This window comes from Chlorocebus sabaeus, chromosome 1, assembly GCF_047675955.1.
Source record: "Chlorocebus sabaeus isolate Y175 chromosome 1, mChlSab1.0.hap1, whole genome shotgun sequence".
In the NCBI taxonomy this organism is placed as follows: Eukaryota; Metazoa; Chordata; class Mammalia; order Primates; family Cercopithecidae; genus Chlorocebus; species Chlorocebus sabaeus.
Window position 1 is genome coordinate 116,318,457 of NC_132904.1, and position 71,093 is coordinate 116,389,549.

Here is a 71,093-nt window from a genome sequence, read left to right on the forward strand (position 1 = left end):
GGGAGGCTGAGCAGTGGCCTTGAGTGTGATCACTGTGAATTTGGCCCACCCCTGAAGCCAAGAGCAGATCAGCCTCCTGGGATTCTGGATGCTGGAAGGGGTGAGGAAGGAGGGAAAGCATAGCCAGCAACTGGCCAGAGAGTGACCCACACCCTAGCTTCTGTGCCAGGAGGGTGCTGTGTTACCTTGGACAAGTTAAAGAGTCTCTCTGAGTTTCCATTTTATGCATGTTAAAAAATAAGTTAGCAATACAACAAATCCTTGGCTTTCATGAGTTGAATATTCAACTGTTTGGTTTTCACTATTTGGTGACATGCTGTTTGCCTGGGCAGTGCCCACTCACAGGCTCTGTTCAACACCTCCCCAGAAGCCCTTGGTCTGGCACCTTACCAGCCCGGATCAAAGCTCAGAAAGGAGGTTCTGGTGTCTGCTCCTGCCCTCCTGGCCCTGGCACACTCCCCCCGAATTTCCTTCCCAGGAGGACTTGGAATCTGAGATGCTGTGGCAAAGCACCAGGATCTCTGTGAAGGGGTCTGCATGGCCTGAGGGGGCAGCTCTGCCCACAGCCCTGGTGCCAGGCTTTAATGATCCTGGGTGTTGGACACACTCGTGGGCCTGGGCATTCCACAGACTTAGGCTCAAATGCAGGTTCTGCCACACACAGGTTACATGAATGCAAAGAGGTGACTTGACGTTTCTGCCTCAGGTACCCTTTTGACCCTTTCCAGAAAGAGGACCTGAAGGGCCGCAGGGCTGATGGCCTGGGACAAAGGACAGGGACTCCTCCCTCCCCGCTTTCCCCCATGGGCCTCCTGCTTAAATTCCCCAGCCGCTCTTGACAGCTCAGCGTGAGCTCCTCAGCCCCAGAAAGGAGCTGAAATTAGGCTCCGATCAGCCTAGGGGCAACCAGGGAAGACAGAGCTGTGGGAGGTGAGTGGCAGCACAGGAGAAATGGGGAGAAGGCAGATAAAGAGGGGTGGAGACAGAGCAGGAAGGTGGGAGCGGGGAGCGCTGACACAGCACTCACTGCAGATTCCTGCCGTAAATCACTCTCAGGGCAGCCTGGGAGCCCTCACAGCAGGAGGGGGAAGGCTCCAATCCCAGATTCTAAGCCCAGAACGTCACCCTGGAGGGCTAAGGAACTCTGGACATCCCTTTGCTCATGCTGGAGGCCTGTTTACCCCACTGCAAAATAGGGAGCACTATCGCCTGCTCTTGGGCCCTGGGCAGAGACCAATGATGTCTCAATGCCGAGGCAATGACGTCCCCATGCAGAGGTGCATGGATTAGGAATAGGATCATTATTAAGTAATTATCGTTCCTAACGGTTTTAACAACAACAAAAAAAATCACACAGAGCCAGGAACATGCCTGCTCTGGGGCGTGGTGTAATAACTCACATTTATGTGGCACCTCACAGCATGAAAACCACGGTCGTATATTTTTCTCATTTGATTCCCACAACGCAGCAGTGCAGGTAAGGCAAAGATTTTTCTCCGTGTTTGTTTTACAAACCAGGAATTTCAGGTTCAAAGAGTAAAGAGTTCAAAGAGTTCAAAGATTATGGCCCCTGCTCCCAGGGCCATAGAACCAGCTAGTGGGAAGGAGCAGGAACCTGAGATCAAGTCTTGTGATTCCAGACACTACCTGTTCCCTTCCCATTACCCTTTCCTGAAGGGCCTGGGAATGGAGCTGAATCCTAGGAAGGTGACATCATAGGACTTTGGGGTCCAGGTTTGGCTCCCAGTGTGTGACCTCAGAACCTCCTCAGTATAATGGAGATCATGCCACATTCAATGCTCAGCTCCTAAAGTTGCTGGGTGCATTCGAGGACATTGTGGATTCAAAGGGCTTAGCTAAGGTCCTAGTGGTGAAAAAGTGCTCAGTAAACATTAGCAATTGTTACCATCATTCCTGAGGTCCAAGGAAAAAGGGGTCACCCGCTGGCTTGCTGGCCACTCTGGAGGCCAAGAGGTGACAGTGATGAACTCCCAGCTCTCGCCCCATTTGAGGAGCCTGGGAAGTGATTCCCATGACCACTCTCCTTTTCCCCAGCCCACGGCAGCTGACCCCACACAGAGTGTTCATGGAGGACCCCACAGATGATGGCCCCGGGCCCTGGGGAGGAACGAGGCTCTGCTGTGATCTTGGGTGGAACTGACCTGAGCCCAAGACAGGTGCAGGACAGGGAACTTGCTTCTCACCAGAGCCTTGATTTGGGAGGAAGCTTGGGGGCAGCGCAAAGAGCGTGACCTGAAAACTGGCTGTGCCTCAGCGTCCTCAACTGTAAAAGCAGCTGATAATGGCTGGAGTGGGGAGGGGCTGCGGCAGTCTGGGTGTGGTGTTCCCTCTGTTTCTCCCTGTGGAGGCCACAACAAGCCCCGGGATGCCAGAACTACCCAAAGCCCTGGCTTCTCTCCTTCCTGTGAACGTCCCTGGGATGGGACCCCTCATTGGACAGGGCTGATTGAGTGGGAGTGGGAGTCAACAGGAGCACTTGAAGGCCTCTCCCACTTTCCCAGAGCGTGAAGCTGCTGCGGCCTTCCAGGCTGACCACCCCACCTGCCACTCCAAGCCCTCAGAGACGGCCCTGCTCCCCGCCATGGGGACCTGAACACCTGACCTTCCGACGCGCCATTGACTGGTCCCGCAGCCCAGCCCCAGGGCTCCCTTGGCCCCTACGCTGCAGCAGGGCTCCCACAGCCCCTCAAAAGCAAGCATCAGCGCACACGGCCTCCTCCCACATCCCCACCCCACGCCGGGCACCAGTCAGGTGACGCGCTCTGAGGCTCTGAGGGCTCCCGTTAAGTGGTATGATTTAACCTGGGTTCTGTGTTTTGATTTTGCCCAGCTGCGTCTGTGTGCATTTAGATTAATCCTGTTAGCTGCTGGAAGTGGGGTTACCTGCTGTTTATCAAGAGTGCTTGTACGATTCCCGCTTGAAATGCAGCCACCTTCCCTGGGCAGAGAAGCTCCAGTTTCCTTCATCCCACAACAGCCTCCGGGAGAGGTAGAGCATCCACAGAAAGGGCTGCCTGGTTACTCACACTGGCTTTGCAGGCGACGACATGGAGTCTGCAAGCCCCTAGACCCATACCCCAACCTGCATGCCCTCCCCATCCACAGTACCTACCTAAGTCTCCACTTTTATCACAAGGCCTTTGATCTGCTGCATCTCGGAGTCCAAAAGGCTCAGGATCATGGGTGTGGCTGCTCTAAGGCCAGTGGGAGGCAGGGGTGCCCTGACCTTTCCCTTGCTTGAGTCATGTAGGTACCAGGTTTGGATGAAGGAAAGTTACAGTTCTGGCCTGTCACTGTCAGAGGTGGGACCTCAGGTGTGTCCCTCGACTCAGTTTTCTCACCTGTAAGGTGAGAAGGAATGCCACCAGGCCTACATATGCAGAAGTTTGTCCTAAAGGCGAAAATAAGTCATTTGTTGACAGCGCTTTTCCAGCCCTGCTCGGTTATCAGGCGTGAGGCAACAAGGATGACCTGGTGGGCACACGGTTGGAGCAGGGTCCCGTCCTATCTCTGTTCACAATGTGTCCTTTAGAAAGTCACCAATGCACACAGCCTCTCTGTTTCTTCATCTGTGAAATGGGAACAGTAATGCTGCTCAACTACCCACAGTTGAAGTGACAACCAAGGCCAGCTACGATGAATTCTGGCCCCCATCTGCACACTTACTGTGTGCTTTCAACACAACTTCCACTTTCACAGCGCGCAACACGGTGAGGGAGAAACTGCCACCTTCATACCATTGATATGGAGACCAAGGCCAGAGAGGTAGCAACCACCCAGGTCCAGACCTGGCTCTGCCCCTCCAGTCCTGTGTTCCTGGGAGACACGGAATGGGTCGAGTGCTGTTCATCTCCATGGGATCGTGTGGGTGGTCTGGGAGGCGGATGGGGCACCTGCCCAGCCATGATCGGAACCCCCCATCCCAACACTGATGTGCCCTTTCCTGCTGGGCTGTGAGTGCTACCAGAGGACACTGGTGCAGCCTCCTCTCTCCAACCCCACCCAGGGGTACACCCAAGCAGTGCCTATTCCTCTAGAAGGCATTCCTCCAGGTTCCATCCATCTTCCCACTTGGGAAATTCTTCCTAAGCAAGGTCATGCATCCTCATAGTCTCCCCTGCACCTGTGTGCTGAGATTCCCCAGACTCTTATCTCCACCCACACCTTGGCCACTTCTCTCACAGCCTCAGATGTTTTTTTTTTTTTCCAAGATGGGGGTCTTAGAAAAAAACCTAGGCTGGTCTTGCACTCCTAAGCTAAGTGATCCTCCCGTCTCAGCCTTCTGAGTAGCTGGAACTACAGGTGTGCATCATCACGTTTTTTATAGGTTTATTTTTCTTTCTCTCTTTTTTAACAGCTTTGTTGAGATATAATTTACATACCATACAATTCACGCATTTAAATTATACAATTCAATGGTTGTTAGTATATTCTCGAATATGTGCAACCATAACCAGAGCCGATTTTAGAACATTTTCATTATCTCAAAAAGAAACCCTCTACCATTTAGGTATTACTCCTCAATTCCCCTACCCCACACCGTAACCCCCAACCCTAAGCAAACACCACTCTACTTTCTCTCTCTACAAATTTATTCTGGACTTTCATATAAATTGAATTATGTAATAAGTGGAATACATTTTAAATCTTGTTTTTTAAATTTTATGATTTATTTTTATTTATTTAGAGATGGGGCTGTGCTATATTGTCCAGGCTGGATTGGAGTACAGTGGCTACTCATAGCCCACTGTAGCACACTGTGGCCTTGAACTCCTGGGATCAAGTGATCCTCCCACCTCAGCCTCCAGAGTACCTGGGACCACAGGCACGTGCCACTGCACCCAGCAACTTATCATCATGTTTTCAAGGTTAATTCATGTTGTAGCGTGTGTCGGCGCTTCATTTCTTTCTATGGCTGAATAATATTCCATTGTATGGATAGACCATATTTTGTTTCTCCATTCATTAGTTGATGAATATTTGGGTTGTTTCTTATTTTCAGCTGTTATCAGTAATGCTGCTCTGAACATTTTTGTACAAGTTTTGCGTGGATGTATGTTTTCAATTCTCTTGAGTATCAGCCTAGGAATGGAATTTCTGGGTCATATGGTGACTCTCTGTTTAGCCATTTGAGGAACTGCCAGGCTGTGTTGCAGCGTGGCTGCTCCATTTTACACTCCCACACAACCGTGTATGAGGGCTCCGGTTTCCCCACAGCCTCGCGCTGGCTATTGTCTGTCTTTAGTTATCCCCGTCTTACCGGGTGTGAAGTGGCATTTCCTTGTGGTTTTGATTTGTGTTTCCCTGATGCCTGATGATGTGCAGCATCTTTTCATTTGCTTTTTGGTCATTCATATGCCTTCCATGGAGAAATGTATATTCAGATCCTTTGCCCATATTCTAATTGAGTTTTTGGTCTTTTTTATTATTGAGTTGTAAGTGTTCTTTATATATTCTAGATACAAGTCCCATAGCTCAGATTTGAATACCTAACTGAGCCCAGCCTTATGGTTCAGAGGGAAGAGAATGACTTGGAATTAGACTGAATTGGATTCAGATTCCCACTCAGACATTTAGTAATGGAGAATGTGCTATTTAACTCACTTGCAGGATAGAGGTAATTACACCTGTGAAATAGTACATTCAAGGCTCCGTGTCTTTACCTGTGTGAGGCATGGAGCTTGGAGTTGTTCAACCTTCCCACTGAGATAGGTAAAGAACTGTTATTACTCATGTTTACAAGTGAGGCAACTGAGACACAAGGAATTCGCTGTGGATCACGGAATCCTAAGTGGCAGAACTGGAACTTGAACCCACATCTGTGGAACTCTAGTGCCAAGAGCCAAGGTAGGCAATGAATGTGTGTTAAATAAATGAATGAATACCTTCACTGATGAGGATCTCACTATCTCACAAAGCAGTCTGCTCTGCTGTTGGATTCTACTATTTACTACAAAAAATCTCACTGTTGTTGAGCAAAAACCACCCATCTCCCATCATAACTCCTTCCCATTGGCCCTGGTTCTGCCCTGCAGAGAATCCCTGATGCCTAGGGGCCAGCATCAATGCCACTGACTCCAACTCTAGTATGCAGAAGTCCTCTCCCATCCCCCACTCATACACACAGGCAGAGCCCCAGCCCTGGCTCATCTGACCCCCGGATGAGGCTGGGAGCACCCACCTCCTGCAGGTCTATTCAGGCTCTCCCACTGGATGCAGAGAGAACCAGCTCCCCTCTCCAGGGACCAGGGACTGAGGCTTCCCACTGGGAGATGAGGCCCTTGTCAACAGTGAGTGGGACCCATGGGTACTGGTTTTGTGACCTCATCAGTGTCAGGTGATATTATGGCAGGAGCAGGACCTAAGTGAGAGCTAAAGGAGCCTGTGGCTGGTTGAAGGGAGAGGGAATGCACAGGGGACTCGCTTATTCCAGCCATCTGAGCAATCTCACGCTTGGTTAGCTCTGCAAGTGACACTACTTCGGAGCTGACCCGTCATGGCCCCATAGCTGACCTGACCACAGTATCTGAGACTCCAATTCCGGGCTGTGAGGCCTGAACAGCCTTGGAGAGCACTGGGGAGAAGGAGCACATCACCGTATGAGCCTCCGCCACCCCCACTGAGACAGGAGTGAGCACTGAGTCCCGGCCAACCCCTGCAGACAGCTAGGGCTTCACCTCTGTCTCCAGGAAGTGTCATCTCTGGGTCCCTGCACCATGGCCTGCACTTGAGAATTCAGGCTGGGTAGGACAAGCTAGGACTGCCCTCTCCAGCCTCCAGGACTGAGACCTTAGCATTCCAGAGCCAAGCCCCCAGCTGTGTTTTGGAAGCAGAGGGAATTCAACCTGACACATGGAGGATCGAGGGCCATCAGTTCAAGCAGTGCCTGCAAGTCAGTGTTACATTGGAGAGACTTCAGAGCCTGGTTTGCTGTCAGGACAAACTGAGCTTAAATCCTGTCTCTACAAGTTACTTCACTGCCCTGGCCTCAACTTATATGTCTGTAAAATGAGGACACTGATGCTGACCTTGCTCATCAGGTTGTTACAAGAATTAAATGAGGCCGGGCACAGTGGCTCATGCCTGTAATCCCAGCACTTTGGGAGGCCGAGGTGGGTGTTCAGGAGATTGAGACCATCCTGGCCAACATGGTGAAACCCATCTCTACTAAAACTACAGAAATTAGTCAGACATGGTCATGTGCGCCTGTGGTCCCAGCTACTCAGGAGGCCGAGGCAGGAGAATCGCTTGAACCTGGGAGGTGGAGGTTGCAGTGAGCCGAGATCGCACCACTGCACTCCAGCCTGGCGACAGAGTAAGACTCCGTCAAAAAAAAAAAAAAAAAAACATTAAATGAGTTATTCAAGCCTATCCCAAAAGGTTAAATGATTCTGTGACGTTCTTAAAATGACAAAATTATAGAAACAGAGATTCATGGTTGCCAGGGGTCAGAAAAAAAGGAAAAGGGGAAGTGCCTATAAAGGGACAACAGGATCTCTCCTTGTGGTGACGGAACAGTCTGTATCTTGACTGTGTCAACGTCAATTTCCTGGTCATGATCTTATACTATAGTTTTGCAAGGTGTTAATATTGGGGGAAACTAGGCAAAGGGCGCACTGGATCTCTATTATTTCTTACAACTGCATGTGAATCTACAATGATCTCAAAATAAGTTTCATTTTTTAAAAAAACAGAGTTCTTTAAATAATGTTGGGTGCAAGGAAGCATCTGTAACATTAGCTTTTTTTTTTTTTTGAGGTAGAGTCTAGCTCTGTTGCCCAGGTTGGAGTACAGTGGCACACAGTCTGTACTCACTGCAAGCTCCACCTCCCGGGTCACGCCATTCTCCTGCCTCAGCCTCCCAAGTAGCTGGGACTACAGGCGCCCACCACCACATCCGGCTAATTTTTTGTATTTTTTTACTAGAGACAGGGTTTCACCATGTTAGCCAGGATGGTCTCGATCTCCTGACCTCGTGATCCACCCGCCTCGGCCTCCCAAAGTGCTGGGATTACAGGCGTGAGCCACTGCGCCGGGCCACATTAGCTATTCTTGCTCCCCATCCCTGGGTTCCTCTGTGAGCTGGTGGCCTAGGAACCTGCATCCTGTGAAACCCTCATGACATCAGGGGAGGGGCTGGAGAGAAAAGCCTGATCATATGTTTAGCAGCTTTTATTTCTGTGCCTGCCTTGAGTGCTTAATAAATGCAGGAGGGAGGGAGGGAGTGAATGAGTGAGAGAATGAATGAATGAATATTACAACAAGTGAACTCTCCATCTCTCAGGAAATGAAATGGCCTTAAAGCAAGAGACACTTGGGATGGATGCAGGAACCATCTTGCAGCCCTAGATTGGCCAGCCCGGCCCCTGCTTTGCCTTGTCCACCCCGGCTGCATTCCTTGTCGGGGGCAGGCTGTGTGCCTTCAAGGACAGCAGAGTGACGCACTTTAATTAGTGCAAGAGTAAATTACATTGGACGAAGAGAGTCCCGACTTCTCCCGACGGCGTGGGGAAAATAGAAGCCTAGCATTTTCAATTTAAGGTTTAGTTAGATAATGCCTATTGGTGCCAGTAGATTACAGAGTGGATATTAAATCCTGCAGGATTTGGAATCCGAGAATACAAGACGAATCCACAAGTAGGGGAAGCAGCCGGAAGGGGCTGGCCGGCTGTCCTCAGCTAGCGAGAGCACCTCTCTGGGAAGCAGCAGCCCACACAGAACCAGAGTGCCCACAGCGGCTTCAGAGGGGTAGGTGAGGGCTGAAATTCTAGAGGCTGGAACTACTTTCCTGCCTGGCTCCCTGAACCAAGGTTTCCTGTGTTATGAATGGGAAGACTAACACCCAAAGGCACCACAGGTTTTGGCAATCAGAATAGAAACCCACACTTCAATCTCATCCAACCCTTCCCTCCCTTCTCCATCCAGTCAACTCTTATGCTACCTTCAAAACAGCTCAAGAATCTCCTCCTCCAGGAAGCTCTTTCTAACTACCCACTTGGATTCCTCTGTGAGCCCGGGGGATTCCAGGCTTCCTCTGGCATTGAACTCACCAATGATGATTATAATCACAGACATACCTCTCTTCCTCTCCCCTCACTCTTTTGAAAGGTGTGACCATGACCTGCTCTCTCACACCCTTGCTCCCAGGCACAAAGGGGCACCCAATAAACATGTGCTGCACAGATGGGGTTTCCATCGTGTTTGTGTTTATTTCCCAACAGTTGATGCATTTTGAACATGTGATACATTCACAGCCTTCAAGACTCAAGAGGTACAAAGGGGTCCATGGGAAAAGTCTCCCTCTCACCCTGCCTGGCAGCTCTCCAGCTCCTTCCTAGGAGCAGCCAGTCCCTTGTCCCTTGTATACCCATCCAGGAGGCTTTATCCTCATGCAAGCAAATGTGGATGTGCATTTCTTCCTTTCTCAAGAAAATAGCGGCTATGTCACACATTATTCACACACACAAGATAGCACGTCACTATCTTCACTCCACAACCTTTCTTAGAGACTTCTTTTTCGCTACATGGAGGAGGTCTTTGTGTTCCCAGGCATCTCTGAGCCACGCCCGGCTACTGCAGGAGCAGGAGGCTGCCGGGCAGGGGGCTGGAAGGATGGGCTCCCAAGTCCTGCGTTTCCATCAGGATGTGCAGTGTTGATTGGCATCTTAAGGTACCTCTGTGGCATACCTGGACCAGCAGGCTAGGAGCAGCCAAAATCAGCAGCCTCAGAAGTGTGGACACAGGGCCTGGGAGCCTTGGCCCGAGCCCACAGGACAACTATAAGCCCCATCAGACTTCCCAGGGGGCAGGATAATGTTTCTGGCAGGCCCAGCTCGAAGGCTCAGGCTCAGTGGAGGAAGCTAGAGAAGCTTATTAGTTTAAGCAGGATAAAATGTGTAAATTAATTACCCCAGCCACCCATGCATGTAGCGGCCGGTCTGCACTGGGAGGAGAAGCACTAGCCTCCACTCCTCCTGCGGTCTGGCTTTCCTGCCAGACGTAGCCCAGAGGACCCATGGCTGCATGGCCACCAGGGAAGGAGGGACCCAGGAACCAGAGCCAGGTGGCCTCGAGGAGCTAAGCAGGCCCTCCCTGAAACGCCAGGGATTAGATTCTGCCATCACCACCAGCAACAAAAGCAGCAGTCAGAGAAGAAGGGCCTGAGGCAGGGAAAGGACCCTCTGTCCTGCTCTCCACCGTGCATCGGGCACCAATTTATCAAGTGATGATGCACCAGGCACTGTGGCGACACTTACTTGCCCCCTTTCATTTGATCCTCCTACAAACCCATACGGTCACTATGATTAGCCCTATTCGGCAGATGAGAAAACTGAGGGTAAGGAAGTGTAAGTAGCTTCTTCTATTGACCCGGCCAAGTCAGGATTCAGGTACAGAGTGGCACATTGCCTCCCTCAGAGAGGCACAGACAGAGGATTATCTCTGGGACTGTGTCACCCCCCAAGGGTATTCCCTGCTTCCACACCCACCTCATGGCGGATCCCTCCCCCTCAGTCCATGGCAGCCGTGCTGCAGCCTCCCTCTCTGGCATTAGCACTCCTGCAACCAGGACCTACTCTCTAACTCCCCTCCTCCACCCACTGGCCCTCAGCTCTCACCCGTTTCCTAAACCCCTGCATCCTCTGCACAACCTGCTTGTGTCTTTGCTTGCTCCTGCACCTGCAATGCCACCAGCATCTCCACCTGCCACAGTTGGTCCCATCAACAATATCTCAAGTCACCGGCATAGCGCACCTGGGCCTCTACTCTTGCTTCACCTCGGTTCATTCCTGAGTCCTCTTCTTAGAGCACTGATCTGATTACTCACTCTCCCATGGGGGTGGCCCTATGTTTACGGTAAAGCTCAGCCCCTATGTAGTACGGCGTGATCCAGCCCTGCCTTTCTCACACACGCAAAACTCACTGTCCAAGTCAGATCCCTCTGGTCCCCCCAGATCTTCTCAACCCACTCCCAGCACAGCTGACCCCTCCTCAGGGGACACGCCTCCTCGTCACCCTGTTTTGGGCCCTGCACACTCCAATCACCTTCTGGATCAGCTCACAGGCCCAGTCTTGCGAATTCATGCAGAGCGGCAGCTTGTGTCTCCTGTATCTTGTGCTTAGATCTTCATCCAACACAAAGATCTGAATGAATGCAGGCCTCCCCCAAGCCACAACTCCATTCCTGCTCCTCATCAGATATCTGTGCTCCTCTCTCTCCCCTGGGCCTATGCAATGCCCCCAGTCTTGCCATCAGGACACCTAGTGCAGTCCCCGCTCCAGGCAGGTCCACACCTGAATCATCAAAGACCCACACCTCACCCTCAAAGAATATGGCGCCTCCTTTTCAGACAAGCTCTCAGGGCTCCACCTTCCACAGCCAGACCTGAATCCTGCAAGTTACCAATCAGTAACAAGGCTTGCAGCCCCTCAATTCAGTCAGTTGAGGATCTTAACATGATAATGGAACCAACCTCAGAGAAATACAGAATTTGCTAATCAGAGCCAACCTCAAGGCCAACAAGGGAACACATTATATGTCCACTTGGGATGAATGTATTGAAAATGATAAGCCCAGTCAAAGACCTCTCCTCCCTCCCTCACCTGGCTCCCTGTCCTTCCTGGGGAGCTTCAGGGATCCCGGGCACCATCCTTATCCCCTGGGTTGAGGTCATCCATCCACTGCCATGTCTTGCAAGAGAGTCTGTTGGTTCCCAAGTTTCCTCACCCCCTCCCCACTCCTTTGCCTCTTCTTAGCCTCGTCTTGGCTAGGTGATGAATTAGGAGCCAGGAGTTGGCACCTTCACCAAGCAATTAGTGTTTATCTCCCTTGTTTCTGTGGCTGAACAACAGTTCATTTTCAAACTTAATAGTCAATACTCAGAAAGATAAAACTGCCTGGGACACTCTTGGGAGGTGATTTGAGGGTTTGGTGGGAAAGGCAGGTGGGATACGAGCTGGCCCTGCCTCAGCCATCCAGCCCCCACCCCTCTGGACAGGCATTCCTGGGGTCCCACTTGTTATCCTTCTGACCTCTCTCCATGGTCCATCAGGAGGCAGGGACAAAGGTCCCCATGTCATAGCTAGGACATGGCAGGGGGACAAGAGTCAGGCAGCTCTGCAGTTCGCAGCCTCTCAGTGTCTCCTCTCCCTTGGACTTTGAGGACTCTGGCTTTCTGTCTCACTCTTCACCAAGAGCTGCCTTGTGTAGAGCCCTGTCTGACTCATGCAAGTCCTCTTTGGGGGCTACAGAACTGAACCTGCTGTGCCCACCCAGCCCCCTCCTCAGGCCAGCTACCTGCAGAGGGAACCCAAAGGTGGGGCCCACATAAGGGGAGCCTGCCCCTTCTGCAGAATTCCATGCCAACTCAGGCAAGGTCTGGTGGGGTGAGCAGTAAGCCCCTATCTCCTACTCAGACCAGGGGACTGCTTTCCTGGGGTCACATATTCTACAGGCTAGGACAGAAGGGTCTAGTCAGCCAATATAGAAGTGGGAGAAGGAGGAGAGAGAGAGACGCTCACCTTGTGGAAGGGCCCTGGGACCCAGTCCTGACGGCCCGGGCTGGAGCAGGAGTTTGGCGCCCACTCACTGCAGTGAAATGCTGTCACCTGCCGGCCGTACCCCAGAACTGCAGGAGCCCTGGTGCGGGTCCTAGGGCTGGGCCCAGCAGCTTCCACCCTGTGACTCTCCACCAAGTGTAGAAGGCCAAAAAGAGGGGAAATCAAGCTTCATCCCAGGTTGAAATGTCGTCATTATCTTTGTTGTTAATTCCACAATAATCATAACATAATCTCTCAACTGTTGGGCCCTTGCTAAGCCAGGTACTTTGCAGTACCTGCACTGAAGCTCAGACAGAGTGGGCAGCTTGGCCCTGGGCTTACAGCTGATGGGCAGTGCAGCCAGGATTCTGGCCCTGAGAGTGTGGCTGCAGCTCCAAGCACTGCCCTCAGAAACCCATGCCTCAGCTCTCCACACAATGAAATGCACCAGGCACCCCTCATTGGATGTCTTCCAGCTCCCCTTTTGATTTTTTCACCTTCCTCTCCCACTTCCTCCTCCCAGTTAACTGCTTCTTAGCCTCCAAGGCTCGTCCATGTGCCAAGCACTGTTCTAGGACACCATGATGGAATAATCCCTGCTATCATCGAGTCCACATTCCAGCAGGTCCTGAGGCCCAGAGCAGAGCTCAGAAGCTCCTGGGTCTCCAGTCTTCCTCCCTCCCTCCTGGACAGAGAAGGCTTCTCAGATGGGGACCCTTGGCCCTGACAGGGTCTAAAGGAAAGGAGAGGCAGGGGACTGGGTACAGGGAGCCTTGGGGATTTGGGAGTCCAACCTGCCTGGCTATCGGCCCAGGCCTGATGGTGGATTCCCAACCTGGGACCAAGCTCAATGTTCCTGTCCCTTCCAACTCTCCTTTCGCTGTGGTCTCCAACTCACAGGCTGTTGGAGCTGGGCAAGAACCCCAGAAAGGACCCAATGAATACACCTCATTTTGTAGATCAAGAAGGTCAGACCCAGAAAGGGCAAGCAGTTTGCCCAGATCACACAGCCAAGCGACAGAGCCTGGATGAGACTCAGGGCTCCCAACTACCCAGCCAGAGCTCCCTGCTGAGCCCCTCTGCTGCCTCCCTCCTCACTTATCTGCCAGCAGGCTACCCACACCTCTGAGAATCGCCCAACGCCCAGAGCTGGGAGAGGGCAGGAGACAGGGGAGCATGGGCCAGGACACTGCCTCGGTCTGAGAGGAACAGAAGTGGACATAGAGCCTTGCCCCCCTCCTTTCTCTCCCCTCCCCTGAGCCACTCGAGGCCTGGAGTAATCCTCCTATTCTCACTCATGCTGGGGACAGAGGCATTCTCAAGAACTGAGAAGAAAGGATTTCCCTGATTGCTTTATAATCACAGCTCAGACGATAATGGACCTGGTGGGGATTGATGGGGAGAGTATGATGCTTGGCGACGTCCCCACCCAGTTCCCAGCACAGCCCTGGGCCTCCCAACACAGCGGTCTTCCCAACGTCCCACCAGCCAGCCTCTGTGCAGCAGGTGCAGCCCCTGATGCGGTCCAGGCACAGGACAGGCAAGGGCCCAGCTGCCCCCACAGGGGAATTTAGCCAGACCTGGGTCCCATCCAGTTCCCTTCCTCTGGAGCTGGTGGGCTTAGGGCAGGGCCTGGAGAACTGTGAGCCTCTTGTGGCCAGGGTCTTTCTGAGAGTCCAGGCACCTCTGGAGCCCAGGAATGGGCCCTTATCACAACCCCAGGGTCCTCAAGAAGGGCCAGGAGGCTGCAGGGCACGGTGCCCACAGAGGTGGACCTGCTGGGGCACCAGGTAGGGATGCTTCTCAGAAGAGAGATTGAGGGAACCAGCACCCAGGGCAGGGGCTGTAGGGAGCGGCAGCTGACCCCAGGGACACTCTGCAGTCCCAGCTCCCAAGGGAGAGCACCATGCAGGTGGCCAAGCATACAGGTCCGACTTGTGGTCCATCTTCCTGACAGTGCTGGACGGTCCTCCACGGACTCACTTGGCCCCTTCTCCCTCCTTTCTTTTCTCACCCTTACCCTCTTGTCTCCTCTGTCTCTCTCTTCTCAGCCACTTCTCCCTCCCTTTCTCATTCCCAAGAGCCCCTTCCTGGCACGCATGGCTGCTTGGTTCCCAAAGCTCCCTAGCCCAGGAAGGCAGAAAGGAGGAAGGAAGAGTGCTGTCCCTCCACAATGGACCGGCAGCCAGCTCACTTAGGGACTCTCACTAGGACAGAGGGACTGCTCCCCTCGTGTCACCTGGCCCCTGGTGGGGAGCAGAGTGAGGAAGAACAGTGAGAACAGAGGGGCGCAGGTGTCCCTGCCACACCAGGGAAAAGAATGTGGTTGTTTGGCACCCTCTTCCCTCTCTACCACCATGCCTCCTTCTGGCTTGCTCACCTCTTCCAGGAAGCCTTCCCTGACTGTCCTTCCAGGGCTCTCTGGGTTTCCAGGGACTGGATGGCCTTTTCCCTCTCCTCCATCCCCCAAGCCCAGGATGGTGCTGTCCTCAGGAGCCTGACTCTCCTGCCAGCCTCAGAGGTGAGCTCCCCTTCCGAGAAGGCCCTCTGTGCACTGAGAAGGCCCTCAGGTCTGAAGCCTCCAGTGGGCTTCCACTCCAGCCTGTGTCTGAGCACCAGAGTGCTGGGGGTTACAGGCTCCCAGCCACTCCTGGGCCTTTCTCCCCCTGGGAACTCTGGGGTGGGCTGGCCAGAAGGTCTGAGCATGGCAGAAGGTATTGAGCGTATCCCCAGGCCCACAACCCACCATCATTCTCTGTGTTCATTGTCAGCCAAGGCCTGCCTCCCTAAGGCCCAGGCTCCTGCACTGCACCCCTGTGTCCCAGACAGGGTGAGGGAGGTGAAGGGAGATTCAAAGGAGCCACATCTGCAAGAGGAGAGCAGGAAGATGACTCTGTCCTCATCAGAGGGAAAAAGTGCATTCAGAAGAATGCAGCCTGTTCCCCTGGGGACCCTCAGGGAAATGGTCATTCAATACAAGAGAAGTGACACATCAATGGTTTATTCCAAAGGGGAAAGCCCAAGCTGGATGTCTCCCTCCCCGACCCCTGCAAGCTGACCCATCCTTCCAGAGTCCCCACAGGCCTGGGGCTGTTGAGACGGGAGAGGGCCCCACTGTGCTGCTCCTGGTTTTGTCTCGTCTCCAATCCCTGGGCACCTTGATATGCAACATGGGTGGTAATCAGAAGGAGGAGGCAGCCTCTGACGGGGCAGTGGCTAAGGGTGGGGACAGTGTGTGAGGCATCCCTTGCAGCCAGCCCAGCCACACTCTCCATCGCCAGAGAGAATGCCAAATTATAAACTGAATGAAATTCTACAGGCAAATGGTACAGCAGCTGGGAAATGGTAGCTGGGCCAGTAGCTATTTTCATGGGTGGATCATATCGTGTTAAGGGAATTATTTATCCCAGAAGAGGGAAGAGAGGAATATCTTGGCTAAGGTCATCCTGCCAGTCAGGAGAAGCCACCCTCCAGGGACCACAGACTCAAAGTGGCTGTGGTGGAGACCCACTGCCTGGGTAGGGCGATGTCAAGACACTGAGAGGTTTCCGTCTGCAGTGGTCCAGGGCTGCAGGTTCTGCCACGCTGGACACTGATAGGTAGGACTAGAGAGAACACGTAGGGCCAGTCCTCTGGGAAGCAGGAGGTGGGCCATATGAAAGGGAGATGTGTGACTGTGTTGTCCAGGTACCTGCTGGCAACACTGGGGGATGGGGCCTTGGAGAGAAAGGTCTATAGGCCTGGAGACAGCAGGGCGTGGGCGGGAGAGGCAGGCTGACACCGTGCGGGTACTCACTGCTAGCCCCCAGATCCAGCCCGAGAGGAGGAGGGTGGTGGGTTAGGGCAGGCCCCACCTATCTCACCCCGTGATGCGTTGGCCTCTGAGCACAGGAATGATGTTGACCACCTGAGGTCATGAGGCAGGAAAGGAGTCTGAATGGAGTGTGGCCAGTGGGGAAGTTGGAGAGGCCGGAACCTCCCCGAGAGGCTGGTAGAGGGCTGCAGAGGGCAGGTGCAGGACCAGGCTCCCTTCCACCCAGACAAGCACAGTAGCTTAGAAGGCAAGAGCAGCAGGGTCAGAAGGAAGAGCAGGGGTGTGGCGCCTCATTCCTTCCGCCAGGAGCTCATGGGGCTTCGTTGGACCCAATCCCGTTGCCTTTGTTGACGTAGAATGGCCGGTAGTGAGACTGTGGGGAAAACAAGAGTGGTCAGGAAGGCCAGATGACAGATGAGCCCGCTAGCTAGATCCACCCTATCCTAACCTGCCCCAGGAGGTAGCAGTGATCCAAGCCCCGACAATTCTAGGAGCCTTTTGGCCTGATCTGCAAGATCTACCTACCCTGTGATCAGGTGCTGGTCCCTAATGTCAGGATTTACAGGTTTGAATCCTAATTGGAGTCCATTCCCATAGTTAGCGGGTGAGCTTGAACCTCAGCCCCCCATCACACTGGTCGAAATTTCTCTCCACAGCTCAGGAGGTTCCTCCAGCGCTACCACAGCTGCTATTTATATAACACTTTCTACTCCACGGAACTTCATAGCACTGTGCCGAGGGCTATATGCGGATGCACTCATTTAATTTTTACAACCACCCAATTACATAGATTACTATTATCATATTCATTTTATAGTTGAGCAAACCAAGACACAGAGAAGCTAGGCAACTTGCCCAAGGTCACTCAGCTGGTAAGCAAGGAGCCGGAATCCAAGTCCCAGCAGGCTGCCTCCAAAACCCACACCCCCAGCCCCCAGTTCTCGGCATCACTTCTCTTATGGCGAGGGCTTCCAGGATTTTCTTTGGCTCTCTCTGCATAAATCTTCCTTACAGAGGGGGTGCAGAGAGGGTAAACAACTGCCCCAACCCAACACAGTCCCAGGCTCCCCACAGCCCTTTGCCTCTCTCGTCCTGCTCCTCCTCCCCCAGCCATTGGTATTCAGGGAGCATCTCTGGAGAGAGTCCAGTGACAGCTCTCCCAGCCTTCTCCAGGTATTGTATCTCCCAGTAATTTCATGAAATCAGCGTGCCCCACCCTGCCCAGATCACTTCATCAGGGCCCTGAGGAGGCAGCCCTCCAGGATGGAGTGGAAGAGCACGGCTTAGCTGCTGCTCACCCATGCGAGCACCATCAGTCCCTGGAGGGTCTCAGGAAGAGGATTTGTCCCTGAGCTGGGTCAGAGGCTAAGCCCACCCCCATGCCCTGCGGATCCCAATACAGGAGACATCATTTGCCCCTCATACACACACCCCAAGGGTGCACTGCCCTTGGCCCTGTCTGCCACAGAACTGGCACCTCCTGGTCAGCTCCTTGCCTATGCCTGGTCCACAGCAGGACTTGTGGGCCTGAGGGATGCTCAGACCTTGCTTAAACCACCTATTAAACAAAGGAAGAAACTGGGACCCAGGGAGGGGAAAGAACAGCTAATTACTGGCAGAGCAGGGCCTGGACTAGGTCTCCGGACCCCCAGGGGCCAGCCGGGACCCCAAGCAATTCACAGGGCAAAGTGAATAGATTTGGAAATGGCTGAAGCCTTTCTTTGAGGAAGACTGGGTCAATAATATGGGTTGCAGGTCGATGAACGGCATTGTCTGGTTAAAAGCCCAGAGTGGTAGGTGGGCATCAGGGCAGACTGCTCCCCTCACCCTCCCTTCCCCTCCCTGGCTTGAGGTCACAGCACATATGGCAGTTGGAAGAGCTAGGAAATCATCCTAATTACAGATGGGAAAACTGAGGCACAAAGGAATCATTCTTCCTCAGGCAAGGTCACACAGCAAGTCAATGAGACAGCTGGGGCCTGCCCCCAGGGAAACTGATTCCCAGCTCAGCCTCTCTGCACCCCAGCACCTGCCTCCACTCTCCCAGCGCTGGCTGCTTGCTGGACACCAGAACCCTGCCCTGCCAGGGGCCTCAAAGTGCTGATGAGCCTTCTCTTCAGGGTCCCAGGTTCTGAGAGGGTGGAAAAGTATGTAGTAGGGAGGGGAAGGACTGAGTCTAGAACGGAAACCTTCTTTTATCTCCCCATATCTGCTTTCTGCAGTCCTGCTGTTGCAATGCCCCTGGGCCCAGCTCCAAATTACACACACGATCACTTAGCTCCCATCGCCAGCAATTAAAGATTCTCTCCAATTAAACTATCCCCAGCCATTCTTTGTGGTCCAGGGCAAATCACCTCTCCTGCTCTGACCTCCAATTGCAAGGACAGCAAGAGCCAAGGGCTCCGGCCCTGGTTCCAGCAGAGCTCCTGATGCCACCCACTTGCCACGGCAGCTGGCTGACTTCCTGTAGCAGGGCCTAGAATGGACCTTCAGGAGCAAGGCATTCAGGCACATGGGGGCTCTGCATGTGAACTATAGTCCCTGATCACTGAGCTCTCAGTCAGGGTCAGCTATGTCAGATCTAACGGGCACTGGATGTTATCTCAGTCCCCACATCATAAAAAGCAAGAAAGTGTCTCAGAGAGGGTATCTAACTTATCCAGGACCCCACAGTCAGCAGGTGGCCTGGACCCCAAAGCCATGCTTCCCTGTCTTGCTGCTCTTCTGATATCCCTGGCCTGGGGTCATTAGATACTGAACCTAAATATATCTATTCCCAACTTCCCAGCCTCTCCCACCCCCACACTATCACCCCAATGGCCTCTATGCTGTCAGCACTGGAGAACTGCCCCAGGGAGGTGGGACCCATCTCTAGGAGGAGGCCTGTCCTCCTGCTGGGCTGTTTTACAATCCCAAAGCTGGCAGAACCCAAGCTGTCATTCCACCAGCATAGGCATCCAACAAGCATTCGCCAAATAAAAACCCCAAGGCTGCCCACTTTATAGATCAGAAAACTGAGGTCCAGACAGTGTGTGCTTAGCCAGTCCCCTGCCCATTAGCCCTGGCTCTCTACTACCCTCTGCTGTGCAGGTATTCAGGCCACTGCTGCCTCCTTCTCTACCCCATGGCCCAGAGAAGTCATCATCTCCCACAGGCCCTGGAACCTGTTGCCCCCAGGGAGCCCCCTTCAGTGCCCAGGTGTCTGGATGTGCCCAGGCCCTCCTGGCAGCACTTCCCTTACCAGCATAGTCTGCTTGCCAGATTTCCAAGTCTGGGGCTGGGCCTTGGGGCTTTGGCTCCGCATGAGGGAAGGATAGCCTGGGAAGACAAGAGACTCAAGTCAAAGGGAGCACCGCTGGTGGTCCGGGGCCCCCGGGGCCGGAGCGGCACAGCTGCCTTCTCCAAAGTGACCACCAAGCATCATCCAGCCCATTACCCAATGCAGCCGCCTGAAGAGGCGTTAGTGCAGCAGCCAGGGCGCCGCAACCGACATTCCTGGGGAGGCTGGCCAAAGGGAGGAGGCAGCAAAGCAAACAGGAGGAGGAGGAGCTGGCCAGGTGGGCTGGACCAGGCAGCAGGGGAGTGTTGCACCCACATCCAGTGCAGCATCACACTGCTCTGCAGGGATTTCCACTCACCTTCCCCGGAGGTTTACACCACGGGCCCTCCCCTTCCCAGAAACCAGGAGCACCACGCATAAGCATGACCTGCCAGAGTTTCCTGGCAGGAAGCGCTCACTTGGACTCCCCTGCGCTGTTTGGACGATGCTTCCCATTCACGGAGCCCCACTTGTGCCAAGCACCGTAGAAGGGACTTTGTAGACGTCTCCTCACTGAGCCTGGCCCCTGTATCCATGAGCTATGAGCTCAGCAGTTTGCCTGAGTTGCACAGCTTATAAGCAGCAGTCAGGATTCCAAACCAGGTACTGCCAGACTCCAAAACCCAAATTCGTGTTTTCTCTCCCCGGCTCTGTGGCCTCTCCCCTGTTTCACTAGCCAGAGACTAGGGCCTAGAGAGGGGCAGGAATGTGTCAGTGTGGCCGCCACCCAGGGTTAGGACAGCAAGTCCGAGAGGCCCAGAGCAGGTGTGCTCTCTGAGCTTGGTTGCAAAGATGCTAGTCTAAGGCGGGGCTGCCCTGACTCCCTCCACCTCAGCCCAGACAGACCAGAAAGGAGCTCTGGTTCACAGCACAGTGAAGGCACTCTCAGTGTCAGCCATCAGCCTGCAGGGAGGCCTGGGAAGACACAGGCCATGACCTGGATGCTGAGGCCCTCAAGAAATAAGCAGGGTCTATCCCGGGCCAGATCTCTGTCCAGTGAGAGGCTGTGGTGTGTCTTGGGGAAGCCCCTGTCCTGCCCTGCTCTAAGCGAGGATGAGCAGGTCAGGCTCATGACGAGCACTGCCAGGCTGCCTGTTGGGCTGGCCCTTCCCAGGTTGGCACTGAGCAAGGAGGAGGGGGAGGAGACAGAGCAAAGAACCTGGGTCTCTTCCTGCATCTGGGGGTGGGGGCAGCCTTGGAAGGGGGGCATTCCAGGGATCCTGAGTGGAGATTAAGAGGGGTAATTCAGGCCTCATCTCTCAGTTCCCGGAAAGAAAATCCCATGCCAGCCACGAGAGAGGGGAGAATGGAAACAGGGGTGGGGTTAGGGTGTCCCAAGTCACCCGCCTTGTGCAGCAGGCAGAAGTCCAGATAGAGTGTGCTGGGGTGGCAGGTGGGGCATGCATCCCTCTCCAGGGAGCTCTGGGGAGAAGGGACCGGCACACCCTAGAAGTGGCAGAGAGCCCGCCGTGTCCCACCTGCCCCGCTGTGGGAGAGGAAAGGGGAGGAATGGGAAAAGGGGCAGGTACCGGGATGATTTTTAGACAGCCCACTGCGACCCAGTGGTTTGGAAAACTCTGCAGTGGCCTGTCCCAAGGTGGTGAACTGATAGGGGGTTTTCCCAGTGCCTGCTGGGAGAGAGAGAGGCATTAGTGGCACAGTGCTGGTCCCACGAGGGGCCAAAAGGACCCACCCCTCATGCTGGGGGCTGCTCTGAATCACACCTGAGGGCGGCCACCTCCCCTGCCAGGTGCTCTGTGGTCCAGGCTTGAGCAGAGAGCAGAAAGGCACCTGCTAGAAGCCAAACAGGCTAAGGCAAGTCCTGGAGCTCCCCAGGCCCGGATCAGGGCTAGGACATGCCCGGGGCTTCTGCAGGCTGGGACCCTCCACCCATAGTCCTGTCTCCTTCATCTTGCCGGCAGCTCCAAGAATCCCTGCCCTGGGTATAGTGTAGGACTCTGGGCCAGAAGGGACAGCTGAGTGACGAGGCCTCAGAGGCCACTGCTCAGGGATCTGTCTGCCCTGCAGAGCCCCTATCCCTCTCCTGAGCCCACCCAATTTGCTGATCTTGACTTCCAGGCCAGATGTTCGGGGTGCCAGAAGAGAGACAGGGTTACTCCCACCACAGCCATTAGAGCTGTCCCTGGGATCTTTCAGGAGATACATGAGGGCCAGGGGCCCATAGCTGGGGTCTGGTTCAAGCTTGTCCCCTTGGGATGCCCCCAGCCCCAGGGGACAGGAGGCATCGACCACTCTCCCTTGTCAGAGTGCTGGAGAGCACCACAGGCAGGCGGGGGACAGAGTGCCAGAAAAGAAGATCAGTCTTGGGGGGCCTTAGGGTCGTCTGGTCCTGCCTTTCCCAAAGGGGCGCCTGCAGGATTGGCTCTGCAGGATGCTGGCAGGTGCCCCATGGCCACAGGACCCTAGAGCCAGCCAACGCTGGGAGTTAAATAAACTCTGCAGTAGGAGAAGCAGCACCCTGAGGATCAGAGAGGTCAGGTGCAGGGGATATGGTGTGTCCTCCACGTCCTGACCACTGAGAGCTGTTGTTGCAGCATGTAGGTAAAGACTACAGAGCGGTGAAACAAGCCTTGGGAAACGCTGATGTAGCCCAGCCCCCACTCCTGTCCTCATTTTCAGCAAAGACCATGGCGGCAGCTCCCGGGCTCTCATCTGGCCCCTGTATTTATGAGCTCAGCAGTTTGCCTGAGTTGCACAGCTTATAAGCAGCAGTCAGGATTCCAAACCAGGTGCTGCCGGACTCCCAAACCCAAATTCACGTTTTTTCTCCCTGGCTCTGTGGCCTCTCCCCTGTTTCACTAGCCAGAGACTAGGGCCTAGAGAGAGGCAGGAATTTGTCAGTGTGGCCACCACCCAGGGTTAGGATGGCAAGCCCGAGAGGCCCAAAGCAGGTGTGCTCTCTGAGCTTGGTTGCAAAGATGCTAGTCTAAGGCGGGGCCGCCCTGACTCCCTCCACCTCAGCCCAGACAGACCAGAAAGGAGCTCTGGTTCACAGAACAGTGAAGGCACTCTCAGTGTCAGCCATCAGCCTGCAGGGAGGCCTGGGAAAACACAGGCCATGAACTGGAAGCTGAGGTCCTCAAGAAATAAGCAGGGTCTGTCTTGGGCCAGATCTCTGTCCAGTGAAAGGCTGTGGTCACTGGACAGCGAGGTGAAGGAGGAACTAGCAGCTCAGGGAAGAGACCCAAGCAGGGTTTGGGAGGTGTGGGGCAGCTGTGGAGGAAAGCAGGGGCCAGGGTGGGCAAGCTCACCTTTCAGGGAGAAGGAGGAGCTGCCTTGGACGACAGGCAGGTCATTGTCAGAGCTCTGAATGCTGGAGGAGTACTCCCAGACCCGGGAGGTGTAGTTACCTGGCAGGGCAAAGAAGGGCTGTCAGGCCCCCACAGCTGGGAGGGAGAGAGGAGGCAGGACCAGGACACAGCCAGGTCTGTGACTCTCCAGCCGCCGGCCACAACTTAACCCAGGATGCCACTTGTGATCCCAGTGATACCTCACCCCCATCCTTCTGCCACCATAGCTATCTTTCTAAAACATAAAGCGTAGTCCGGTCCCTGCCCTACCTAAAGGCCACTGTCCTCAGAATAAGGCGCAACGTCCCAAGCGCAGCCCATGGCTGTGGTGAGTTGCTCTCCCCAATCCCCGCCACATACCCACCATCTCCCACTTCTTGGCTTCGCCTCTGCCCTCCCTCCACCACTGGACATTCAAACCAGGCTAAGTCTCAGTGTCTGAGACACTCCAGCTTCTCTCCTGCCCCAGGCTATGTACCCAGACCCTGTCCTCTGCCTAGGACACTTCTCCTGCTCCCCACCTTCAGCGATTCAAGGGTGGGGTCTTCAAGTGTCAGCTTACATGGCACCTCCCCAATGTCTGCATGTGCCTCAGCCCCATCCCCACATCATCCTGTACCCCCTACCCTCTGGGTGGCAACTATATGTTCAATTGTCTGTCTCCCGCAGTGAGCTCACATGAACTAGGAATGTGCCTGTCTGGCCCCTGCATCACACCTGGCGCCTGGCCCAGAGCCTGGTTCCTGGAAGGTGCTCATTGTACGGCTGATGGACAGAACGCATGAACCAATGAACAAATAAATACAAACACATCCTAAAACTTGGGGATGAGACAGTTGATAGTTGCCAAGTTGAATAGGCTAGCACGTGCCTATGTGCAGGCATGTCCCATAGTCCAAAGAAGGCAATGGGAAGGGGGTGGGAGGAGCTGCTAGGGCACTCAGAAGGCACTGGAGTGGGGGTCTCAGAGCCCCCGTGGGTGATGCATACTTCTCCAGCACCCCCATCTGCCAGGCTTGAAACATCAGTGACCTCCTTAGTCAAGCTCACCCCTTGGCTGCTTGTGGGGAGGGCTGGGGGCTGACTTTTGGGCTCAGGGGTCAGAGATGGCTGGGGCTGGCCACCTGCCCCTGTGCAAAGCCCTCCCACAGGGATCCCAGGCAGCTTCTGTAGCAAGACCTCAGTGAGCACGTCCAGCCAGGGCTCTGCGAGGCCAGACACCTTGCCCTTCTGTTCACTCATGCCTTTAGTCTCTCAATGACTGCTTCCTGACCCCTTCCTACTTTTGAGCTCTGGGCCTGTAGCAGCAAACAGGACAGACACAGTTCTGTCCTCAAGGTGCCCATGGTCTACTGCATATGTGGAGGAGGGAGTGCCACTGGTCACGGCTGTGAATTCAATCCTGGATGTAGAGGCCCAGGTATTGCTGTGGTGCCCCTGACCCTCCAGTCTCCATGGGTCTTGTCCTCACAGAAGAGTCCTCCAGTGCTATGTCTGGGGCGGGGGCTGACCCAGTCCCCTCCTTCCCCGTGCATGACTGGCATGTGACCAGGAGCCCCCAGGACAGAACTAAGGGCTCCCAGAACCAGGTCTCATTGAGTGGGATGGCCCTGCCCTTGAGCAAATGGTCCCCTCGGAGCCCCTTTGCTCCGAGGACAGAAGGAGACCCTGAACTTAGCAGCTCCCCCTAGGGAATCCCTGTCCCCACCCCCATTTCATCTCATCTAGGTCTTAAGATGCTGCTCACTCGCCTCACCTCCTGGAGCAACAGGGCCAGTCCCATTTCCTGCCATGCCTTCCTTTCCAGTCACAGCCAAGCTAACAACTAACCACTGTACGACTTTTCACTGCAGAAGTACGCAAATCAGTAGATTCTCTGTGGGCCCTCGCGCCCTCATACTGGCTGGGGGGCTTCCCCACACTTAAGCCCAAGGTGGCTGCTCAGCCCCAGTTTTCCCTAAATCCTTCCTCAGGAATCAGAAGAGCACATGGACTCAAGGATCTCCAGGGATGCCGAGATTCCTGGCTATTTTTCCTCCAGCCTGTGTCCTGCATGCATGTACACACACACACACACACACACACACACACACACACACTTTAAGCTTGGTAGGTAGGACCCCTCTCCACCCGTGTCTGGGCCCCCCACCCATCCCAGCTTCCCACATTCATCTCACACTGGGGTCTGAACCCCGTGCCCCCTGGCCCCACCTCTATGTCCCTCCTGCCTGCACAGCCCCACATGAACCCTGTGCACCCTCAAGTTGAGCCACCACTTACCTTTGGTGCCATAGAGATTGTTGAAATTCTTCTGGGTGGTCTCCTTGGTGAAGCGGCCAGGAGATGAGGGCTGGTATGATGTCCGGGCCCCACCTGTGAAGCAGATGATGGGGGCTGTCATTGCAGAAAACGGTCTCATGCAGGACTCCTTGCCACCAAAAAGTTGCCCAAGTGCCCATCACAGGACCTGGATTCCACCATTGAGAGAGGTCCTTTGGGTCTGACATAAGGCAATCAACTAATTTATCACCAAAATTGGCATGCTTTTGAAGAGTACAAGGGCTCTGTTAGTAACCGTGAGGAGAGCATCAGCATAAACCCGGAGAGGCCACAGCAACCACGGGGGCAGAAGCGGTGGGAGATCAGAGCCTCACTTCACAAGTGCTTTCCTTTCCGCACACCTGGGCTCTCACAATAGCCTTGTGAGGAAGCAGTGGGGACTGATAACCCTACTGATACCTAGCTGAAAACAATGAGCTCTCCATGTGTATTCTGGTCCTCTGTTACCTCTGTCCCTCCCCACCTGACCCTCAGATAACACCACACCCCCAGTTCTGGCCCTGCCAGTCCTTCCTGTAAGCCTTTATGCCTGTGGTCCCTGATGCCCTCTGCCCATCGCAGTCATGCCCCTCTACTGAGCACAGGTTCCCGGAAACTCACCCCTCCTGGGAAGGAGTCACAGCCACTGTCAATCCCACTGACCTCAAAGCTCCCAGACTCAGGACCCAGACCCTTTAGGGGCCTTGTTTCTTTCATCTCCTTGGTGACTCCTTGGTGTCCTCCCCACACCTCCACCCTGAGCCTGGGAGCTCCCAGAGAGCAGAGTTCCTGTCCCTCCCATCCTCAGCACAGGCTACCCACAGTGCTTGGGCAGGGATGCTGGGGGAACCTGCTTCTTCCATCACAGACATCATAGACTGACTCACAGCAACAGAGCTGGGAAGTCTCCCAGCATGTGAGCACAACCTCCCCTCTCTTCAGATACGGGTACTGAGGCCTGCCCAAGATCCCCCAGGCCCTAAGCCCTCAAGGTGGCATCATAGTGGGTGCTGTTGTTCCCTCCACCCCCTCCCACACCTGCAGGAGGCTCACACCAGGCCCTCAGTCTCCTACAGAGCAGGAGAGACCCACAGGAGCCCATCAGGGCACTCGATGACACCCCGGGGCCTGGTCCATGGATGGTAGGGAGAGACAGGAGGGACAGGGCTGGGGTGAGGCCTGGTGGGGTTTCTAAGGAGAGGGGTGCTGGGGCTGACTGGTTAGAACAGCTTATCCTCTCCCAGAACTTGCCCAAAGGCACAGCACCCTGGGCAGGGAGGAGGCAGGCTGGCTGGCTGGGGCCTGGCCCACACCAGGAATGTCAGAGGAGGGAGAGCCCAACAACCAAGAAGCCCAGGGGTTGTTTTCAAACTGGGTGGGGCGACACAGGTGCTTTTCTGTTGAGCTCATCTCTCCAAATCCCCCAAGCCTCTCCCATTGTGTGTGTGTGTGTGTGTGTGTGTGTGTAAGACATGTGTGAATTACTGATTAGCTCCTGGAGGCTTCCCCCTCCCCAGCCCCTGTGCCTTCCCCATGCCTCCCTCCTCCCCCAGTCCCACTCTCCCACACGCACAGGCACACACCCTCATGGTCCGAGGGTCAGCACACCCGCCCTTATGTAACGGATATTGCTGTGGTTTGTTGCTGGCGCCCAAGAATGAGAGGCCACCACAGGACAAGGACAGGCAGGCACTGGTCTATGCTAGGCCAGCACCTTGCAGGCTGGGACTGTCCAGGGCCTGGGAGGGAGGGCCAAGGGAGCCAGGGTGCAGAGCCAGGAAACTCAGAAGAAGAGGCACTGCTCTCCCCGCCTAGGGGAGCAGAATGGTCCTGGGGTCGGCAGCCATCTCAGAGGGCTCAGCCCCTACAAAACCTGAGCCAAAGCAAAACACAGCACCAGCCTGGCAGAAGGGAGCCCAGGAGACCTCCGGAAAGAAAGAGAAGCAGAGGTGTGGGCTAGAAGTGAGAGGGCAAGGAGGGCAGAGGGGCTGCCTGTGTGGCCGAGGAGGATTGCCTCTGAGGAGCTGGCACCAGGTAACTTCTCGTTCGAACCAGGACGCTTCTGAGAGCTAACGCAGACGCTGTTCATAATCACATCAGGACAACATGCAGATGCCAGGACTTTCCCAGGCAAACTGGACATACCATCACCCCCACCCAGAAGGAACCTGGCTAAGAGTCACTGCATGGACTTTGCGGGTCCCCTGGGCAGCAGGAGAGATGCTGGGTCTAAGGTGAGAGGGCTCCCTCTTACCTTTGGGTGTCAGGTACATGGAGTATCTCTTCATGGTGTCCGGTGCACTCCACTCACCCCCGAAGCTGTTCGTGTAGTTGTTCACGTAGCGATGGTCACCACCTAGGAAGGAGAGGGTCGGGTCAGCAGAGGAACCAGGTGGGAAGGAGGAGGCAGCCCACTGGGGACTTTGGGGGCTCAGATGAGTCACCCCATAGCCCACCCTCTATGTCCCAGGGAGAGCCAAGTTTCCACAGCCTCCGAGAATATGACGCCCTGACCGGCATTTGCTCGGTTCCTGAGTTCTTGATGGAGAGGGTGTCTGCAAAGAGCCATCCACCCTCTCGGACGGAGCCCTTGTGAATAAGATCGTGTGCACAGCACTTCCGAGCACTTCACCTTTACAAGGTGCTTCAATGCCCATTTCTTATTTGATCCATACATCAACTGTGGTTACATCCCCCTGAGACAGATAAGGAAATTGAGACTCAGGAAGTAAGAGAAGCAGCTTGCCCAACGTCACATGCCAATAAGGGCAGAGTTGGGTATTGAGCCCTGGCCCTCTACTTCCGGGTTCAGTCCCAGCCACTGCTGGCAGCCTAAGGTGAGGGGATGAGGTCCCAATGTTGGCCTCCAAGGCCCAGGGATCCAGGCAGTGGAGTGAGTTGCTATGGCGGGGGCCACTCACCTGCAGAATCCCCTAACTCAAACAGATCTGCTGCTTGACACTTGACTTCCCTCAGCCACATCCAGTCCATTCCTTTCTCTTGCAACTTCCCCGTGTTCTACTTTCCCTGTCCTTCCCTCTCTCTCTCTCCTGAGCAAGAGGAGGAATGTGCCTGAGAGCCTCATTCTTCATCTTCATCACCTGCGCCTGTCTGTGCTCTGGTGCACAGTAGATACTCAAAGAATAAACAAACGCCCTGCTAGGTGTTAGCCCAGCCCTGTGCCCCACAGAGCCCAGGATGAAGTGGCCTGGTGTCTCCTAGCACAGGGGCCTTTGAGGTGTGGACGAGTTCCTGGTCTGGTGGGCAAGCTGGCATCAGGGAGGAGTGGATGGTCACTCCACTGTCTGACTCACTGGCCACCACCTCCTAGAGCAGACACACTCCCAGCATCCACACAGCAGCCACACAACAAAACAACATAGAGGCAGAGGAGCCGCCCCCACGGCCCCAGGCACAGGTGTGGGCCACTGAATCAGCAGTGCCTATCCCTGCTCCCGCTTGCCACCTCACCACACACCTCATACAGGACGCAGGGCCACACCTGTACAGGGCCAGCATTGTGACCTAGAAATGGGACATTGAGCCGCCAGGAGGCTGAACAGTTTCTGCAAGGCTCACTCCACCCCAGTCTAGGCCATCCCCCCAGGCCTGGCCAGACCTCACCGGAGGGGCTCCCCTGCGGGTTTGTACCCCAGGGCTGATGATTATCACACTCCTCAACCCCACTGTTGCAGCCACCGGCAGCTGCAGCTTCTCAGATGAGAGGGCATGGGAGACTGAATAGCAGAGTGTTCAACCCCGCCGTACCCCCTACCAAGCTGTGCGCCCTATGAAAGGATGCGTCTCTGAGCCTCAGCCTTCTCGCCTGTAAAATGCAGTACACCCCGCAGGGAAAATAAGGTAATGTGCATGAGGAGCTCAGCGAAATGCCCAGCATCGAAGGAGCACTCAATCATTGTCAGCTGCCACCATCACCATTAGCATCATCACTATTGTCATTAGAAGGAGGATTTCGGGATCTGAGTGCCGTTTGAAGCCAAATGATTGTCTTGCTGAAATGGCTTATCTGTCCTTGGGTGTGATTGAATGTCCCCCACATTTCACAGGGACACTGTGTGATACTGCCATCACCAAGGTGCACAAATGGCCTCCTGAACCCCAACCCTTCCACACACTCCTATCCCCCTCATCCCCTTCTCCTCTCCCAAAGAATCATATGCTGTGTCTGGAGAGCAATCAGGGGTCCTTTCCTTTGGGGTATTCACGTCTAGCATTCATTAATAAGGCTGTACTCTCAAGGCCCCGTGCAACACCTGGGACGTCGGGTGGGGCCTTGGGGAAAGTGCCCAGGCTTCAGGCCCTAAAGGGACTGGGTGGAAAAGGACTTAACAATGTTGTTTCTCAGGTTCAGAGGTTTTCTGTGAGATGATTCAGTTGACCTCTGAGGGGACAGCATGACTCAGAAGAAGAGCTGACTTCAGGGGAGCTGGTGAGTCACAGAGACACTGTCCCACCATCCCCAGCCCAGCCCACCAGGCCAAGTCCAGCCTCTGGGCTCAGCACTGCTCAGCATGGCCACGATGACAGGCAAGTCCTCCCTCCAGGCATGGCTGCAGTTCTAGGTCACGTCTGCTAGAGTCTGCAAAGCCACCAGTCTGGAGTCTGGCCCGTACTAGGGGCAGGATCCACACAGCTGCTGGGCGGGGCCCGGCAATTAGATGTAGATCTGAACAAAACCAGTCTGAGTTTGATGGACAACCCACAGAGAGGAGGCATTTGTGCAGCCAGTGCCCAGGATGTCCCTGCTCTGGAGGCCTCTTGCTATAGCTGCATAACTTTGGCAGCAAGTTCAAAGGAGGGGGAGGGTTAGAATCCCTGTATCCTAGTCCAAACAGCCTGAGGAAGGGTGGGTGGGTGGGTAGGAACAACGAGAATAAGCTCACCGGACGCCAGCCCATGTCAGGCAGCAGGAATTGATTTGGGACAGAAACGTCCATGGCCTTGGGGCCCAGCCACGAGAGGGGACCTACCGTTCTCCATGTTGTTCCTCTCAATGAAGTTACGGCTCAGGTCCGCCTTGCACATCTTCTCAACGTGGCGCATGCATACATTGAGCAGGTCGTCCTTGAAGTTGCCTAGCGACTGTCCCAGGCCCTCCCCCTCCAGCAGGACATGATAGGTGGGCAGGGGTGGGGGGAGAGAGTAATTGCTCATCAATGCACCAAATTCCTACCAAGAAAGGAAAAAACCATTAACTGCCTGGGTCTTCATGAGCTATGAGGACTCTTCTCTGCCAGGGGCTCTCACAGTGCAGCTGGGGGTCTCAGTGCTGCAAGCCCCACTCTTCCTCACTGGATATTTGTTTCTTCTGTAAGGTGAAAAGGTTCAGCTAAAACTCACTGGATGCTAACACCCCTGATGGCACTGGCATTCAGATGTGTGACTCCACGACTCCCACCACTAAAGTGGGTGCATCTGTTTACCTCATAGGGTTTGTGAGAGGGACACAAGCTGTGAAGACTGGGAGTGAACGCACTAAAGAAATGCAAGGAATGACTATGGTATTCAGGGTCAGCCATGGTGGTATTTCTTTCTTTCTTTGTTTCTTCCTTTCTTTCCTTCTTTCCTCCCTCCCTGCCTCCCTCCCTGCCTCCCTCCCTGCCTCCCTCCCTGCCTGCCCTCCTCCTTTCTCCTTCCTTCCTTCCTTCCTTCCTTCCTTCCTTCCTTCCTTCCTTCCTTCCTTCCTTCCTTTCCTTCTTTCCTTCTTTCCTTCTTTCTTTCTTTCTTGGCGAAGTCTCACTCTGTCACCCAGGCTGGAGTGCAGTGGCACGATCTTCATTCACTGCAACCTCCATCTTTCAAGTTCAGGCAATTCTCCTGCCTCAGCCTCCTGAGTAGCTGGGATTACAGGTAAGTCCACCATGCCTGGCTAATTTTTTTTGTTTCGTTTTGTTTTGTTTTTTTGTTTTTTGTAGTAGAGATGGGGTTTCATCATGTTGGCCAGACTGGTCTCGAACTCCCGATCTCAGGTGATCCACCCGCCTTACCCTCCCAAAGTGCTGGGATTACAGATGTGAGCCACTGCGCCCGGCCCACAGTGGTATTTCTACCTTTACATGCCATGCTCAGTGCTGCCTTTGCACTTCTCATTTCCCTTCCTCCTCACCGAAGACTCTGTCCTCCCTCTCAAATCCTAACCGGCCGCCAAGACCCAGTTGAAACTCCACCTCCTCCACAAAGCTGTCTTAGCTTCCTCTAGCCCGCCTGCCCTTCTCTGAGCTTCTACAGGCACTTATCTCCTAAGCCATATGCTTTATCATTTAATTATACACTTTTCTATATTGTTCTCTAATTGTACATGTCTTATCTTCCCAGCTGGATTGCAGTTGCTTGGGGGCAGAAACCATGTCTTGTACTTCTCTATTCGCCACAGCACCTAATAGAGTACTGGGCATGCAGTGGTATCCAAAACACTCTAGCAGATGGAAGGATGAATGGATGAATAGACAAATGGACTAGATCCAAGATAACAAATAGGCAGCACTCCTACGCCACCACCCCTCTACCCGATTCACTGATCTCAGAACTCTTTCCTACTGAGCCTACGGCACTGCTAGCATATATCAACTGAAGTTCATAAAAGGTGATATTTGTGTGCCATCTTGAGAGTAGGTAGAGAAATGGATTGGATTAAAAAAATTAAACAGAGAGAATGGCGCTTGGATAGATGGATGAATGGATGGATGGTTGGATGGTTGGATGGTGAATGAATGGATAGATGAATAGGTAGATAAGTGGATAGGTGGATGGATGGATGATGGAGGGGGGTCTCGAAAAGTGCATGGGGAAATTGAGGGCTTGAGTGACAGAGGAGTGGCTTGTTACCTGAAGAAACAACACAGAGTCGCTGATGCTGTGCAGCTGCTCCCGGGTCTGCTTGTCTTCATTCAGCACCTTGGCCCTCTCATCCAGAGCATCCACGATCACCTTCACTTGGTCCACAGCATCCTGCTCCCGCTGCTCCAGCGCAGCCCTCACTTCCTCCTTTTGCTTCTCCAGGTCCCGCACCAGGTCCCGGAAGTTCTGCTCCAGGATGGCCTTCTCATTGGTGGTGAAGCTCTAGAGGTCCAAAGTCAGGGAAGGGATTAGGCAGGGCTTTAGTTAGGGAAAGAAATCTCCCTAGTTGGGTATGTCTTTAAATTTCTAGCACAGGGTCAGGGCATTCCCACTGCCCTAACCTGGCAAGTCTGTTTAGCCAAGAATCTCATTCAAAGGCATCACTGAGGGATGCCACCTACTGATAGGGATAGCCAGGTTTGTTCACAGCCCACATTCCTATCGTGGCTCCTTCCTCTTTGTGAGTTGATATGAGCCATCATTCCCTGTGGGACCCCAAGTTCTCCCATGGGTCACAATATGCTCCCTGAAACTCTAACCAGAACCAAACATCCTTCAGAAAATGAATGTATATGTAGAAATGTGTATTCAGAAAATTAATGTGTATGCCAGCTGTGTATGTAGTCACGGTCAAGCAGGCAGTGATTTCAGATTGTAGTTTGCAATTACCCAAACCACGGCAGACACATATTTAGCCACAATGGCATAAGTAGAGAAGAAATGGCGTGTATTTGGTGGCTGGGGAGTCTGGTGGGCAGAACAGACATTGGAGAACATCAGAAGACACACTAGGGTCTTTACTTGCTGGGATAATATGAAATGGGTATTAGGTCACAGAGAGGATCCCACCTGAGTGCCTGGCTCAGACTGAGAAGGGCAGTCAGTGAGAATGCCAGAGGAAGTGGGAGAAGCCAGAAGAAACACATGTGGGATGTCTATGTGTGCCTGAGACTCAAATGGGAGCCAAGGCCTGCCTCTTTCCAGGCAGGCCTGGTGGGGTAAGGGAGCAGCAAGGTGAGCTTGGGGGCGCTCACCTTGATGCGGTCCTTCTCCTTCTGCCACTTCTCAGCTTCATCCTCAATCTCAATGATCTTGAGCTGCAGCTGCTCCTTTTGCAGTGACAGCTCTGTCTGCAGAGAAAGAGCCAGGATTGGAGAAGTTAGGGGGAGGAGATGGAAGAGAACCAGAGAACAAGGGAGCGGGTCCACCCAGGGGGCACACTGGCAGCCAGGGCTCATCACTCATCTATTCAGCTCTTCATTCAGCAAACATTCATCAGGACCTCAGATATGCCAGGCACCATGCCAGTCGCCAAGGATCTAGCAGTAAGTTAAATACCATCTTGCTATATTCTCAGGCCACTAGGGCTGGACATTCTAGCCTTGTCTTTTTAAGGGCTAAACCTCTGTTTGTCTCCTCCACCCAGCATGAGCAGGAGGGAACTCATTTACAGGGTGCTTGCCCCTTTCAGTGGACCTGCAGACACTGGGAAGAGAAAGGAAGGGGACCCAGCCCAGCTCAGCCCAGCCCAGCCCAGGGAGTGTCTCATGGCAGTAACAGTGTGCAGCGTTTCTATGGCATGACGTAGGGCTGTGTTGCAAGCAGCAGCCAGGGTTGCCTCTGGCGTGGACTCCGTCTGGGCAGGCACAGCTATAAAACCTGTTTATGGGAAAGGGAAGGCATTCTGCAGTTTTGGCAAGACAGGGACTTTTACCCAGGGGCTCTGGGGAAGGAGAAGGCTAGAGAAGAAGGCAGTGTAGAGTGGAAGAAGGGGTTGCAGGGACCCCTGCTCAGGAAGAGGACACAGACTGTTGGGGTCTGGGGTGGTTTAGGAAAAGGTTGTATCAGTAGTGTGCTGGGACATTAGCTTTCACTCCCATATTCACCTTCCATTTGGGGAAGTGCCCTTCTCTGAAAAGTGGCCACAATAGAGACAAAAGGAGAGGCATGACGCTAAGGCCAGTCCCATCCAGCCAAGCCTCTGTTCTGCTGGGCTGCCCTGTAGGACTCTCAAAGCCCCTTCCAGCATGGACAATAGGTGAATGATCTCCACCTGACAGAACAAAGCATCCAAGGGAGCCTTGGATTGCTCCAGATTTCCCCACTACCACTGGGTTTTGAATGCAGAGTCCCACCCCTTTCTCTGGTCATCTCCTTGAGGAGCCCAAAAGAATAGTCAAGGTGAGGAAGCCACAAACCTCTAGGAATGTGAGTTCCAGCAGCCAGGAGTCATGAGCACCTGGGCACGTGCATCACCACACGACACAACTTCTGAACGCCCCACCAGGCCAAGGGAGGGCTAACAGCGGACCTGCTGCAGGCACCCAGGGAAGGGGATCCAATGGCAGACAGAGTTTCCCTGGCCTTCTTGGAAAAGGTGCCCAGAGGGTGGGGAAGCCATGGGGCAAGAGCCACAGAGCTTTCCAGACAGTCCTTGAATCCCTGGCCTCCCCGCCCCCACCACCACATTCCTGGGCTCTCCAGGCAGGGAGATTCAGAGTTGTTCTCAGTAGCATTTGCCCCACCAGCAATGGGCTGGAAATGCCATAGCATGGAAAATACCATTACCAGAGATGGAAAAGGGGACCTAAGGAGATGAGGATGGAGATTTGGCCCTATCTCTGGAAAAAAAGGCTGGAGAGAAGCCAGCAGTCACTAAATAAGATGGTGAGAGAGCGGAAAACAGAAAGGAGGCCCACTGTAAGGGCAGAAACTAGACCGTCACACTCTGAGGATGCAGAGCCCAAGAGCCCAGGAAACACAGGCTGGCAGATCCCACGGCCCCAAAGGCCTCCGAGGAGGCTGGACCTGGCAAGCAGATCTGAGCTGTGAGGAAGAGTCCAAGAGAACCAAGACTGGGGTTCTATCCCAGGCACCTTTCTCACCCTGGAGAACCCCTGAGTGAAGACCGAGGTCGGGGAATAGCTGGAGGCCCCCAACCTCCTGACCCAGCTCAGCGACGGAGGAGTTGGCCCCCGGGTTCCTCACCCCACCTTACCACCCCCAGAACAAGGTCTGATGGAAAGGAAAGCAGAGAACAAAAGCACAATCCCTCCCACCACAGGCCAGGGCCCAGCGCTCGTAAAAGTCCTGTCCCAAATAGGGGATGGGCAGCCCTTCCACGAAATGAGCAATGGTGGGCTCAGAGGGAGCTCACCGGGAGCACAGGACAGCAAGTGCCTCTGAAAGTTGCCTAGCTTCTCTGTGCCTCAGTAGCCTTGTCTGGTCCATGGTGGGCAGGAAGAGAACCTGCCTCCCAGGGAAGCTGTGGGATGCCCTGGGATTGGGAGTGAAGCTCCCAGAAAGCATCTGGCACAGCGTGAGCACCGTCTGAGCAATGGTCCCCATCGTCACTGTTGTGTGGGAACCTTCCATGGACCAGGGGCCAGGCCAGGTGCATTCACTCACACCATGCTCGCAGCAGTGTGTGCAGTGTGGTGGGCAGGTGCGCCGGCATTGGCAAGTGAGGAGCGCGGCAGGTGTGATCGGGTGAGGTGTTGGTAGTGTTCAGTGGTGAGGACAGTGTATGCTGTTGGATTGGGATCCAGATGGAATGTGTACACTGTCCAGACACAGAGTGAACAGCAGGGAGTGCAGAGAGGCTGGCGAGGTCAAGACACTGGGCTGAATGCAAGACGGAAGCGTAGCTCGTGGATAATTGAAGATTAGAGGACACTGGCAGAAATGAAGGAGATTAAAAGGGGATGAGGGTGGACTAACCACCTGCAAGTGGAAGAAGGTCTGACCAGAGAAGGTGAGGGCTGCATGGTTATGGCTGCAGAGGAGGAAAGGTCTCCCCAGGTGAGCATGGATTCACTGGCCAAGACAGACGAAGGAGATCGAGTTCAGGGATGCAGAATTCAATGGGGATTAGAACAAAGAAGTGTCTAGGCCAAGGGCAGGGTGATGCCAGTCCCCCCGGAGTCCATCCTGTGTAAGGGAGCCAGGGAAGAGGGCAACAGGGCTAGCTGAGCACCGAGGGGTGGAGAGCAGAGCCAGAGGTGTTGGCGGATGACGTGGAAACCTGTGAGGGCAGGGTCAGAAGGGGAGACTGTCTGCAGCTGTGGGTGGAAGCGTCGGTCAGGGTGGAGGAGAGATTTGGCCTTCTATTTCTTTGGGGCACTGAAGAAGTTGGACATAGGCTGGGAAGGGGCCTTGTTCCCACAGCATGTCTTCTAAGACCAGACTGGCGGGACACAGCGGGTTCTTGGAGTCCCCTTGGACTGGGAACTCTGTGCTGCTAGAACGCTCCTTTATCACCTCTGGGATGAGTCCTACCCTGTCAGGGGAGGAGCATTTGGGGTGAGACCTAGGGGTGTACCTCGTGTCTGTTCAGCTCTTGGCAATTTTTCCTGTATAGGAAGTAATATAACATGGGAAGGTTGAAAAGACGCTGGGCTCTCCTTCAACACTAGTAGAGAGAAAGAAGGGAGTGTTGATTACTGAGCATCTACTATGTGCCAGGACTTTTCTCCTTTAACCAGCAAAAGCCTCCTGTGGAGGTAAGTGGCATCATCCCTCCCCTCCCCGCCCCATTTCACAGGTGTGAAAACTGAGGCCTAGAAAGATTACATAGCTTGCCTGAGTTCTCACAGGTGGAAAGCAGTAAGGCCAAGCTGCAACAATAGGGCTCAGATCCTATTCTGTGCCTTAAGAGGCGCATCTAGAGGTGGTGGCACCGGGCTGTCCTGTGTGCCTTCTGTGGCATTGTCCTTCCCCTTCACTCCTGCTGACCTAAGCCCCCCCCCCCCATGCTCCCTTCACCTCGCAGATGGCCCACTTTGGCAGTTCCACGTCTTTCCTCTTGCCCCCGCTTCCCTCCCAATTCCCTCCCCACACCCTCCCCATTGTCCTGAGGCCCCAGCTTTCTCTCTCCCTCTCTCCCTCTTCCTTCAGAAAGTGGTTAAAGGCCCTGATGGCTGACAGGGCCTCTGATCCCCACAGTCTCGCCCTGCCCACACCTCCCTCCTGACTTCCTACTCTCCGCTTCATTCCTCCCTGCCCAGACCTGTCCCTAAATGACTCCTTTGTTCCCTTCTCCCACACCTGTCTGGTTGCCTCTTGCTCTCTGATGCCAGGATCGGGCCCTGCATGGGCCACCCAGCCTTGAAATCCTTCAGCCTTGGGTGAGCAGAGGCTTTCCTGAGAGCAGACGGGTGGTGCAGCAGCTAGCAGCGCCTCAACCTGGACGTGGTCTTCAGGTGGAGACACACCTGAGCACCCACCTGGATAGGTGAACCTGCACTGCCTCCAGGGAGGAGAGGACTGGCCATGATCTTCCCCTGGCCTGAATTCACTATAAGGCCTGTCGGCTGTGACATTTGCCAAATGAGCCAGTTAATTGCCAGATTTGTACTCCCAGACAAATGGTAATTATCTGGATAAGAATCTGAAATGCTGGATAGATTTCCCCATTTCCACCCGGACGTCAAACAGCCTGGGATCAGTTAGTCTGCTTAACTGGGATTTACTGTTCCTTTTGCTTCCTCACAGCCTCAGGTCAGGGGAGGGGTGAGACGGGGCAAGGAAGGTGTCACCCTGGCTGTCTCCATGCCAACAGTGGGGAAGAGGACGGAATGCCAGGCCCACGGAGTGTGAGCAGCCCCCTCGGTCTCCTTCACCTTGCAGATGGGGACACAGGCATAGTGGGAACCTCCCCTCCCTGAGCCTTGGTTTCCTTGTGGTGAAATTGGACTAGATCTCCGATTCCCAACCCAGCTACATATTAGAATTCTCTAGGGAGACCTTTAAAATACCTCCTTGGGTAAGGACTGGGAATTTTTGTTTCAACAATTCACCAGCTGATTGTGGTCTGGGGATTGCTGGCCACTGGACTCGGTGATCTCAAGAAGACCCTTCCGATCCTACAGGAACAAAAAGGCTTAAAATAGCGGAGAGGAATCCCAGCTCTGTCAATCTTGAGTGCTGTAACTTGTGTAAGTCTCTTGACGACTTTGAGCTTGTTTCTTCATCTACAGGTAGGACATGCTGGGCCAGGCACTGGCACTCAGGTGTGTGCCATAGACACTGGATTGTATCCTGCCTGCCTGTCACTTTGCTCCCCTGCTTCCTGTCTCCAAGCCTCTTTTATGTTGTTGTTTCCCCCTTAGCACCCAGAGAGGTCACCCTGCCTCCTTTCTCACCCACCCCGTCCCAGAGCAAGCACTCTCCCCCAAAGTCACCAAGGACTCCAGGGAAAGTGAGCCCAGCCCCTCCAGGGCACCCTGGCCTTTAGCCCAGCTCCCCTTCCCGAATCCCAAAGAGCTTTCTGGGCAGACCAGTGCTGCTCAAAAACGCAAGGACCGGTGGCTACCCATGCCCAGCAACCAGTGGCTCAGCTTTTGTGGAAGAATTGGGCAACGAGATGAGAAACAAAGCCACGATATGGTGAGAGAACTGAACTGAACCAAATGGTGGGGTTGAGAGAGTGGAGGAGGCGTGAGGCTGAGCCTCTCCAAAGCAATGCTCCTGGCTGAGTGACCTCCACACATGCCTCGTCGTGCTGCCACCCCAGAGCAGGCCAGACCCATGTCAGCGCAAGGCCACCCAAGAGCAGCCAGCCAGCCACCCAGGAGATTTTAACATCCTGGCCTGCTGAAGCTTGAGATAGGCAGTAGGAAGACCATGACAGGGATGTATGTGTACATTTCAATCCCACCCACCCAACCTAGCCTGGGAAGTGTCCAGTGGCAGAGGGGAAGACAGGAGGACATGTGTGGGATCTATTGTGACATTCGGGGTAGAATTGGAAACATGCTGACCCAGGGACCACTAGAGAAAGGTGCTGTCATATTGTCGCACCAAGCGATCTTTTTCTAACAGAGACTCTGCTCAGAGTCTGTAGGTAGAGCTGAGGCCCAGGAGACGGGCACCCACAGCGCTGGGTGTCATCTTAGCCTCACACAACCAACCAAGGCAGGTCTGAGGCTATGTCACCTGGGCCTTCACCACTGGCCTGCAGAACAGGTTCTGAACAAGGCTGCTTGCAAACAGCTATGTGTGGGCTGATGTTTGGGTCTGCAGGAGATGCCTCAAAAGGATGCCAGGACTGGCATTCTCATTCACTTTGGCCCATCTACCCACTAAACCTGCTCTGTGCCAATGTCCCCCACCTCTGACATTCCAGCAGAGCCAGGCCGAGACAGTCTGGGTGCCCAGCTCAGTCTCCTGGCTGCCTGGCTCCACTTCTCCCTGCCTAGCCCTATGCTGCAGGTGCACATGCGTGTGCACACACACGTGCAGGCTACCTGAAGCTCCCACCATCACGGTCACTTTAGGGGACCAGGCATTTTCTCCTAAAGCACACATATCCCAATCCCATCCCCTTGGGGCCCCTTCCCTGAGGCATTCTCAAACACTGGAAGAGGGCTTAGGGGGCTTCCTCCTCAAACAAGGACCTTGGACAGGCCCCTTCCTTCCTCTATGCCTGTGTCCCTATTTGCAAGGTGAGGGAATACTCTGTTGGCCTGGCATTCTGTCCACTGCAGCTTGATGTTGACTGATAGCCACTCTGCGTAACTGGGCGGGTGCTCCCCAGTCCTGTCTGTGTGTATGAGCCCTGCCTCCCGACCTACATCATGAGCTCTCCCTCAGAAAAGAACTATGAGTCCCTCAGCGGCCCCCATACCGGAACCTGAACTCTGAACTCTGAGCTCCTGGCACAACCAGACGGGGCTGCCCAAGACCTTCCTGCCCACTAGAACCACCTCTTCCAGGGGTACCCAGGCTTAAGCAGAGATATCCTTGGTTCAGTCCAAATTTGAGGCCAAATCCTACATAGAAGATGATCAATATTTTGCTTGTAGTCGAGGTGGGAACCTGAACCCTCCGCCTTCTTGACACCTCTTTGCCCCCTCCTCATCCTGAGGCCTCAAAGACATTTCTAAGAATGCTATGGCTCTGTGGGGTAATTTGAAAACCAACAATCTAGCCTCACTCCTTGGGAAACTGAGACTGAGAATGGAAAGGACTTATTCACAGTCTTACAGTTAGTTAGAGGCAAAAACTGGGACTGGAACTCAGTCACATTTCCTAAAACCTTGTCTGAGGCTCTGCAATTTCTCAGTTGCTGTGATGAGGATGATTGCCTCTTATTCTGTCTAACCTCCCAAGTAAGCTCCCTAGAGTGACTTTCATGGCCCCTGTCCCATCTATATCTCTCAGTATGAAGCCTGAGGCCACACTGGGGTCAGGGGGAAGCTGGAAACATCTTCCTGGACCACACAAGCTTCTGGAAGGGATCTGTGAGTACATTCCCCTCCCTACCTCAGCCCTTTCTGTCCAGGGGTGTGGGTGAGAGATGAAAGGAGAGAGTAATCAACCAGCTCCTCCTGGTCAGGAAGCCTGGGCAAGGAGGAATCCTGTGCTGTCCAGATCTGAGACGTGCAGAAGCTCTTCAGGAAAGTGGAGTTCACTGCTTTGGAGGTCAGGAAGGTTTGCCCCAGGAAGGCCACCCACAGCAGGAAGCTGTGTACCTTAGGGAAGAGTGAACCCGACATCTGTGGGGCAAAGGGCAGTGGCCACAGCTGGGTCCTTTGCCCAAATCACCTTCCCCAGGTATGCTACATCCACAGGCCTGCACTTGCCTCTGCTCTTCCCCATAGAAGTACAGGCACAGGCACATAGAACTCATGCAAACACACTTACGTATCACATATACGAATACATGCAAACATCCACAAAGGCACAAAAACACCCACGTGCACATAAAATAAACACATATACAGATGCTCCTCAACTTGTGTGGGGCTATTTACCAATAAATCCATTGTAAGTTGAAAATGTGATAGGTCAAAAATGCTTTTAATACACCTAGCCTACCAAGCATCATAGCTTAACCTAGCTTGCCTTAAACTTGTTCAGAACACTTACATTAGCCAACAGTTTGGCAAAAATCTTCTACTACAAAGTCTATTTTGTAATAAAGTGTTGAGTTTTATGGAATACTGTACTGAAAGCATAGCACTTTCACACCATCATAAATCAAACCATCCTAAGTCAGGGACTAGCTGTACATGTACACGCCATCCACACACAAACTCCAAACTTCCCCAACAGTGTCCGCCTGCAGGAATAGGTGTGTCTACACACAACCACACATGCAAAACACAGGGCCCAGCTGAGAGAAGGATAAAGGAGGCTGTGGAGGAAGTCAAGAGACCAGCTGGGGATTAGCTAGAACAAGCAACCACTGTACCACAAATAAAAACTACAAAGACAAAAGAAAGGACTTTTCAGTGGACCAAACTTCTCTCTTCTCGTATGTTTCCTCACCCACAACCCATTCCCCAGGGGCCAGACCCACTCAGGTTAGAGGAATTATCTCTTCTTCAAATCAAAAAAAAAAAAAGAAGAAGAAGAAGAAGCGGAAGAAGAGGAAGAGGGAGAAGGAGAAGAAGAAGAAAGAAGCACCCCAGCCAGGCACAGCGCCCAGGAGTGAGTTCTGTGCCATCGGGTCATACTCTCTGACCTGACTTGAATTTATCCTGTGACTGCGGTCAGGCCCCCAGTCTTTTCTGAGTCTCCATCTGCTCATCTAGAAAATGTCCCGGTCTCCTGAGACATTAGGGGATTGGGGAGCCACCTCTGATCCCCAGGTGGGATTGGGGGGACAGGGGGTATGAGGGGAAAGAAATGTTTTCTAAAAGAGCCAAGGACAGCAGAAACGTAAGCCCCAAACCCGAGGAAGCCCCAGTGGAGATGAAGGTCGGAGGGGTGGGGTGAGAGAGGACAGGCCTGGAGGAGCAGGAGGGGTCCCAGCATTTACCTCCTTCTCGGCCTTGGCCTCCTCCACCGTCACGGTGCTATGATTCTTGTGCTCTTGGAACATGCAAAGGTAGCAGATGCAGGTCTGGTCAGTCTGGCAAAAGAGCTCCATCGTCTTGCCATGCACGGGACACTTGCGGGCCTCAAAGTCCCGGATGGGCTCGAGCAGCTGGTGGTCTCGGAAGGCGGCGCCCTCCAGGTGGGGCTTGAGGTGCAGCTCGCAGAAGGAGGCCTGGCACACCAGGCAGGACTTGACCGCCTTCTGCTTGTTGCCGATGCAGGAGTCGCACAGCACCTCCTCGGAGCCGGACTTGGACCGTGAAAAAAGGCCCGTGTCTGCCCGGGGGTAGCTGTTCCGCCGGGTCTCCCCGGGCTCCATGATGGACACTGCGGGCTTCCGGGACTCTGAGAAAACGGACTTGCGCAGCTCGCCCTTTTCGGCAAAGGTAACGGGTGGCTTCTTGGCAGCCCCCAGCTGGAGCCCTGCGTACGGCGACCTCTTGCCTTCCATAGAGTCCATGCTGAAGTAGTTGGAGTTCTTGTCGTCCCCGGACTCGACAAACTGGATGATGGGTCGCCGCCACTCATTGCCCGCGAACAGGGCGCTCCTCCCTTCCCCTGGCTTCAGGGCACTGCCCAGGCTCTTGCCCTCAGCTGCCTCCCCGCCGTGCCCGTTGGTGGTCTTGGCATCCTTGCCGTCAGCCTTGGTGCCATTCTCCAGGCTGCCATTGGGACCCGACGGGCTCCGGGCATCCCTGGCTTCTGGGCTCGACCCGTTGCTCCTGGAGGCATCTGCAGCTTCCATCTCAGGGTGCTTGGCTGATCTGTTTCAGGCTTGCTGGAGTTCAGGATAGGTGGCCTTTCTGGCTGGCGTCTCGGCAGGGAGTGGGGCAGGCAGCCACAGGGCCTAGAGACACACCTGTGAGGAGGAGGAGGGGGAGTAGACGGAGGAGGAGGAGTGGGAGGAGGGGAGGAGCGGGAGGAGGGGAGGAGCAACAGGCACAATCCTGACACAGCGGGCCAGGAGAAGCAGGCAGCCCCGCAGCCAGCAGAGCAGATAATTACACAGGAACCACGCCCTACACATTCATCCCTAACCTGATTTTTAAAAGAAGTGTTTTTTTCTCCCCCAGCTTAATTATTTTCCACAACTCAGCAACCAGTTGGGCTGCTTCCCTCTGACGCACTTGCTTCTCATCCAGGGAGGCGGGAGTCTCTGTCTTCACAGGTGGGCAGGCTTCACTGCGCCCAGAGGCCCCTGGGGCAGAAGGTGAGGTGTCTGCAGAGGCCTAAGGGACACAGGGCTGTTAACTGGGTCACACAAGTCAAATAGCCTTGTAATTTGCAGGCCTGAGTTTCAGAGGAAAGATTGTCCACCCTGGGACTGTAACGCTGCTTTTCACCTTAAGGGGGAAGGATGGGTTCCGTTTGATTTGGCTACTGATTATTGAACCCTACTTGCCAACCTCCAGGCACTTTTCTAGGTATTGCATATATACGAGCTCATTCGAGCTTCCCTAAAACCTGTTCAATTACCCCCTTTTAGTAGATGAGAAAACTGGGCCTTTAAGAAGATAACTCACTGGCCTAAGTCAAGTGGCAGAGCTGAGATTTGAACCCTAAGCCTTTTAGAAGCCAAAGCCCCTTCTTCAGCTGAGGGGTCATGGAGTCACCTGAATATCTCACCGGAAGATGGCTTCTGAGAGTCTGTCCTCTCCCATTGACCCTAACAAGATACATATAGACTTTAGATTATTGCTATCAGAGCAGGTCAGACCCTGTGTGGATTCAAAGGACCGAGGCACAACAATGAGGGGAATCCAAGCAATGCCAAGCCAGGTGGTTGGGTCCTCAGAGCCCAAACACTTGACTCTCACCTGTCTCCACACTTGGTCTGCTGTGTGACTCAGAAAACATCTGCCCATCCTCTCTGGGTCAGGCCACAGGCAATGCCCTCCAAAAAGAGGCCAGCAAAGTATGAGATTCAGATAATCTCAGAAGTCACCTGTTCAAATATGACTATCATATAAATACAGACCTCAGGAAGAAAAATGAGAAAAACAAACTTCATCCCCTCCTCTCCCTAGCCCCTGCGAAACACCAGGGACCCTCAGCTCTTGTGGAACATGCTCCACAGTCACTTCTGGGCTCTAACCCACTGGCCTGGTCCTGGGAAGCCTGCAAACCCCCAAGGAAAGGGCTGTGCCTCTCCAAGGCCAGGCTGGGCAGGGCAGAGCAGACAGTAGGTGAGGCTGGCATGGCAGGTTCTGGGCTGTGTGGAGGAGAGTGGGTTTCCCTTCCTTCCCCTCCAATCCAGGTCAAGCTAGGAAGCCCCCGCCCCTTTGCCTCACCAGGCTGAGCAGCTAATCCTTTGCAAAAACAGCCCCTGGGAGCAAGGGCAGAAATAAGCTCAGCTCACAAAGCAGTTCAGTTCTGAGAGAATGTATGTGGGGTGGTGTTGGCGTGAGGAGTCCTGGCTTCATGACGGGGATTCTCCTCTTGCCTGAGGTCTCTGTCTGTGGGCCCCAAAGGAGCCCCCTCTTGTTTGAACTCACTGGTGAATTGGCTTAGAGCTCATTGGGCCTTCTGGGGAGGGGAACACTTTCTCAAAATGCCAGGCCCAATCTCTCTGGGCTCTTGCCTGTGGTATGGAGGGAGAAGGAGAGAGGCAAGTCCTGTCCTGGCCTACTGGATTGGGACATATCCCTCCCACTTTCCCTGATAGTGTTTCCCTAACCTGGAGAGAACAGGCGGTGAGGAGAAAAGAACAGAGAGAACACGAAGAAACAGGAGAGGAAAGTCATCTGGTTCTGGTTACAGTTCAACATCAATGCTGGATGAGCCTGGGGGCACCCTGGAGGGCCTCTGCTAGTTCTTAGAGTTCATGCACCCATCTTCCAGAAATCTGGGGAAAGATTCTGAGCCTTAGGAATAGGCTGACACAGAGTAGATGTTCAGATAATATTTGTGGGTGCGTGAATGGACAGACGGATGGATGGATGGATGGATGGATGGATGGATGGATGGATGGATGGAAGTTAAAGCTAGATGAATATGAATGGGGAAATAAATTAACAGATGGATAAGATGGGTAGATAATGGATAAGTGGGTGGTTGGATGATGAACAAATGGATGAATGGATGGATGGGTAGATGGATGGGTGAATGAAATAAGTAAAAGCTAGATGAATATGAATTAGAAAATGGATGGATGGACACATAGTTGAAGAATTGTGTCAAAGAATTTAAAAAAGAAGGGAAGGAGAGAGAAAGGATGATACATGGGAAGGAGAGAGGAAAGAGAAGGGAAGAGTAAGGAAGGAAGGAGATCTCAGATAGGCAGTAACTAGGTGAGTGAGTGGATTGCAAGAGTGTGCTGATAAAAGTTTAGGAATGGACTCTTTCAGGCAAAAAAGCACTGGTTTGTAGCATTTGAAAATTTCACCCTAGTCAGTCTCAAGCTACCAGTGTGAAGAGCACTGGAAAGAGATGCACACAGTCAGCTCTCCCGAGCCAGTGTGAGCCTGCTCCAATGCATCGCTGGAGGACTAGTGGATGATCAAAGTGGAAGACATCTTATAAGACGGAGGATAGAAAGATGGATGCTGGAGGATGTCAGGGGAACAGGTTCAAGAGATTCAAGGCAAAGGAAAGATGAGGCGAATTTCTCTTCCAGGAGGCTTTCCCTAACCCAAGCCCAGTGACCACTGCCCCTATTCAACCCCTGTAACATCTATCTATCCCTGTCTGTCCTACTTAGGAAGCATTTAGCTCAGCCCACCTGGTGTTGTTAATTATTCATTCATTCACACATACTCATTGAGCATCCTACCATGGGCCAGGGTTAGGCAAGGGACTGATCATACGGACAAGAAGGAGTCCCAGATCATGCCCTTGGGGAGTTCATAGTTTAATGGGAGAAGAGATCAGTAAGCAAATCACTTGAGTTTGAAATGAACAGTGAATGAGAGAAATATGTGTGAGGGCCTTGGGTTGCTCAGAGGAGGGAGGAACCAGCATGTGCTGAGAGAGACCCGTCTCTCCAACCAGGATGAGCATGGCTCGTTTTCCATGCACATAAGTGGCCTCCCTGGCTACACAGAGACAGTGTTTGACTTGACTCAGCAGATATTTATTCAGCTGAATTCTCAGTGGGTGTTGGTTGACTGGTCTTTTGGTTCTCCTAGGCCAGGGTGCAGGGCCCCTCCTCCCTTGAGGGACTGCTCTACCCAAATGCCTAGCAGAAGGTAGAGTCTCCTGGAGATCCCAGAAGCCAGGAGCTGAAAAGAAGCAAACCATTGTCCCTTCAGGGCTGGTCCCCAAGCCCTTGTCCCACCACCCCAACATCCCTCCTGGAGCTGAACCAAAGAAGAGGATTCCCACCCCTGAAGCACTGAGGTCTGGATGGGTACAGCACACCTCACAGGAAGATGATTGCTCCCAAAGCTCCCCAGGCCCTTGCTCAGGACCTGACTACAGGCAACCCCATCTGCTGGGGTCCTGCCCCTCTCCAGTCTCAAACTCAGTTGCATAGGTTCCATAAGAGGGCATTTCCTAATGGCCCTGAGAGCCCATGTGTCCTGTGCAACTTGGCAAAAAGCCCCCAAAGGCCATCATCTGCACTGCTGTGGCAGAGAGGTCTCTTCACTTTTAAAGGCCTTGAAAGAAAGGGAGCCCATGAAACCTCCCACTCCAGTCACTCCTCCCACATCTCATCCTGTTCTCCCTGTGGTCTAGCTTAAAGTCTTCCTGCTACAGCATTTCTCCCTATACCAGGTGGTGGTGAGATGCGACTGGCTGCCTGCCCCTACCTCATCCCTTGTAAGCTTTAGAAGGTAAGAAGAGTTGGCAGGTGTGGCTTCCAGAGAAGGATTCCTATGGAGCAGAGGCAACTTCTATCTCTTCCTGCTTGGCCCTGTCAGACCAGGCATGCCTGAAAGCCCCCCCGGAGTCCCTCCTCCCACACGCACCCACAGGCCAACCCCAAGCCTCCTCCCAGGCTCCTCCCATGAGGCACCTCAAAGATGTTCCCTTCCTGGCAACCTCCCTTGATTCAGCAGGTGGAGCCGCCTTCACTTACCTACTGTGTGGCCTGGGAACACCTGATTCTGTCACCAATCAGCTTCAGATGAAAGAGGAAACCCCTTAAAAGGAGAAAACTTCTCAGGCTTCGTTGGAATCCCAGGGTTGGGAGGGAGTGGTCAGCTGGTCCATCCCCTCGCCCCTGGGCAAGGCTATATCAAGAAAGTCTTTGATGTATCTTTTAAAGAACTATATATTATTTAAAAGGCCTGCAAGAAAAAAGATTTCATAGCTTCCTTCAGCCATTCATTTCAAGCTTTAGGACCGCTTGCTGTGGGAAGTTCTTCTTTGAGTCTAACATAAATACTCTATAAATGAAAGTGTACTGTGCAATTGGAGTTAAGGAACTGAGCCTCTGGCCCTGCAAAAGGGAAGGTACGAGATAATTGTTTCTGTGAGGAGAAGAGTTTGATCCAGTCTTAATGCTTACATGGTTCTTTTGACTTCTTTTTTTTTTTTTTGAGACAGGGTCTCACTCTATTGCCGTGGCTGGAGTACCTTAGTGTGACCTCCTCTCACTGCAGCTTCCACCTCCCAGGTTCAAGCGATTCTCCTGCCTCAGTCTCCCGATGCCTGGGACTACATGCCCGTGCCACCACACCCAGCTAATTTTTGTATTTTTTGGTAGAGACGGGTTTCACTATGTTGGCCAGGCTGGTCTTGAACTCCTGACCTCAAGTGATCCACTGGCCTAGGCCTCCCAAAGTGCTGGGATCACAGGCGTGAGCCACCGTGCCCAGTCTCTTTTGACTTCTTGGTGCCCTTGTCGTCTTTTTGTACCTCTAGCTACAGACAGCAGCAAAAAGCCTATGGCGGTTCAAAACTTTATAGCAATAATAAAATTTCTAAAGTCTAATTTTCTCATGCCTGCTATCCTAATACAACAGAATTTGTCCTGAAATTGGAAGGATTTAGATTATATATTAGGAAGAACTCTATAGATTGAGTAGTACTGTTCCTGTGATCATAAATTCCTTTCTCGGAAGCCCTTCAAAAGCAGGACTGATTTCTACCTGCCCGGAATGTTCCAGGCACCCTACCTGGGATGGGAGGAGAAGGGAAAGGAAAAGACATTTGTGGCACCTCTCCAGGGGGCCAGGCATGGTCCCAGTCCTAGTGTACAGAGAATAAGAAGATACTGTCCTCACCCTCAAGGGCTGTTAGCTCACTGGGTCCCTTCGGATTCAAGCAACGGTCCTCTTGCTCCTGCCCTTGGTTCCTTCTAAGGGAGGAGATCACCCCTCATATTTTCTTATGCTCAATTTCTGCCTCCAAAAAAAGAAGAAGTTAAAAGGCAGAAATGAAATCCACAAGCAGACAGCCCAGCACCACACCCTGGGCCTGGTAGTTAAAGATCGACCCCTGACCTAATCGGTTATGTTATCTATAGATTCCAGACATTGTATAGAAAAGCACTGTGAAGATCCCTGTCCTGTCCTGTTCCGTTCTAATTACTGGTGCATGCATCCCTCAGTCACGTATCCCCTGCTTGTTCAATCAATCACAACCCTCTCACGCACACCCCCTTAGAGTTGTGAACCCTTAAAAGGGACAGGAATTGCTCACTCAGGGAGCTCGGTTGTTGGAGACGTGAGTCTTGCTGAAGCTCCCAGCCAAATAAAGCCCTTCCTTCCTTAACTCAGTGTCTGAGGGGTTTTGTCTGCAGCTTGTCCTGCTACACTTCCAAGACTTTTATCCCCTGAGAAGACACTGGGTCCTAACTGTAGCTCTCAGTTGAGCAGAGTCAAGACAGGGCATCCCTAGGGAAAGGTGATCAGGTCTGGGTCTTGTAGTACAAATTGACCTAGGACTCTTGCATAATGGGGAGGTCCTCAAGTACCCTGCCACCTTCCCAATACTGGCTTAGGACTCTGTGGAAAATGCCCACTGGATCAGATCCCTTGGATACCCTGTGCCCCCCCACCCATCAACACCCATAAACAATGCTGTGATAGATACTTGCCTGTGTCAAGTTGGCTAAGCTACAGCACCCAGTCATTTAATCAAACACTAATCTGGGTGTTGCTGTGAAAGTGAAGTCATCTACAGTCCATTGACTTTAAATAAAGGAGATTATCCTCAATAATGTGGGTATACAGCATTTGATCAGTGGGAAGGCTCTATAAGTTAAAAACCGAGGTTTCTCAGAGAAGAAGAAATTCTGCCCCAAGATTGCAGTATCAACTCCTGCCTGCCCTCTGGATTTCGGACCTGTCAGCCCCAACAATCTCATGAGCCAATTCCTGGAAACAAATCTCTTCATGTAACTATAGGTCCTATTGGCTCTGTTTCTCTGCAGGATCCTGACTGAGTCCTGCTACAGCCCAGCCCTGGATGCCCAGAACTTTGTCAGGGTTTCTCCATGGGATAAGAACTTCACTGGGGCCTGAGGGACTGGCTGGCTGTGGGTGCAGCCAGAGCTGGGGGGGAGGAGCCCCAGAACTTTCTTGATATGTGAATTTGGACAAGTTACTTAATCTCCCTGAGCTAGTCTCCTTGCCTACGAAATGAGACTGATCCTAGCTCCCTGGTAGGACCGTTGGGGGATTAGGGAAGGTGAGAAATTGTGAAAATGCCGAGACTGTGCCTGGCTCCCAAGAACTATTCAGTACATTTTTGTTGAATGTTTCACTTTGAGGGAAAGTGAGCAGAATTTTCTCTGCTGGAGAAGGACTGGAGACGGCCTGGTGAAGAGGAATTGCCAGGGCTTTCTTCCTGCTCCAGCAGCTGGGGCGGGCGAGGCTTCTAATTGTCTGCTCCTGGCTCTCCTCCATGTCATCTCCTAGGTACCTTCCAGCCCTGAAATTCTATGATTATAGGGTTGCATCCTAAAATGCAGAGAAGGGCAGTGAAAATAATTAAAGACTTGGAAAACAGGACCTGAGAGGAAAGGGTTAAAGGCACTGGGATTATTTAGCCTGAGAAGGGGTGTTTTCATCATACCCTTCTTCACCTAGAGAGGGTTATTTGGATGGAGGCACTGGTCAGTTTCTCTCCATCCCTTTAGAGGGCAAAGTCAGAGGGGACGGGGAATCGTCTAACAGGCAGCTAGAGGGATTGAAGTTAGACAGCAGGGTGCCTGTCTTGCCCAAATCACATCAACTATTTTACAGGACTTGTGGGGAGGTTATTTGTGGTAGGAAACGAATTGGATGACCTCTGAGTTTTCTCCTTGCTATTTGAATTCTAGACACTAATTTCCCCAGAATTGTGAAAAATAAGAGAAAAAAAAAATCGAAGAGCAAATTGAACAGGCGTGGTGGGGATGGCCCAGCAGCGCTCCCCGGCCCTGCCCCTGGGCATAGTGGAGTGTCAGCCTCGGAGGCCCAGAGCTTACATGGGGCCAATCAGAGAGAAGCTTGTGCCCTGGACTTGTTCCTTGTTGCAGTATCAACTGCAAATTGTCTTCCTCAGACCTCGGAAGACGTCTTTCTTCCCCACTCCTTCCACACACACTGAATATGAACCTGCCCCAATTCAGGAAGGCATTAGGGAAAAGAAGATGCACCTCTTATCCTGAGGCTGCAGTAGCACTGACTCCCAAGGAACATCCAGACTCAGCCAGTTCCCTCCCAGACCCTGAGCTTCTTCCCTTCTTCATCGTCATTGCCACTATCAGAATAACAAGGCTGGCTACTATTCTTTGTTGAGGGCATACTCTATGCCAAGTACTTCATATAGGAGTACCCCTAATTCCATGGTACATGGTATAGGTAAGGAAATAGAGGCCCAGAGAGGTAAAGCAATTGCCCAAGGCCACACAGCTGAGCCGGGCTCAGCCCTGTACCATCTATTCATGCTGTCTGAACTTCACTACTAACCCCTGAGGAACATAATCCTTATTTTACTGATGAAGAAATTAAGACTGAGAAGTTGAGCAATTTGCCCTCGGTCACTCGACTGTTAATCGATGAAGCCAGGTCTCTCAGCTCCAAAACCCGTGTCTTCCCTCCTAAATGAGGATGGTGAGGCATACCCTGCTTCTTGCAGGTTCTCATCCAATGAATGGAGGGGAAAAACCCCTGGGAGACACCCCCCAAGTGTGTGATGGGCAAGGGTCACTCCTCTGTCCATCAGAGAAATTGGAGAGAATAATGACAACAAATAGCATTATTACCATTTTCATGAAGCACTAACCATGTGTCAGGCACTGTGCTAGACCCTCAACATGCTCATCTCAATCAATCCTCCCCTAAGAGTACGAAGGGGGTACTCCTCCTATTTTAAATATGAAGCAACTGAGACACACAGAGTTTCAGTGACTTGCCCAAGGTCACAAGGTGAATAACTAGCAGAACTGGGTTTGGAACTCCATGTACTCTGACTCCAGAACTCTCCCTGTAATCCCTTGAACTGTGCTGCAAATTTTTTTCCTCCTGAGCCAGGTGTGCTAATGAAATTGAGCCCAACAGCTACTTCTGAGCTGTCTCTAAAAGTTCTTTCCATGCCCTTCATGTTCTTCCAGCCTCCACTCCTGAGGGGCCCCAGAGCTGTCTCATTCCACATGGCAGCCCTTGTGCCTACCCTGGCCTCCTGAGCTCAGAATGGGGGAGATTCCCGCCCCAGGAGGAGGCTCTGTGGTCAGAAGCTGTTCTCCTCTCCCAGGCAAGGCCCGGCTCCCTGTGTATGGGCTCGCCTGGGGACACGACTGAGCCCAAGACGAGAACCAGAGCTGGAGCCACAACCCAAATGTGACCCAGAGCAGAGCACTCGGGGGAGGCCCACGGAGCAGGAGGAGGCAGCCTGACCCTGCAGAGATGGGAGGTGTGGATGGCTCAGAAGGAGCTGACCCAGCTCTGCCTAGGTCACTGCCTGGCCTGAGGCTCTAGGGAGAGAGGAATGGGAGGGAAGAAGGGGACAGAGTGAGGGGACACTCAAGCACCAACTCAGTGCCATCCTGCTGGAGCCGTGTGCTGCTCCAGGAAGGGCTGGGTGGGGGCCCACTTTGGAGTCCTCATCATCCGGGCAGGGAGGCTGGGTGTGGCAGCCTTCTGGCTGTGTGGGGAACTGCTAGCCTCTCCACGCCTCACCTCTTGATGAGACCCTCCCCTCACACACAAAGCCGAACCAGACTGAACCATCTGCAACTCCCAGAAAGCGAGTGTGCCCCTCGGGCTGCCCCACGTGCTGTTCCGGTGCCTCTCCACCCTCTGCGGGTCTCAGCTTAGTTGGCATTTCTTCCAAGAACGGCTGCCTGACCTCCCCGCCCCAGTCCAGGCTGAGTGACCCCTCCATGTGCCCCTGCAACTTCACTCAGTTTCCCAGGGCCTGCCTTGCCCCACTGTGTTGGAATCATCTGTTTACACCACTTCCACCAGCAGGCCATAAGTCCAGGCCATCTCTGTAGTCACAGAGTCTAACACAGTGCCCAGCAAACAGTGGTGCCCAATAAGCGTCTCGAGTTCACGGGTGGTTAAAACAGAACAAAGCCAGCGCATACTGCAGGCAACTCGTGGGTACTGCCCCAAAGCCCAAGGTTTCCAGAGGACTGCCAGGCTCTCAGCTGGTCTTGACAAGAACAGATCAGGGTGCAAGAGTTGTGGGATGCTGACTGCTGCGGCAGTGAGGCCAAGTCTGATGGAAGGTGAAGGGTTGAGGGGGAAGGCTGCCGGGGGCAGGGCAGCTCCAGCAGGGAGGCCAGCCAGGGTGCAGGCCTGCGAACCCGGCTCAAATTTCCTCTAATCTGACAGTTTTCAAGGAAGCCAGGTGGAGGAGACGTGTCGGGACAACAGCAGCCTGTCCATCCTGTTACAGATGTGCTGGCGCTCAGATGACAATGAGGCAAGAGCCCTGCCTGCCTCACCCTGGGGAGACATAGGGTGGCAGAGTTGGGGGGTGAGCAAGCACCAAGGAGAAAGGGCAGGAAGCAATGCCTTGGGGTGTCTGTCCTGAGCCCCTCCCTCATGGTCTCCCCGGAAGCTGGGACTGCAGTCTCTGAGCCCCAGGGCTAATCTAACCATCAACGGACCAAAGGCAATGGAGGGGGAGGACAAGAAGAAAGCTAGGTGAGAGGGAAAGAGAAATGAAACAGGAGTGGCAGGAAGGTGAGAATGCAGCAGACAGCAAGAGCCAGAGTGAGTCAATGAGAGGGGGAAGCAGATCACATGGAGAAGCTATGTCAAAATACACTTCACAGCCGGCAGAACCCCGTCCCCAGCATTGTCGGTATGAATGCAAAACAGCCCTGTGAAGTATAATTATCCTTTTCTTCCCTTTTGTTTTATTTCACTTTTTATTATGGAAAACTTCAAAAACACACAATGTAAACACAATAGTATAATTTCAATCCTTACGTATCCATCACCCCGCTTCCACAATGAGCATGTCACGCCATTCTCCTTTCACTATATTTTCACCCACTCAATTTTTATTGTTTTTTGACATTACTATTTTTTGGGAAAACTTGCACACATTAAAATGTGCAAATAGTAGCTCTACAATGTTGATAAAATGTTTATATCCAAGCAAACCACATCCCTATTATAATATGGTACACTGCCATCTCACTGGAAATTCTCTCATATTTCTTCCCAGTCAATCCTACCACTCCCCTCCATCCCCAACTAATCCAATTTCTAGCTACAGATTAGTTTTAGCTAATCTACAACTTCACATCAGTGGACTCACATGGTCTTCATTCCTTAGTGCCTTGCTTCTTTCTCTTAGCATAATATCTCTGGGACCCATTTGTCTGGATGCATGAATCGTGGTTTCTTTCTTTGAAGTTGCTGACTAGGATTCACTGTATGGACGCATCAGAATTTACCTAGTGATTTCCTGTTGATGAGCATTTCCTGTGCCTGACTGTTGTGAATAAAGCTGCTATGAACATTTGTTTTTGTGGGCATGTTTTCATTTCCCCTGGATAAATACCTAAGAGTGGAATTGTCACATCAACAGTAGGTGTAAGTTTAACCTTTTGAGAAACAGTCAAACCTTTTTCCAAAGTGGTTGCACTATTCTGCATTCCCACCACAAAGTACATGCATTTCAGGTGCTCTGTGATCTCATTAACATGCAGTTGTTGTAAGACTTTTAAATCGTAGCCATTCTAGCAGGTATATGTAGTAGTATCACACTGTAGTTGTACTCTGTGCTTCTTAATGACTAATGATGTTTAAGCAATGTTTCATGTGCTCATTGGCATTCATATATCTTCTTTTGTGAAGTATCTGTTTAAGTCTTTGGCTTATTTTTTTGTTAGCTGGGCATAGTGACACATGCCTGCAGTCCCAGCTACTTGGGAGGCAGGAGGATGGCTTGAGCCAGGGAGGCAGAGGTTGCAGTGAGCCAGGATTGCGCCACTACACTCCAGCCTGGGCAACAGAGCAAGACCCTCTCTGTCAAAAAGAAAAAAATAGTATTTTGCCCATTTTTAACACAGTTGCTTGTCTTTTTATTATTGGATCGTAAGAGCTCTTTGTATGTTCTAGTAACAAGTCCATCAGATATATGTTTTCTGAATATCTTCTTCGGATCTGTGGTTTGTCTATTACTTTTCTTAATGATGTCCTTTTAGATTTATTGAGACATAATTTAAGGCCAGCGGGGGTGGCTCACGTCTGTAATCCCAGCACTTTGGGAGGCTGAGGTGGGCAGATCATGAGGTCAGGAGATCAAGATCATCCTGGCTAACACAGTGAAACCCCATCTCTGCTAAAAATATAAAATATTAGCTGGGTGTGGTGGCGGGCGCCTGTAGTCCCAGCTACTCAGAAGGCCGAGGCAGGAGAATCGCCCTGGGAGGCGGAGGTTGCAGCGAGCCGAGTTCGCACCACTGCACTCCAGCCTGGGCCACACAGTGAGACTCTGTTTTAAAAAAAGACATAATTTATATAAAATTCACCAATTTTCAGTGTTCCAATCAATGGGTTTTTGACAAATATGTATACAGTCATGTAACCACCACAAGAAGCACAATATAGAACATTGCTCTCACTCCAAAAAGACACCTTGTACTCCCTGATAGTAAATCTCCTACCCCTAGCCCCTGGAAATCACTAATCTGCTTTCTGGCATGATAGTTTTGCCTTTCCTAGAATTTCATATGACTGGAAACTTGCAGTATGTAATCTTTCATTTCTCGCTTTTTTCACTTAGCATAATGTTTTTGAGATTCACCCATGTTGCTGCCTGTATAAGTAGTTCCATTTGAATGTTGAATAGTATTTCATTGTAAATATATTCCATGATGTATTTATTAATTCACCACTTGATGGACATTTGCTGTTCGATTCAATTTGGGGTTGGTATAGATAGAGCTGTTTGTTATGCATAATTACATAAATGTCCTTGTGTGTTTATTTTCGTTTCTTCTGGGTAAATATCTAGAAGTGGGTTCACTGGGTCATATAATGAGAATATCTTTCACTTTTTTTCCCATCTTTTATTTTAATACTTTAAGTTCTGGGATACATGCGTAGAACGTGCAGGTTTGTTACATAGGTATACACGTGTCACGGTGGTTTGCTGCACCCATCAACTTGTCATCTGCACTAGGTATTTCTCCTAATGCTATCCCTCCCCTAACCCCCCACCCCTTGACAGGCCCCAGTGTATGATGTTCCCCTCTCTGTGTCCATGTGATCTCATTGTTCAACACCCACTTATGAGTGAGAACAAGCAGTGTTTAGTTTTCTGTCCCTGTGTTAGTTTGCTGAGAATAATGGTTTCCAGCTTCATCCATGTCCCTGTAAAGGACATGAACTCATCTTTTTTAGGGCTGCATAGTATTTCATGGTGTATATGTGCCACATTTTCTTTATTCAGTCTATCACTGATGGGCATTTGGGTTGGTTCCAAATCTTTGCTATTGTGAACAGTGCTGCAATAAACATACGTGTGCATGTGTCTTTGTAGTAGAATGATTTATAATCCTTTGGGTATATACCCAGTAATGGGATTGCTTGGTCAAATGGTATTTCTGGTTCTACATCCTTGAGGAATTGCCACACTGTCTTCCACAACGGTTGAACTAATTTACACTCCCACCAACAGTGTAAAAGCACTCCTATTTCTCCATATCCTCTCCAGCATCTGTTGTTTTCTGACTTTTTTTTTTTTTTTTTTTTTTGAGATGGAGTGTCGCTTTGTTGCCCAGGCTGGAGTGCAGTGGCATGATCTCAACTCACTGCAAGCTCCCCCTCCCGGGTTCACGCCATTCTCCTGCCTCAGCCTCCCTAGTAGCTGGGACTACAGGCACCCACCACCATGCCCGGCTAATTTTTTTGTATTTTCAGTAGAGACGGGGTTTCACCATGTTCACCAGGATGGTCTCGATCTCCTGACCTCGTGATCCGCCTGCCTCGGCCTCCCAAAGTGCTGGGATTACAGGCGTGAGCCACCGCGCCTGGCCTGTTTCCTGACTTTTTAATGATCGCCATTCTAACTGGTGTGAGATGGTGTCTCATTGTGGTTTTGATTTGCATTTCTCTAATGACTAGTGATGATGAGATTTTGTTCATGTTTGTTGGCCACATAAATGTCTTCTTTTGAGAAGTGTCTGTTCATATCCTTCACCCACTTTTTGATGGAGTTATTTGTTTTGCTTGTAAATCTGTTTAAATTTTTGTAGATTCTGGATATTAGCCCTTTGTCAGATGCAGAGATTGCAAAAATCTTCTCCCATTCTGTAGGTTGCCTGTTCACTCTAATGATAGTTTCTTTTGCTGTGCAGAAGCTCTTCAGTTTAATTAGATCTGATTTGCCAATTTTGGTTTTTGTGGCCATAACTTTTTGTGTTTTAGTCATGAAGTCCTTGCCCATGCCTACGTCCTGAATAGTATTGCCTACGTTTTCTTCAGGGTTTTTATGGCTTCAGGTCTTATGTTTAAGTCTTTAATCCATCTTGAATTAATTTTTGTATAAGGTGTAAGGAAGGGGTCTAGTTTCAGTTGTCTGCATATGGCTAGCCAGTTTTCCCAACACCATTTATTAAATAAGAAATCCTTTCTCCATTGCTTGTTTTGTCAGATTTGTCAAAGATCAGATGGTTGTAGATGCATGGTGTTATTTCTGAGGCCTCTGTTCTGTTCCATTGGTCTGTATATCTCCTTTGGTACCAGTACCATGCTGTTTTGGTTACTGTAGCCTTGTAGTATAGTTTGAAGTTGGGTAGCGTGATGCCTCCAGCTTTATTCTTTTTGCTTAGGATTGTCTTGGCTATACAGGCTTTTTTTTAGGTTCCATATAAAATTTAAAGTAGTTTTTTTCCTAATTCTGTGAAGAAAATCAATGATAGCTTGATGGGGATAGCATTGAATCTATAAATTACTTTGAGCAGTATGGCCATTTTCATGATACTGATTCTTCCTATCTATAAGCATGGATTTGTTTGTTTGTCTCTTCTCTTATTTACTTGAGCAGTGGTTTGTAGTTCTCCTTGAAGAGGTCCTTCACATCCCTTGTAAGTTGTATTCCTAGGTACTTTATTCCCTTTGTAGAAATTGTGAATGGGAGTTCACCCATGATTTGGCTCTCTGTCTATTATTAGTGTATAGGAATGCTTGTGATTTTTGCACATTGATTTTGTGTCCTGAGACATTGCTGAAGTTGCTTATCAGCTTAAGGAGATTTGGGGCTGAGATGATGGGGTTTTCTAAACATGCAATCATTCATCTGCAAACAGAGACAATTTGACTTCCTCTCTTCCTATTTGAATACACTTTATTTCTTCCTCTTGCCTGATTGCCCTGGCCAGAACTTCCAATATTATGCTGAATAGGAGTGGTGAGAAAGGGCATCCTTGTCTTGTGCCAGTTTTCAAAGGGAATGCTTCCAGCTTTTGCCCATTCAGTATGATATTGGCTGTGGATTTGTCTTAAATAACTCTTATTATTTTGAGATATGTTCCATCAATATCTAGTTTATTGATCGTTTTTAGCATGAAGTGGTGTTGCATTTTATCAAAGGCCTTTTCTGCATCTATTGAGATAATCATGTGGTTTTGTCATTGGTTCTGTTTATATTATGGATTACGTTTGTTGATTTGCATATGTTGAACCAGTCTTGCATCCCAGGGAAGAAGCTGACTTGATCATGGTGGATAAGCTTTTTGATGTGCTGCTGGATTCGGTTTGCCAGTATTTTACTGAGGATTTTGCATCAATGTTCATCAGGGATATTGGCCTGAAGTTTTCTTTTTTTGTTGTGTCTGTGCCAGGTTTTGGCATCAGGATGATACTGGCCTCATAGACTAAGTTAGGGAGGAGTTCTTTTTCTGTTGTTTGGAATAGTTTCAGAAGGAATAGTACCAGCTCCTCTTTGTACCTCTGGTAGAATTCAGCTGTGAATGCATCTGGTTCTGGGCTTCTTTTGGTTGGTAGGCTATTCATTACTGCCTCAACTTCAGAACTTGTTATTGGTCTATTCAGGGATTGGACTTCTTCCCCCTTAGGAGGGTGTATGTGTCCAGGAATGTATCCATTTCTTCTAGATTTTCTAGCTTATTTGCATAGAGGTGATTATAGTATTCTCTGATGGTAAGTTTGTATTTCTGTGGGATCAGTGGTTATATCCCCTTTATCTTTTTTATTGTGTCTATTTGATTCTTCTCTCTTTTTTTCTTTATTAGTCTGGCTAGTGGTCTACCTATTTCGTCAATCTTTTCAAAAAACAAGTTCCTGGATTCATTGATTTTTTGTAGGGTTTTTTGTGTCTCTATCTCCTTCAGTTATGCTCTGAGCTTAGTTTTCTTGTCTTCTGCTAGCTTTTGAATTTGTTTGCTCTTGCTTCTCTAGTTCTTTTAATTGTGTTGTTAGGGTGTCGAGTTTAGATCTTTCCTGTTTTCTTCTGTGGGCATTTAGTGCTATAAATTTCCCCCTAAACACTGCTTTAGCTGTGTCCCAGAGATTCTGGTACATTGTGTCTTTGTTCTCATTTGTTTCAAAGAACTAATTTATTTCTGCCTTAATTTCATTGTTTACACAGTAGTCATTCAGGAGCAGTTTGTTCCATTTCCATGTAGTTGTGCAGTTTTGAGTGAGTTTCTCAATCCTGAGTTCTATTTAATTGCACTGTGGTCTGAGAGACTGTTTGTTATGACTTCTGTTCTTTTGCATTTGCTGAGAAGTGTTTTACTTCCAATTATGTGGTCAATTTTAGAATAAGTGTGATATGGTGCTAAGAAGAATGTATATTCTGTTGATTTGGGGTGGAGAGTTCTGTAGCTATCTATTAGGTCCGCTTGGTCCAGAGCTGAGTTCAAGTCCTGAATATACTTGTTAATTTTCTGTCTGGTTAATCTGTCTAATATTGACAGTGTGGTGTTAAAGTCTCCCATTATTATTGTGTGGGAGTCTAAGTCTCTTTGTAGGTCTCCAGGAACTTGCTTTATGAAGCTGGATGCTCCTGTATTAGGTGCATATATATTTAGGATAGTTAGCTCTTCTTGTTGCATTGATCCCTTTACCATTATGTAACATCCTTCTTTGTCTCTTTTGATCTTTTTTGGCTTAAAGTCTGTTTTATCAGAGACTAGGATTGCAACCCCTGCTTTTTTTGCTTTCTATTTACTTGGCAAATATTCCTCCATCCCTTTATTTTGAGTCTTTGTGTGTTTTTGCATATGAGATGGGTCTCCTGAATACAGCACACCATTGGGTCTTGACTCTTTATCCAGTTTGCCAGTCTGTGTCTTTAAATTGGGCCATTTAGCCTGTTTACATTTAAGGTTAATGTTGTTATGTGTGAATTTGATCCTGTCATTATGATGCTAGCTGGCTATTTTGCCTGTTAGCTGATGCAGTTTCTTCATACTGTTGATGGTCTTTACAATTTGGTATGTTTTTGCAGTGGCTGGTACCAGTTTTTCCTTTCCATATTTAGGGCTTCCTTCAGGAGCTCTTTTAAGGCAGGCCTGGTGGTGACAAAATCTCTTAGCATTTGCTTGTCTGTAAAGGATTTTATTTCTCCTTCACTTATGAAGCTTAGTTTGGCTGGATATGAAATCCTGGGTTGAAAATTCTTTTCTTTAAGAATGTTGAATATTGGCCCCCACTCTCTTCTGGCTTGTAGGGTTTCTGCAGAGAGATCCACTGTTAGTCTGATGGGCTTCCTTTTGTGGATAACCCAACCTTTCTCTCTGGCTGCCCTTAAACTCTTTTCCATAGTGGCTATGCTATTTTGCATTCCCACCAACAAATTGTAAGACTTCCAGTTACTTCTCATCCTGCCAACACATCATATATTCAGTCTTTATAAATTTTAACCATTCTAGTGATTGTACAGTGGTATCTCAGTGTGGTTTTAAAGTGAGCTTATCTAGTGACTAATAATGTTAAGCTTCTTTTCATGTGCTTATGTGCCACTTGCTTCCCTTTATTAGCGAAATGTCTCTCCATATCTTTTGCTCAGTTTTTAATCAGGTTGTTTGTCTTCTGACTGAGTAGGAAGAGCTTTTTAAAAGATATTTTGAATCCAAGTCCTTTGTTAGATACATGTTTCACAAATAGTTTCTGCGCCATTATAGCATACCTTTTTAATCTTCTTAACCATGTCTTTTAAAAAGCAAGTTTTGGCCAGACACGGTGGCTCACACCGGTAATCCCAGTACTTTGGGAGGCTGACGCAGGCAGATCACCTGAGGTCAGGAGTTTGAGACTAGCCTGGCCGACATGTTGAATCCCCATCTCTACTAAAAAAAAAAAAAAAAATACAAAAATTAGCCAGGCATGGTCTTGGGCACCAGTAATCCTAGCTACTCAGGAGTCTGAGGCAGGAGAATCCCTTGAACCCAGGAGGTGGAGGTTGCAGTGAGCCGAGATCATGCCACTGCACTCCAGCCTGGGTGACAGGGCAAGACTGTGTCTCGATAAATAAATAAATAAATAAATAAATAAATATGAAAAGCAGGGTTTGTTTTTTTTTTAAGGAAGTCTGATATATCGATTTTTTTTTTTCTTTAAGATTTGCGCTTTCTATGTCCTATCTAAGAAATTTTGGTGTTTACCTCAGTTTGGGGTTGGTATAGATAGAGCTGTTATGCGTAATAGGTTATAAAGTTTTTAAATCTTAGATCCACTATTTCAAGTTAATTGTTGTTTATGATGTGAGATAAGGACCATTTTTAAAATTGTATATGGATACCCAATTGTTTTAGCACCATTTGTTGAAAAAACTATCATTTCCCCCATTGAATTGCCTTAGCACCTTTGTGAAAAATCAATTATCTACAATATATAAATCTATTTCTGGACTCTCTATTCTGTTCAGTGATCTAAATGTTTACTTTATTCCATAAGACACACTATCTAATTACTATAACTTTGTTGTAAGTCTTAAAAATCAGGTAGTAAGTCCTCCAAGCTTGGTCTTTGTTTTTCATAATTTTTGTACCTATTATGATCCATGGTGTTTCCATATGAACTTTAGGATCGGATTACAAAAGTCTTTAAAAATCTGCTGTGATTTTGACTGAGAGTTCATTAAATCTGAAGATCAATTTGGGGAGAATTGACAGCTTAACAATATCAAGTCTTAATAATATCAATACCTACCATGAACATGGTATATTTCTCTATTTAGATCTTTAACTTCTCTCAGCAGTTTTGTAGTTTTTAGTGCACTACACAAATTTCAGCTAATTTATTCCTAAGTATTTCATGTTTTTGTGCCATCATAAATGTTATTTTCCATTTAAATCCCAACTGTTAGTTTCTAGTACATAGAAATACAATTAGGCCAGGCACAGTGGCTCATGCTTGTAATCCTAACATATTAGGAGGCCAAGGTGGCAACTCCAGCTTGAGGCCAGGAGTTTGAGAACAGCCTCAGTAATGTAGCAAGACCTTGTCTCTACAAAAAATTGAAAAATAAAAAAGTCAGTCAGGTGTGGTGGCACATACCTGTGGTCACAACTATGTAGGAGGCTAAGGTGGGAGGATTGCTTGAGCCCAGGACCTCAAGGCTACAATAAGCCATGATTGTGCCACTGCACTCCAACCTGGGTGACAGAGGGAGGCTCCCTCTCAAAAATAATAATAATAATAATTAATTTTTGTATATTGAACCTCTATCCTGCAACATTGCTAAACTCATTTATTAACTGTAGTGTCTTAGTTTGCTTGTGGATTCCCTACGATTTTCTAGATAGAAAATTATGTTGCTTATGGCCAGGCGTGATGGCTCACACCTGTAATCCCAGCACTTTAGGAGGCTGAGGTGGGCGGATCACAAGGTCAGGAGATCAAGACCATCCTGGCTAACACGGTGAAACCTTATCTCTACTAGAAATGCAAAAAAAAAAATTAGCCAGGAGTGGTGGCGGGCACCTGTAGTCCCAGCTACTAGGGAGGCTGAGGCAGGAGAATGGTGTGAACCCAGGAGGCAGAGCTTGCAGTGAGCAGAGATCATGCCACTGGACTCCAGCCTGGGCAACAGAGTGAGACTCCATCTCAAAAAAAAAAAAAAAAAAAAAAGAAAAGAAAGAAAATTATGTTGTTTGTAAATAAAAACAATTATGAACCTTCTCATCTGTGTCTTTTTTCTTTTTCTTGAATTCTCGCACTGGCTAGGACCTCCAGTACACTGTTGAATAGAAGTTGTTATAACAGACTTATTTGCTTTGTTCCTAATCTGAGAGGAAAAACATTCCATTTTTCACTACTAAGTATAATGTCAATTGTAGGATATTTTTAAATAGATGCTCTTTTCCAGATTGTGTAAGTTCCCTTGTATCCCTAATTTGCTAAGATTTTATCATGAATCTGTGTTGAATTTTGTCAAAAACTTTCTCTTAATCTACTGACATGATCATTGCTTTTTCCTTTTTAGGTCTCTTTATATGGTACATTCATTTTCTATTGCTGCCATAACAAACGTAGTGGCTTAAAACAACACAAATTTATGATCTAATAGTTCTGGAGGTCAGAAGCCCAAAATGGGCTAAACTCAAGGTGTTGACAGGGCTGCATCTTTTCTGAAGGCTGTAGAAGATAACTTGTTTCTTTGTCTTTTCCAGCTTAGAGAGGCTGCACATGTTCCCTGGCTCATGGCTTTTTTCCATCTTCAAAGCCAGCATTTGTAACACTCCAATCTCTGCTTCTGTCATGACACATCTTTTTGTCTGACTCTGACTCTCCTGCCTCCCTCTTTTAGGTACAAGGACCTTTGTGATTACATTGGACCTACCCTGATAATCCAGAATAATCTCTCATCTCAAAATCCTTAACTTAATCATATCTGCAAAACATCTTTTGCTACGTAAAGTAGCATATTCACAAGTTCTGTGGATTAGGACATAGATATTATGACTACCACATATGATAAATTATAGATTGACTTTTTAAAACTTATGGTTAAAAACACATAACATTTACCCTTTATCATTTTTAAGTATACAGTTCAGTAGTGTTAACTACATTCACATTGTTGTATAACAGATCTCTAGAAGTTTTTCATCTTACAAAACTAAAACTCTACACACATCAAACAACAACTCCCCATTCTCCCTTCCCAACTCGACAAAACCACCATTCTACTTTCTGTTTTCATGATTTTGACTACTTTAAATATCTCATATAAATGGAATCATACACTATTTGTCCTATTACGACTGCTTATTTTACTCAGCACAATGTCTCCAAGTTTCATTCAAGTTGCACATAAATTGACTTTTGAAACTAAAAGTAGAACTACCATTCAATCCAGCAACACTACTACTGCATAACTACCCAGAGAAAAAGAAGTCATTATACAAAAAAGACACACACATGCATGCAGGCACACTCACGTTTATAGCAGCACAATTTGCAATTACAAAGACATGGAACCAACCTAAGTGCCCATAGACCAATGAGTGGATAAAGAAAATGTGATGTACATAAACTGTGGAATACTACTCAGCCATAAAAAGGGAATAAATAATGTCTTTTGCAGCAATTTGGATGGAGCTGGAGGCCATTATTCTAAGAGAAGTAACTCAGGAATGGAAAACCAAATACCGTGTATCCTCACTTGTAAGCGGGAGCTAAGCAATGAGGATGCAAAGATGTACAGAGTGATATAATGAACTTTGCGGATTTGTGGGTGGGGAGGTTGGGAGTGAGGTGAGGGATAAAAGACTTCATATTGGTTACAGTTATACTGCTCAGGTGATGGGTGCACTAAAATCTAAGAATTCACCACTATAGAATTCATCCATGTAACCAAAAACCACTTGTACCCCAAAAGCTATTTAAATAAAATAAATAAATAAAGATTTTAAAATTTAAAAAAAGTGACTTTTGAATGTTAAGCCAACCTTGAATTCCTAGGATAAATCCCATTTGGTCATACTTTATTATTATTTTTATATATCGCTGATTTTTTTTCTGCTAAAATTCTGTTTAGAAATGTTTTCTCCCCTTCTCTTTTTTGCAACAGTTTTTGTAGAACTGGTATTTTTAAAAAATGTTTAGCATCCCAGAAATGGCTTGTACTGTCTCATGACAATGTACTTTCAAATTCTCAGAAATTTTGTAAGCCAGTTGTTAAATATAGCCAGTATTAAAAATTAAATTATGTTAAAAACAAAAGTAATACATACGGAATGAATACTCATCATATCTTAAATATTTTTGCTACATTTTATTAATATCAATGCCATTAGGGTATTTATGATTTCGTTTATGTGGCATTATCTTTATATATATTTGTGCATATATATTTATGTGCACATCTTTTTATCTCCATGATGAGTGACATCACATTGGTAGCAAGAAATTGACCATAGTGGGAATATTTACACTATGGAAACTGGCAGATGCTACAAAACAGGTTGTTGTTTTTTCTAGAGTGCCAGGTGTAAAACATTTACCAATACACCTGGGGGTAGAATGCACTAGTGAAACCACTTGATCCTAGAGTTTTCTTTATGAAAAAGGTTTCACTTTTTTAAAACTATGAATGTAATTCTTTTAACAGATATAAGATACTCAAGTTATTTCTTATTGAATGACCTTCACAGTTTGTGTTTCAAAGATTATGTCCATTTTATCATCTAAGTTGTTGAATTTATTGGCGTGTAGTTGTTTATAATATCTCCTTAGGTTTTTTTCAACATTTGTAAGATCTATAGTGACATCCTTGCTTTCATTCCTGATATTGGTAATTTGTGTCTTCTCTCTTTTTTTCTTGATCAGTCAGGTTAGAGTTTTATCAATTGTATTGATCTTTTCTGTGGTATAAGGACTAAAATTAAGGTTCAATATTATGTGCTACCTTGACATCTGATGAAAACAGGAGGGCCTCATCTAGCCTAGCCCCAAGTTCTTCATTCCACTCTGCTCCTATCCCCTAGCCAAATCCTCTTAATAAAGAGAATGAGGTGCAGTTAAACAAGCCAACCACAGCCTCCTGCAGGAACCATGGGGCACCCCATTCTCTTAGTGCTACAACCTGCCCCCCACAGCCTCTGGTTGTTCTCTGCTCACAAATACAACCCCCATGTGATTGTCCAGCTCTGTTCCCAAGTGCAACACCCCTGCATGAGATGTGGTGTCCTCTTCCCGCTGGCTATGAGTATATGTAACTAAAAAACTGTTGTCAGTTTCATCTGGTGTCAGGCGTTGTGTTATCCCCGTAACCCTAGGGTGGGAATTTCTCTCTCACCTACTTGGTTAATAGGAAGCAATTTAAATACTTCCCAAATGATACATTTGATACTTCATGGATTTTTCTTTTTCTCTCATTTTTTAATATTTCACTGATTTCTGTTTTCATCTTTTTATTTCCTTCATGGGGTTAAATTGGATTTAATTTTCTCTTTCTTGTCTGGTTTCTTTTGGCAGTAGCTCAGGTGATTGATTTTAGAACATATTTTTCTAATAAAAGCATATAATACTGTATGTTTCTATCTAAGCATTGATTTAGCTACATCCAAGAAACTTTGATATATTATTTGCATGCTTTTTTCATCTATAGTAGAATCTTTTTTGTACTAGGATAAGAATCACCTTTTGGACTCACTCCTTAGAAGTCCCCAGAAGATGACTTATGCATCTCCATAGGCAAATTGGTGATTCTTTGCAATAACAACTTTTTGAGATTCTTAGATGCCAAGTAGTGACTGACAACACTTAAGTTCTTAATAGAGGTTCAGTCCTCAAGTGGGAAGTATGTGTGATTTACAACTGTAGGTATTACAAAAAAGATAATCCACTGACCAGCAAGCATATTGGCCTTTCTTCTCACATACAAGGAGCTCCTAGTCTGAAATCATACGATCAAGGTGGTACTGGGTGTGGAGAATTATTTCCACTTCCTCTTAGTCCTACCTAGATGGTGCTGCAGTGGCAATTTTGGCCAATGAAGCATTTGCACAGGAGTATGGACTGCAACCCAAAGAGTTCCACATGGCTTATGAGGCCTCAGGAAACTTACAATCATGGCAAAAGATGAAGGGGAAGCAAGGCGTGTCTTGCATAGTGGCAGAAGAGAGAGGGCCCTTTATGCTTTTTTATTCAGTTCAAAACATTTTCTAATTATCCTTTTGATTTGGTTTATTTAGAAATCTGCTGTCCAATTTCCAAATATTTAGGGGATTTTCTAGATATATTTTGCTTATTGATGTCTGATTTTATTTCACTAGTGTCAGAGAACGTATTTTCTATGATTCCACACTTCTTAAATCTTGAGACCTGTTCCAGAATATTGTCTATCTTGGTAGATCTTACTTGTACAATTGAAAAGAATGTATGTTCTGCTTTGTTGGATTCAGTACTCTGTAAAATGTCAATTAGGTCAAGTTATTTGATGTTGTCGTTCAAATATTTTATGCCCTAACTGATATTCTTTTGACTTGTTTTATCAGTTACTGAGAGAAGAGTGTTAAAACCTTCAACGATAATTGTGAACATATCTATTTCTCTTTTCAGATCAGTTTTTGCTTCATATAGTTTCAAGCTCTGTTATTAAATGCATAAACATTTCAGATTTTTGTCCTATTGATTATTTTACCTCGTTTTTATTAGGAAATATTTCTTTGTTCTTTGTAATATTCAAAGTCTACTTTGATCAATATTTATATAGTCTCCCAAATATCTTTTCATTAGTGTTTGCATGGCATATTTTTGCCATCATTTTAATTTTAATCTATTTATGTGTTTACAATTACATTGAATTTCCTATAAATAACATTGTAGTTGAATCTTCCTTTTTTTAATCCAATATGACAAACTCTGCTATTTAATTAAAGTGTTTAGACCATTTACACTTAATGTAATTATCACTATTCCTGGGTAAAAACCTACCTTCTTGCTATTTGTTATTAGCTCAATTTGTTCTGTGTTCCTTTTGTCCCTCTTTTCTGCCTTATTTGGAAGTAAGTAAGGACTTTTTATGATTCCTTTTTATCTCCATTTGTGGTATATCAGCTGTTTCTCTTTATTTTATTTTTAGTGATTGCTCTAGACTTTACAATATACACCTTTAGCTTACCACATCTACCTTCAAATAATCTTTACCATTTCACATATTTTAAAACAGGGGTCAGTAAACTTTTTTCATAAAGTATCAGACATTAAATATCTCACACTTTTTGGGTCATGCAGTCTCTGTTGCAACTACTCAACTCCACCATTGAAGCAAAAGCTTATCCATAAATGAATGATCTGTATTCCAATAAAATGTTTACAAACACTGAAATTTGAATTTCATATAATTTTCACATGTCACAAAATATTATTTATCTTTTGGTTTTTTTCTCAACCATTTAAAAGTGTAAAAACCATTCTTAGGTCATGGGCTATCGAATAACATGTGGATAGCTGATTTAACTTACAGGCCATAATTGACCAACTCCTGGTATAAAAGCTTTATAACAATATACAGGCCAATTTATATTTCCTTCTCATCCTTTGTGATATTGTTGTCATAGAATTTTACTTCTACATCTGTTACAAAGCCAAAATACTATGCTGTTATTGTTGTTTCAAATATTCAATTAAATTTTTTAAACTTTTGAGTAAGGAAAAAATTTTTATATTTACCTGTATATCTTTCAATCATTTCCAGTGTCCTTCACTCCTTTGGGTAGAGTCAGATTCTCATATGGTATTGTCTTTCTTCTGTCTGAGACCTTCCTCTAAGTATATATATATATTTTTTTGTAGTGCAGTTCTACTGGCAGTGAATTTTCTCAGTTTCTGTTTGTCTGAAAGGCCTTTGTTTTATCTTCATTTATGAAAGATATTTGACTTGCTATAGAATTCTAGGACACAGGGGTTGTTTTTTGTTTGCTATCCTTCTTGCAGTACTTTAAAGATGTCACACCTTTATCTTCTGGCTGTCTTTTTTTTTTTTTTTTTAATGAGAACTCTATTACCATTCTTATCTTTGTGCTCTGTACATGATGTCTTTTTTCCTCTGCCTACTTTTGAGATTTTTTTCTTTATCATTGATTTTCAGATATTTCATTAAAATATACCTTGATGTCATTTTCTTTATTTTTACTCTACTTGGGTTCATTGAACTTTTTAGATCTGTGGATTTATACTTTTTATTGGATTTGGGAACATTTGAGTAATAAATTTTTGAAATCATTTTTTTCTATTTTTCCCCCTCCCATCATCCCCTTATAATTCCAATTACATTGCTCCACAGGTCATTGAAGTTCATTTTTTAACTCAGAATTTTTCTCTATGTGTTTTATTTTGTATAATTTATATTGCTCAATCTTCAAGCTCATCAATCCTTTTTTTCTTGCAATGTCTGATATTCCACTAATCCCATTCACTGTATTTTTTATTTCAGATACTTTCATTTTTAAAAGTTCCATTTGAGTCTTTTTAGTACTCATTTCTCTCTCATTAAGTTCATGCGTTCCTCTAGCTTCTCTAACTTATGAATCATATTTATAATAACTTTTTTAACATTCTTGTTTGCTAATGTTATTATATCTGTTTTTGATTGGTTGATTTATCTCCTGAATATGGGTCATATTCCCTCATTATTTTTGTGTCTAGAAATTTTAATTAGATGTTGGGCATTCCCAATTTTATATCACTGGGTGCTGGACTTTTTGTGTTTTTGAAAGTAGTACTGGACTTTATTCTGGTGCATAAGTTAAGTTGGATCCTTGCAAACCTTATGATTAAGCTTTGTAATTAAAGTGGGCCCATTGCCGCCTTTAGATTAGAATTAATTTAACCTAGTACTAAGCCAATACCCTTCTAACATTCTATCTAATGTCCCATGTATTATATGATCTCTCAACTCTGGCTGGTAGGAACACAAATTCTAAGTTCCATATAAGCTCCAGAAACTGTTCTGTCCACTCTTTTATTATTATTATTATGTCAAGAGCTTTAGGGTTATAAGTAGTTTTTCGTTAAATGGACATTAGTGACTCAGAAGGCAGGAGGGTGGAAGGGGGATGAGGGGATGAGGGATGAAAAACTACCTATTGGGTACATTATATGCTATTTGGGTGACGGGTATACTAAAAACCCAGACTTCACCACTATACAATTCTGCCCATTCTTTGGTGATTCTTCAGCTTTGGGTCATTCACTCTCACAGATTATAAATCCAAGTAGCCAGTTAAAGACTCAGGGGACACCTATGAAGATCTCAGACTTCTGTCTGTTTCTGTGAACCTTTCTCCTCTGTGGTACTCTGCCCTGCAAGTTCAAGCACCTTAGCTTCCCTGAACTGCAACTTTCTCCTCAATTCAGTGAGACTACCAGGTCTATTTTGCTTCTCTCCCCCTGCTCTGTGACCTGGAAACTGCCTCCAGGAAATAAGCCAAAGCAATTGTAGGGCTCTCTTCATTTGTTCCCCTTCTCTTAAGGATCACAGCCCTATACTGACTATTATTTAATGTCTGTAAAACATTTTTTTTCACATATTTTGTCCAGTTTTCTAGTTGTTTAAAGTGGCAAGGTAAATCTAGCTGCTGTTACTCTATCATGCTGAAAGCAGAAATGCTTCTTGATGAGCAAAATTTGTTTTTTTTATTTTAATGAAGTCTAACATATTATTTTTTTCTTTAATGACTATTGATTTCTGGGTTCCATTCAAGACATCTCTGCCTACCTTTGAGTCTTAAAAATATTATTCTATGCTTACTTTTAAAAAAACGTATATTTTAAGCTGCTATATTTAGATCTATGATCCAATTCTAATTAATTTTTTGATATATGGCATAAGGTTCAAGGGTCAAGGTTCATTTTCTTCAGAATAAAGATGTCCAATTTTTTAAGCACCACTTGTTGAAAAATGTTCTTTTCGCTATAGAATTGCTTTAGCACCTGTGTCCAAAATTGATTAACTATGAAAGAGTAAGCCCATTTCTAGAATTTCTGTTGTGTTTCACTGATTCACTTGTCTATATATGTCAATACAACACTGTCTGGATTGCTGTAGTTTTATAAGTTTTAAAGTAATCTAGCATAAATCCTTCAGCTTTGTTTTGTTTCTTTTTCAGGATACCTTGGGTCCTTTGTACTTCTATATATTTTCACAATAAGCCTGTAAAATGCTATCAGCAAAGCCTTCTAGGATTATGATTGGAACTACATTAACTCTTTCGATTAATTTGGCAAAAATTACATCTTCTCACTCATAAATATGGCTTATCCCTCCATTTATTTATGTCTTCTTTAATTTCACTTGGCAATGTCTTGTAATTTACAGTGCATAGTTCTTGTATACTTTCTGTTAAAGAACGTTTAACTATTTTGTTATTTATAATGGTATTGTAATTGGAATTTTTCCTTTTCGAATTATTTTTCCAATTGCTAATATGTAGAAATGCAATGTATTTGTATATATCAACCTGGTATCCTCCAACCTTACTAAATTCACTTATTTGTCCTAATAAGGTTTTTAGCCACATAAACTATCATGTCATTTGTGAATACATACTGTTTTACTTGATTTTCTGTATTTATGTCTTTATTTGTCTTGCCTTATTGCAGTGGCCATGATCTCCAGTACATTGTTAAATGCAAATAGTGAAAGTAGACATCTGGTCTTTTTCCTGATCTATGGGAAAAGTGTTCAGTTTTTCACCAGTAAAGATGATTTTAGCTGTAGGTTTTTCATAGATGCCCTTTGTCAGATTAAGAAAGTCACTTTTCTAGTTTTC

The 71,093-nt window shown here is 49.1% G+C and overlaps 1 protein-coding gene across 3 annotated transcripts; it reads right to left on the reverse strand.

The window, feature by feature from the left end:
- Window positions 1–15,539: 15,539 nt before the first annotated feature.
- TRIM29 (tripartite motif containing 29) lies at window positions 15,540–43,019 on the reverse strand. 3 transcript variants are annotated; one of them, XM_008021208.3, is made up of 9 exons: window positions 41,946–43,019; window positions 33,214–33,309; window positions 32,168–32,401; window positions 30,313–30,511; window positions 27,576–27,677; window positions 25,283–25,375; window positions 22,964–23,062; window positions 19,614–19,690; window positions 15,540–16,745 (listed from the first exon to the last, which is right to left on the reverse strand). In XM_008021208.3, exons 1-9 carry the CDS (start codon window positions 42,747–42,749, stop codon window positions 16,683–16,685), a joined length of 1,767 nt encoding a protein of 588 aa, XP_008019399.3. In that variant the 5' UTR covers window positions 42,750–43,019; the 3' UTR covers window positions 15,540–16,682. The 3 variants fall into 3 exon arrangements, with proteins under 3 accessions (XP_008019399.3, XP_072877869.1, XP_037861018.2); XM_073021768.1 differs by lacking the exon at window positions 41,946–43,019 and adding an exon at window positions 37,405–37,467; XM_038005090.2 differs by lacking the exon at window positions 41,946–43,019 and adding an exon at window positions 33,518–33,655.
- Window positions 43,020–71,093: the final 28,074 nt, after the last annotated feature.

Bases quoted from the DNA above. Each gene is read 5' to 3' on its own strand.
- TRIM29 (XM_008021208.3), bottom strand. From the start codon at position 42,749: ATGGAAGCTGCAGATGCCTCCAGGAGCAACGGGTCGAGCCCAGAAGCC. The intron at 27,678-30,312 runs GTAGGTCCCCTC...TCTCCTTCCTAG, and splicing joins GAGGAACAACATGGAGAACG to GTGGTGACCATCGCTACGTG. The intron at 23,063-25,282 runs GTAAGTGGTGGC...TTGCCCTGCCAG, and splicing joins CAATCTCTATGGCACCAAAG to GTAACTACACCTCCCGGGTC.